At 44.5% G+C, this 71,479-nt stretch overlaps 4 protein-coding genes across 4 annotated transcripts; 3 read left to right on the top strand and 1 right to left on the bottom strand.

Moving 5' to 3' along the window:
* Window positions 1-37,678: 37,678 nt before the first annotated feature.
* On the top strand, window positions 37,679-47,317 carry LOC112902508 (mRNA-capping enzyme-like). The gene is made up of 18 exons (XM_025971632.1): window positions 37,679-37,911; window positions 38,374-38,556; window positions 39,021-39,153; window positions 39,310-39,461; window positions 41,018-41,101; window positions 41,187-41,249; window positions 41,808-41,945; window positions 42,022-42,231; window positions 42,420-42,533; window positions 43,164-43,213; window positions 43,859-44,018; window positions 44,098-44,220; window positions 45,167-45,295; window positions 45,388-45,486; window positions 45,933-46,022; window positions 46,130-46,214; window positions 46,428-46,558; window positions 46,786-47,317. The coding sequence occupies exons 2-18, from the start codon at window positions 38,425-38,427 to the stop codon at window positions 46,918-46,920; spliced, it is 2,028 nt and encodes a 675-aa protein (XP_025827417.1). The 5' UTR covers window positions 37,679-37,911; window positions 38,374-38,424; the 3' UTR covers window positions 46,921-47,317.
* A 1,361-nt stretch (window positions 47,318-48,678) lies between these two features.
* On the bottom strand, window positions 48,679-52,634 carry LOC112903502 (methylthioribose-1-phosphate isomerase). Its single transcript, XM_025972769.1, has 9 exons — window positions 52,245-52,634; window positions 52,078-52,133; window positions 50,802-50,957; window positions 50,569-50,668; window positions 49,972-50,114; window positions 49,755-49,860; window positions 49,368-49,506; window positions 49,017-49,285; window positions 48,679-48,893 (listed from the first exon to the last, which is right to left on the bottom strand). Exons 1-9 carry the CDS (start codon window positions 52,308-52,310, stop codon window positions 48,825-48,827), a joined length of 1,104 nt encoding a protein of 367 aa, XP_025828554.1. The 5' UTR covers window positions 52,311-52,634; the 3' UTR covers window positions 48,679-48,824.
* Window positions 52,635-59,924: 7,290 nt separating this feature from the next.
* LOC112903235 (multiple organellar RNA editing factor 1, mitochondrial-like) lies at window positions 59,925-63,639 on the top strand. The gene is made up of 5 exons (XM_025972467.1): window positions 59,925-60,383; window positions 61,459-61,556; window positions 61,654-61,719; window positions 61,911-62,680; window positions 63,404-63,639. The coding sequence occupies exons 1-5, from the start codon at window positions 60,010-60,012 to the stop codon at window positions 63,413-63,415; spliced, it is 1,320 nt and encodes a 439-aa protein (XP_025828252.1). The 5' UTR covers window positions 59,925-60,009; the 3' UTR covers window positions 63,416-63,639.
* A 3,890-nt stretch (window positions 63,640-67,529) lies between these two features.
* Window positions 67,530-68,567, top strand: LOC112903654. The gene has a single exon (XM_025972888.1). It carries the CDS (start codon window positions 67,530-67,532, stop codon window positions 68,565-68,567), a length of 1,038 nt encoding a protein of 345 aa, XP_025828673.1.
* Window positions 68,568-71,479: the final 2,912 nt, after the last annotated feature.

The following is a 71,479-nucleotide window of genomic DNA, read 5'->3' as shown; positions in this document are numbered from 1 at the left end:
GGGCATCGGCTATCCCGATTGATTCCCATAAGGGCTGGTAGGTGTTCGCTACCCTATTATACCAAGCCGTCCAGCCTTCAGGGGGGTTTGGCCAGGCGCGGAGGCTATCCGACCAAGATTCTAGGTCTACATCCTAGCTCACAAAGGGGATCCGGTTGGCCTCACGCGAGATCAGATCTACGGGTTTCTCGTAGGAGCGAGGTCCAAGGCAAAAGGAATTGGGGGAAGAAGGATGTGGCAAGAAGATATCGGAAGCCTGAAAAACCCCAAGAAATCAAGATTGCCGAGGGAAAAGTCATTTAACTGCGCGGTAAAAAATGTGCGGTCGCTGCATTAAATTAATGGGGGTCGGAGTTTACCTTCAGACCAAAGGCGGCGGCGGCGGTGCGCGAGGATCCCGCCATCGGAAAACTTGGATCGAAACCCCGGAGAGTGGATCTAGGGTTGGCGGCGCAAGATCGAATGTGTGTCTCAAGGACTAGGGGAGATCTTGCGGCTAGGGTTTGCGAGCGAAAAGGAGATCGGAATTGATCTTTAGAGGTTTGCACTGGATCGACCGGCAGAAGGTAAAGTAAATTGAAGAGCGGTTTCAGATCCGGAGTGGTATACCCTAAGGCCGATGCGTTGCCATCGGCTCTTGAATAAATTATTGTGCATAATAAGAGGGGTTAATACAAAAGTAGATCCCATTCATAGCAAGGCAATAAGAACAAAAGAGGAGCTAACTACTCCTAGAGATAACCTAACAGAGATGCTACGATCTACCACCAGTACACATCAGAGGCCTTGTGGCGCTTGGACGGTGGAGCAATGCTGGTGCCGCTGCTGCTGCTACCGTCGCGGCTATCGTCGTCGTCCCCGCCACTGCTGCTGGTGAAGCCGTCATCATCGTCGGCTCCTTCGCGGCCGTCGGAAGTGTCGTCCGATGACCTGTCGAAGAAAAAGGTACCTGCCATCAGATCTTCCTCGGAGGAGATGGAATCGGATTCTTCCTCTGAGAGAGAAAGGTCTTCTCCCCAAAGGGCATCGTCTCCCTCTTCTTCCAGCTCGGCTCCGAGGAGGAGTGCGAGATCCTCGCCATCAGTCAAAGATTCGTCGTCCTCGGACTGGTAATGGAAGTCCCACTCCACCGCGTCCCAATGCAGGGGAGCACGGTCCTCATAAGCGGCGATTGGGTCATATTCTGGAGTTGGTTCTCGTGTTGTTTCGGATTCGTAAGAGATAACAGAGGAGGCAGAAGAGGAAGAGGCCATGGTAAAGGAAGGGAGGAGGAGTCGGCGATGGTCGTGAGGGAAAGTGGTTAAAGAAGGTGCTGGAAACAAGTTTATAAAGCCAGCGAGTGGGTGAAATGAATCGGCACCGTAACGGTTCCCTAGGAGGCCGATGCAGAGCAGTCAAGTCCATCGGAAGCCGGAAGGGCACGGTTGTACGGATCGGAAGATGAAGGGTCAAGGCGGTGATGATTTCGGAATTACCATTACCGAAACCAGGGGGGCATGTGTTATCGCCGTATTCTGACCAGGCCAGAAGTGGGCCATGGAGCAAGATGGGCTTAGAAGGCAGTCGTGATAAAGCTTGCAAATTGGGCCCCGTGCGGAGGATGGAGGCCATAAGGCCGTGTAAATTAGGAATAAGCAGTTAAGATTCGTGTCGTGTTAGGTTAGGGTTAGTTAAAGAGAACAAGTCTGCGGACTATAAATATGTACCATGAATAAACAAGAAACAGAATCATTCATCATCAACTCTCGGCGTATCGCCTCCCCTGTTCTAGGGTTTTCATCGGGTAAGTGCTATGCGACCCCGATCACGTTCTGCGTGATCGGGGTAGCGTTACCCTTGCTCGTTCGTTCATACGTTGCTCGTACTGAAGCCTTGTAGATGGCGAGTAGCGTTGTTTATCCTGGCATGCGTTGAGTAATCTTTTCCTTTTGTGCTTTAATCGTGCTTTATATGTTGCTCTCGCATGTTTGATCGTCGTGTCCGTTCATGGATACGATGGTTTTGTCTTGTTTCGTAGTTATCAGTAGATCCAATCTGTTATGGCTGGTTTCTATTTATCTAGAAGCTTGGTTCGATATATGCATGATTAGGCCTTGCAAACGAGTTGAATGATCCGATAGTATACTCTGTATTGGCTTATCGCTTGAATGGAGGTTGTGTCAGGGATCGGCTTTCAGTTGTTTCCTTGCTCTCTGTTTAGATCGTTTTGTCGATGCTTTCGTGTATTTGTTAGGCTCAATTACGTGTAGGATGTTCCGATCGTGCAGTGAGAGCTTGGTCGTCGTAGATTGGATTAGATTGTTATTTATGAAGCAAGTTTTATTTGAATGTATACGTGTATATATCCAATGTTGCCCGTTCCAAAGATCCGACCCGGTATTGACGCAATCGGCTCTTCATAGCCGATACCGGGGAGGAGGTGATGAGCCGATCACGGCTCGGACTAATCTTTACACATGTCTGTGCATACAGGAGTTCGACACGTCACACCCTCCTGATCGGGTGCAGGATCAGGTGGCACGCCTAGCGACTCTCAGCCAGGGTGCGCGCCAGATCACTGGGCCGTTGACCGAGGGACCGGGGCCCACCAGCCGTCCCGGAAGCCTCCCGGCTCTTCGTGTTGCCTGTCGCTGCCCGCCGGCGGGTTTTGACCGACAACAATCCTGCATAAGGGGAAAGACTAAGACAAGCAACTAGACAAAATATAATGGCAGAAGAGTAATCATGCCTTACCACGGTAAATTGGTACATCTCCTTGGAGATCTTCTGGAAATATCGCATGTTGTCAACCGTTAGGAGCGGATCATCCACTAGATCTGTGGTGATGATGTTCTAGTATCCACTCCCGGACACCAGCAGATCTTCAGGGTTTCTTGAGGTACCCGTAGCTTCTTCTGTTGTTGGTTGTGGGGCACCTGCACGTCAAGATGCATTCAGTACATGAAGTTTGTGGTCTAAGCAGTTAGCCATGGGAGGTCAGATACTTACTTGTGCCATCTGCAGGAGGGGCATTAGTGGCCTCGACTTGTTCTTCACCACCGGCACTAGCTTCGGGTTGCTGGGGCTCGAGGGGTGGTGAGTCGGGCAGTATTGTGTCCTCCTCGGGGGCTGGAGTAGCCGAGACAGGCCCTGGCTTAAACCCCAAGGCCGCCGCAGTCCTAATGAAGCAAGTCGAAAAGAACAGGATATGCATTATGTAAAAAGGATCTGCACTTACAGCGAAGATTTCTTCATGGCAGATTTCTTTAGTCTCAGGGCTCATGGTTTTATAACCACGGTACTTGTTGCCGGTGGCGAGGTCACACCAGCCGATGGCGAGGTACTCACCACGGCAATGGTTACAATCCCTGTTGATGTAGTCGATGGGTCCGTCCCAACGAATTCGGCCCCAATCACCTTTTGGCGCTTGGGGTCGGGAGGAGAAGCAGAAGGACTGCAAAACAGACAGTGTAAGCATTCAACAACTCCAATTTTTGGCAATTCTACAGGATAGCAACTTCATACCTGGGGGGTTCGACTACATGTGCTTTATGTTTGTGCACTACCCGACGACCCCGAGGGACCAATGGCAAGGCTTCGGTCAACTCCACAGATGATCCGGGGGAGTTGTTCTTCTTCGCCTTCTGTTCGGTTACCCTTTCCGCTAGGGGGCTCCCGCTTTCGGTTGTCTCGCTGCCGGGTTGAGCATCAGATGCTTGAGCTTTTTTCGCTTCAGCCACGGCGCTGGGAAGGAGATGGTCCGGTCGGGGGATGTCAGGTTGTGGTGGATAATTCCGGTACAACTCTGTGTGTCCCTGCAGAGGATTTTCAGTCAGCGGTTACAAAACAACAGAACTTATTCCAAAGTACTCGAATACTTACCGGCTTTGGAGGATTTTGTGAAGAAAACAACTTCGGGACATAGGGAACTGCGTTCACGTCCAGCAACATTCGCTTGATCCGGATGAGCGCGGCATCGTCAGTCAGCTCCTCTGCGCACATCCGAGATGGGTCTTTAGCACCTATGTACTTGAAGCCTAGCGTATGGCGCTGTTGGATTGGCTGGATCCGGCATTTGAAGAAGGAAAACATTACGGACGCGCCAGTCACTTCTATTTCTTTATGGGCTGCTATGATGGCTAGCAACTCGTCGACTTGATCTACGTCCCCTCTGGAGAGTTCGGTGTTTCCACTCTGGCCTCACGACAGGGGGTTTACCGGATCTTTCAGGAAGCTGAGGGACATAGTTTCCGATGTAGAACCAATGGCTTTTCCATCCAGGAATGTTGGAGGGGAATTTGTAGGAAAGGTATCTATCGTCGGCTTGTTGTCTAAGCTGGATGCCGGCGCCCCCTACAACGGATGGATTTTTGGAGGTGGGTTGCGGCTTTACCCGGAAAAGAAAGCGGAAAAGATCCCAATAGGGTTCAATTCCAAGAAAAGCTTCGCAAAAATGGATGAAGATAGAAATATGGTAGATTGAATTCGGATTGAGGTGATGGAGCTCAAGCCCGTAGAAGTAAAGAAGGCCCTGGAAGAAGGAGCAAGAGGGGAGAGCCAAACCCCATTCAGAAAAATGGTAAAATGAGACGATTTCGTCCATATTTTCCATAGGAAGAAGTTCACGAAAAGAGGGGCGCCAATTGACAAGACTTTTCTCCTGAAGCAAACCCTCGAAAACAAGATTCAGGAGTTCATTGTTGGAGCACTTACTGTAAGTCCACTCCCCAGATGGTGGCTGCAACTCCTTCCCCTTCTCATCCTTCTGGTTGGATCTCTTGGGCGCCATTTCCAGATCTGTTTGCCATGAGTTGCTCGGGGGCTGCAGAGAAGGGGTGGAGAGATTCAGCTAGTTTGGGCCTTCTCAAAGGGGGTGAAGGCGGAGCATGGATCTGATTGAGAATTGGGAAATTTCTCAGCGGATTGAAGATTGGAAGCACGGATTTTACCCTAAGTTACCGCGAGGTTAAATAACCAGCGACTGGATACAGGTTTACTATTCCGAAGTTGAAGAGTCGTCTCAGGGAATATTCGAAAGATGAGGGGTCATTTGGTGGATCTTTTAGATAAATTATTCGATTAATCATTTTTTTAGGGTTAATTGTCCCGAAAAAAGGGGTTTTTGAATGCCAAATCTAACTTCCATCATCTGTACCATCACACCAATTATTTATCATGGGAACATTTTCCCACTGCATGCCACGACCATTGGATCCTTATTTCCAAACCTGAGAGATTTGGATTCAAGGCTCGGGGGCTGTGGGATATGTGGCATCGACTATTTTCGAATTTATTTGAAAATTAAGAAAGGAAGATTCAAGACTAATGTGACCCTCAGCCTGATTCTCCGGTTCAACCTAAGGCTCGAGGGCTACTCCTTATGGAGTGCGATTTTACAATCGCACACCATACCAAAGAAGTAATTCGGGGCATGAGCACCTCATAACTTCGATGCAGCCAAGAAAGTACTTGAAGAAGAACTTCGAGACGGAGCTTCAAAAGAAGCTGAAGACTACTTCAAAAGTACTCGAGGAGCTTGCAATACTCAGCTGCGAAGAGCTCGGGGGCTTGTCAGACCCAGGACTATGGAACTGTGTACATAACGTAGTTCATACAGGATTAGGGGATAGGACATGTCCTATACCTTATCTATGTTGTACTCTACTCGCATGCGAAGTAGGACTAGCCGGTACAGAAGGAAACTATTCGAGTTGTACTCAAATATGAATGCTAGGCTACTGTCGGGCTAGGATTCATGTAACCCTGTCCACCCGGATATATAAGGGCGGGCAGGCACCCCCTCAAAACATAACATCAATACCCAAGGCAATACAAACCACCAAACAGGACGTAGGGTATTATGCACATCGCGGCCCGAACCTGTCTAAACCTTGTGTTGCTTGCACCTTCGAATTCCTGATCTCGGCGTCACCCTGCCTAAAACTTACCACCTCGGGTACACCCCTCGGTGGGCAGGCGGTGAAATACCGACACATAGGTTACTTGAAGGATAAAGTAGGCATTGGTTCGCCTGTTTCACGCTTTTTGGGGAGGTTAGAAGGGGTTTGCATAGTTGGGAGGAAAACCTTCATCGACAAGAATTTCAAAGGTGTGCAACAAGCACATTATAGCATCTTGCAGCATCTCACGATAATGACACCTTTAGTCGATCAACACTTGAGTATGATTCGTGCAAAAAGTAATGGCTGCTCGGATGATTGGATCATGAGAGAGCACAAGCATCGATTGACTGCATGGTTGAAGGACCTGGATCTACCAGATGGGAAGACCGTGGAACAACAAACGATCAAAAGATTGGCAGCTAGCCTATCTAGCCAGGTCACATCATGGCAAGGGTATGATATTAATATATATCTATTTTATACTGCCCTAAAAGATAAGAAGACAATGTCTCAGAACAATGATGTTCACATTGAGGCCTTAGACGAGAGAACATGCAAAAGTACCACATACTATGACATCATAGATGATATATGGGAAGTGTACTATGGTTCTAATATACAAATTCGGGTGTTTCAGTGTTGTTGGGTCAAACACCCAAGAGGTGTTGAGGTGAACGGCTATGGGCTCATGATCGTTGACCTCAGCAATGTTGGTTACAAAGATGATTCATGGGTACTTGCTTCACAGGTTGCATATGTAGCTGATCCTGCAAAGAAGACAAAGCACGTTGTTATCTCTGGAAAACAAGATATCAAAGCAGTTGATGGTATTGACGATGTGGAAGAATATAATTAATACGATGAAATGAACCTCTTTATGTTCCAACCACAGAAGATGAGGATTATTGAAGCACCCATAAGAAAAGATGACAAGCCATGGGCACGCAAGGATAGAGAATCGAGAATTGTTACCGCTTAAATATGCAGCTAGTGAATTATTTTTGAGTTCATGTAATCTCTCTTAATCTCTCGTGCATCAATGTATTCTGAATGAATTATGTATATGAGACTTACTAATGACACTTGGACTCAATTTTTATGTTCTAGCCTTATTACTTATTGATGAAATTTCACATATAGGAGAGAGATGTATATTTGATTTTTTTCTACTTTTTTTTAGTTATGGTTTATTTTTGTACTTAGGTATAACACAAACTAGCTAGCGCACACACTCTAAAAGTGTGCATATTTAGCCCATACATTATGGTTTCCATATTTTTAACCTAAACATGCACTGAAATGTGGCAGAACCAACCTGAATTATACTGGCTCAAGTACGCGAGTCCACTCCAGAGGGCTCCGACGTGCTTCAAACGGTATAATCCCTTGGCCTGTCGGGTAACGTCCCGATAAACCACCGAAAGCAGGATCAAACAAGGTACCCCGCACGAAGGCGAGTCCAGAGATACAAAGGCCATCATATTTTACATCACAGCCAGTTATAATACATGAGTGTTTAAAAGTAACATAATCTTCCCAACCGGGGAATTATTACAAACCGACATAAGTCTTAGAACAAACAGCGATATTAAAGTACGGTATGATACACGTCGCCAATATAGATGTCATGTTTGCCCTTGCATGACATCACTCGGAGGGGTCCAGGTTGGCCGGGGACGGGTCCCACTCCACGGACCAACCATCAGGCAGAGGGTAGGGCCACGGTACAGGTAGAGTTGGGTCAGCAGGAGCGTTACCTGAACAAAAGTTATAAAGCAAGGCTGAGTATTCTAATACTCAGCAAGGCTTACCCGGTGATGGTATACATAGCCACATAACTAGACTCATGAAATCTGGTAATGGTTTTGGGGTAAGTTTTTAGCGGAAAAGCAACTAAGTGTAGATCCTTATTTTCATCTTTTAGCTTTTGAGGTTCTAGTTGAATATCCATTCTAGGTGAGCATCTAAATCTATACAAGCATGGTATAATCTTTAATCGTCCATCATTTTAGATAATATCAAAATAATTGCTCTTGTTACTCAATGTGACAAAGAAATTAAGCAGTCTCAACCATCGTGAGAGGCGGACGATTCTGAATCGAATTTAACCTTGCAAGGTAAACCTAACACACACGCTTGGAACACCACAGGGTTGTTCCGAAGCAACCGTTTACCTTTCATTCCGACTCATGGATCAGATCCACCACAAGCGACTGCAGGTCATACGCACTTCCAAAGTGCAGGACGTACGTCTGTAGCGCGACTACAAAACCCGTACTCCTGGTTGCCCAGCAACACGTATGCCTACACGTCGAACAAAGTAACCAGAAGAAGTAAGACGAGTGGTGGGAGGTATGTCCATTACTCGGGCCGATTGGCTACTAGGCTTACCGCTTACCATATTTCGCGGCATGTGGTTAGTACTTTCAAACGCTTAACCCCGATCACCACACGCTGCGACCTTATCAAGTTTAACAACACAGACGGGGTATCACCTCAACCATGATACCGCACAAAACTCCCGTCCGTCATCCTTATAGTGATAACAGAAATGTAAACATTACAATTCCTATATCGCGCGAGTGACAGGAAATCACCCGACTTCTACCGGCCCTATTAGCATAGCAGCTAGCCGGACTCAAATACTAGTATTCAATACATCGGTTCCTAGGAGAATGCAACTAGGGTTTCAAGCAATTCCTAAGAACTTAATGCATAGAATACGTAAATAGATATAGATTGCAGTGTAATAAAAATAGTAGGTTATGTCCGGGGCTTGCCTTCTTGAGTAGGGTTGAGGGCAGAAGGATCAAGGTCTTCCGAACCTTGGTTCGGATCTTCAGTTAGATTCTTGACGGTGTTTCCGGAATCTCCAGGAGTTTCTTCGGTTTGGTTCGTGATCAACTCGTAATCACCGTCGGCAAGGGTAAACGGTTCTACATGATATGCAAGACAAGTAATATCAGGAAAAAGTGCATTCTTTTATTTGAGTTACATCAAAGATTATACTTAAAAAGATTAACACTTCGAGAAAGGCCAAAACAAGGAAAATTTTAGCCTAAATTTATAATTGATGCTTAACTTATAACCACATCATTGAACTAATTCAAGATAAGCATCAAAGCATATATTAGGGTTAAATTCAAATTTAAATATAAACTTTTAGGTAAAGAAGGTTATAAAATTTGGACCACTAAAAAAAAATCACTTCCCAATTTATGGTTAAAGGATCTAATTAGTTTAAGTTTGAAAAAGTAGGTTTAACTAATCTTTAGTTAAAATAATTTACAAGGATTTAAATTATAATGTAAATTTAGATTTTGAAAGTTTGCATCATTTCATATATCATTTATAGAAATTAAACATCAAAATTACAAATAAACAAGTTAACATGTAGGAATTGAAGATATTACATTTCCTTGTTTCAAATTTAAATTAGATTCAAAACTATTTGGTTTCATACCAAATCCTTTTAACAAAAGTTATAGAGTTCATAATCTAGTTTCCAACAAAACAAGTTTTGCTAATTTTGGAATTTTCTATGATTTGTTATGCATTTTACAAGACAGCACATGCACATCACATGAAATAACAGACGTTTAGGGGGGGGTCTTGGTAATTTTGCACTGGAACCCTTGGAACAACAGAACTAATTGCAAAAAGGGCCTTGCCCGACCCTGCGACGGCCGGCACGTCGGGCACGACGGCGTTCCCGCCGGCGGCGAGGACTCCGGCCAAGGGGGGCGGTTTAACACCATTTACAGGACCTCGGAAAGGCATAGGACAAGGAAGCACCGGACTGGTAGCAGGAGAATAGAGCGGCCGACGGACGGGGGCGGCGGCCGTGGCGGCGCATCGCCGTTCCCGGCGAAGGGACGGTGAACACGGGCCGAGAAGGGGCGCACGAGCATCAGTGGACCACCGGGGAGCTATTTGTCTACCTGGTGAAGCGGGAGGCCGGGTGGAAGAAGCTGTCGACGAGAGAACCGAGCTCGGGCGGCTCCGGCGAGCGGCGGCTCGGGGCGAGCGAGATTCCGGCAGAGGGGCGGTCGGAGTTGATCCGGCTCGAGCTGAGGAGCAAGAGGAGAGGGTGGGGAGGCTACCGGTGAAAGGAATTGGGACGGGGTGGTGTGGTGAGGGGGAATTGCAACGGGGAGCGGCGGCGGTGGTTCGGTGCTGTGTGGGGAAGAACACAGAGCAAACCAATCGGGGGAAGAGGGGATGTGGTTCAGTTTGTAGCAGCATTATCTCACAGAAGAGAGGGAGACGCTAGAAGGAAGAAAGGACTACGGCCGGGCTCTGGATTGCGGCGGCGAGGTGGCGGCCGGCATGCACCCGAGGGCACCGTGGCACTTGCGCAGGAGGGCACCGGAGCAGGGGCTACTGCGGTGGACAAAGAGTAGACCGACGCGTGGAGAGGGGCAGCATGAGGTGGACGGCGGCGACTGCAAGACGGCGGCCAGGGGAGGCGCTCTGTCGCCGGCATCAGTGCAGGAGCAGAGGAGCAGAAGGGGGTGCAGAGGAAGAAGAAAAGAGGGAGAGATCCAGGGACTTGTTTGCAAATTTTAAAAGTTACAGGGACCCTGCAGAAAAATACTTTTTCCCACTAATCTAGGGGTTTTCTGAGAAAAAGTCCAACATGAAAATTGTAGAGTTTTTCAAGCTCTACACTTTTGCTTTAAAACTCAAATTCAAAAACTCAAAGTTTGCCACATTACAAAATAAATTTTGAATCAAGGTAAAATTAATTTACCCCTGTCCTTACCAAACCAAGTTTTAATCAAATTCTTGACATAATTACATTATTATTAGGATGTCATGATGACAAATAATTTTTTTTTCAGATAGGTCCTTAAGTAAGCATAAAATTACTTTCACCCCTTACTTTTTGCGCAAAAGACCCTATAACCTGTATTTTTACACATAGGCCCTTGCCTTTACTTAAGAGCTTATTTCACCTTATGACCATACCCAAGGCACACACCTTGCACAAAAGACTTGTAATGCATAGAAATTTTCAAATACACCCTTAACATCTATGTCTATTACATCCAGGGTTTAATTTTTATGAATCTTATTACCTGGATGTCACATGAAATATGCTTTTCATATTATTTTTTAAGTTAAATAGGTTAAAATAACCTTAGTGTACACATTTTATATTTTTATATGTTTTGCAATAGTCTAGAACATAAATAAAATTTCAGAAAAAATAAAATTATTTGTAGGGGTAGGTGAGAGCTTCACCCGCCCCTACAAATCGATTTCTAGGGGCGGGTGATGCCCCCACTCGCCATAGAAATCGCTTTGTAGGAGCGGTTAGCGCCCTCACCCACCCCTACAAATTATTTTCAAATTTAATCTGCAAAGTAGATTAAAGCATAAAAATAGTAAAACACATCAAAAAAGATTAAATTTGTACCCTAAATTTTTTGTGACTCATAGAACAAGATAAAAATATGCAAAAGAATATCTCAGTATATTTAATATATAAGGGTGTGCAAAACTCAAAGTATGGGTTAAGTTATATTATGGTTAGCATGACATTGTGGTTTCCACACTTTTAATCTAAATTTGCACTGAAATATGCTTTCCATATTTTCTTAAAATTCTATAGGTTAAAACAATCTTAGTGTACATGTTCTATATTTCTATATATTTTGCTATAGTCTACAGCATAAATTAAATTTCCAAAAAAATCATTTATAGGGGCGGGTGGCACCCTTACCCGCCCCTACAAATGATTTTCAGGGGTGGGGGGGGGGCCATCATGCGCCCCTACAAATGCCCCTCCTATATATTTGAGAGGAGGCCCGGGACCTAGCAAAATTTCAGTAGTACGCGCAAGATGCCGTTAGGCTGCCGAAATTTTGAAGCCCCGGCCTCCTCCTCGCGCCTCCTCCTCCCCACGCCACCGCCTCCCCGCGTCGCCGCCTTCTCTTCGCGGCTTCATCTCCTCTCGCCGCGCATCTCCCCTCCTCGCGCCGCATCCTCCCTGCACCGCCGCCCCTCCTCGCTCCGTTGGCACCTCCGCACGCCAGACTCCTCGCGCCACGGGCCCTCCTCACGGCCGGCCTCATCGCGCCGCCAGCCCTCCACACGCCAGCCCTCCACGCGTTGCCAGCCCTTCACGCATCGGCCCTCCCCGCGCTGCCAGCCCTCCCCGTGCCCTCCTCCACTAGACCGAGAGAGGTAGGTGTTCTTGGTTTTTTTTTCTTATTTTTCCATCTGAAATGTGAATGTACATGAGGAACAGTGAAATGTGAATATTCATGTATATGAGGAATAGTGAAATGTGTGTAATTAGTGAATATTCATGTATATAAGGAATAATGATTGATATTCTAATTGAATATATGATGAATTTGAGTGTAATTAATTGAATATATGATGAATATGAGTCTAACTAGTGAAAATATAATTAGTAAAATTCAATTTAATGTGTTATTTTTTGTACTCTCAATTTGAATGTCAATGTAATTTGAATGTGAAAATGATTGTATTTTTTTCAAAGGTCTAGTTCTTGATTTATATGAGGAATATTAGTGTAATTAGTGAATAGTTAGTGAAGAAGTTAGGAATAGTTAGTGTATACTTGTACTTTAAAAGTGTAATTATAGTCCTCGATTCGATTATAGGAAGGACTTTGCTATGTCCCCATTCTTTCTCTCTCTCTCTCTCTCTCTCTCTCTCTCTCTCTCTCTCTCTCTCTCTCTCTCTCTCTCTCTCTTTCACGAGAGACAAATGCATAGACACATACAAAGAGAGACACGTAGAGAGGCACATAGAGAGATACATAGAGAGAGTGATAATATAGACATTTACAAATGCATAGACACATACAAAGAGAGACACGTAGAGAGGCACATAGAGAGATACATAGAGAGAGTGATAATATAGACATTGTAAAGTCCTTATAAAAAAGAACGAGGTCTGTCTATTGTTAGTTCTTTTCTTTTTGATTTCAATGTGAAAATTTGAAAATACCATTGTTTTTTTCAAATATTTTGAGATAGTGTATATTTCAAACTTTTTCAATCTTGACTGAATTATTGTGACACTCTAATGATTCATTTCAAAATTTGTATTCATATATGATTCTATTGAGATTTTTATTCAAATATATTTCTATTGAGATATGTAGAACTTGTAAATGGATCAACCGTCGTCAAGATCCCCGCATAGGGAGGATGCAGTAACGGAAATTGACGAAGTCGAGTGAATTGCATCCCAGATGTTGTGGGACAACGTGGCCGACGTCCGTGTGCAATTCGGGACTGATTATGCCGACGACAGTGTGCATCCTGGGGACGATGATGCCGACGACTTGGAAAATGAAGGACATGGGATTGGACATGGGCGTTGGGTGGACGGTCAATGGCACGATCCAATGGATCCACATCCCATCGCTCCAAGAGAATGCCGTTCAAGGTCAGAGTTCAATCCGGATTACATTTCCAATCCAGTTCAGGTAATGACTACACATGATTAATTACCACATAGCTTTTAGGATATGTTTTTCATAGACTACGCATAATGACTAGCTGAAATCCTATGATCCATGTAGGCAGCTCCAATAGGAAGGAGTAAACGCTGACGCCGGCCCCCAAGCCCCACAAAGGAAGAACTTGAAGGCAACGATAACTCCGGTCCGGAACCTCAAACTACGACCTCTAGCAGCCAAAGCAAAAGGAAACAGGGTCTACGAGGAAGAAACCAATACCCCGAAGGACAATGGACGGTCAATGCAGTTAACGCAGCAGGCGAGCCCATAGAGCCCCCTGAGGTGTGTGCAAAGTTTCAGAAAGCAATCGGTTCTATAAATAGAACAAAGATGGTTTTGGATCCAATGATACCCGATTGGCTAACGGTTCCTGAGAGGAAGAAAGAAGCGATGTGGGCACTATTGAGCAAAATATTTATTTTGCCACGAGGAAATTAGGAAAGAGTTAAGCATTATACTAAGAAGATGCTTGGTGTAACTTTCCGCCAGTGGAAGAGTGATCTGAATACAAGTATGTCCAGAAGGGCCGAGACCCATTTGCAGATTACGGGGAAATCACACGGGCACAATGGGAGGAGTTTGTTCGGCAAAAGACCTTCGAGGAAGCTCTAGCCCTAAGCTAGAGCAATAGAGAACTAGCACGGAGCAACATATATAAAGTTCATCTCGGGTCGGGCGGATACCAAACGCAGCTCGAGAAGTGGTGGCGTGAAAGAGAGGCGGCAATAGCCGCCAGGCAACCCGACCATTTTAAAGGCCTTGACGAACGTGCTTGGATGTGGCTTCAAGCAAGGAAGCCTAAGATAGTGGATGGCAAGCTGCAGTTTGACCAACCTGAGATCGAAGAAGTAGCAAAAAATGTACGAACTTAATGAGCTCTAGAAGCAAGGAAAGTTCAAAGTTAAGAGGGATAAGGATGTGCTTAGTACAGCCATTGGGTCCAAAGAGCATGGAGGCTGCATTAGAGGCTTGTCCTCTAAGTTTACCATCAAGGATGGATTCCAACAGGACCGGGATAGCTATAGGAAGCATGACCGCTACAAGGAACAATTGCAAGAAGCGGCAGAGGAAGCCCTAAAAAGTAAGTTTAGGCAATATTTCCAGGCAGCAGTTGCAGAGGAGCAGCAGTCCGGGCTATTATTGATTAACCCGTCGCAAGAGGTGGGGCAACAACAGATGGTGACGATGCCCCCTTCGGTATTGGCCCAAGAGAATACGGCATGTGCTCAAAGCAATGTCGCATCTACCACAACACAGCAATATCCGGTAGATTGCATATCCATTACTACTCCTTGCTTGTTGCCTTATCCGATCGGTAGAGCTGCGAAAATAAAGGAAGTTGCCAAAGCCCAGGTGTATCCAGGTGGGGGTTTGTTTGAGGGAAAACCGATCCCGCCCCTATATGCATGCGTACAAGTGGAGCAACTCCTAAAATCAAGCTATGAGGATAACAAGATAGACATCCCCACTACAAATGGGAAGACTTGCCATGGAGAATGCGTCGGCAGTGCCATTCTATGGCATAAACAAGATATCGTACTACTTGGTGCACAACCTATTTCTACTTCAGATCGTACCATGCCACCACCACAACAACAACAAGAGCGGGTAGCACCTGACCATACTCCACTGACTCTGCCATCTGTACAGGCCCCGCCATCACCACCACCACCACAAGAGTCGTCACCACCGCCCCCGCTATCTTCACCGGCTCAAGGTGCCCGATCACGAGAGCCATCACCACCGACCCCGCTATCACCACCAGCTCAGGTTGCCCGATCACGAGAGCATACTCCACCGGCTCCGCCAGCGACTCCGGCAACGGCTCCAGCAAAGGCTCCGCAGTTGGTGCACCGAGTGATACGGGCTTTAGGGGACGATCCGGAAGGGAAAGAGATTGCAGATCCATGGCACGCCGCAAACAAAAAGGACAAATCAAAGGACAAGTCGAAAGCTAAGTCAAAGGATGATTCTAATTCTAGTTCCAGTAGACGATGTTGCTTTTCCTTGCCCCGCACTGACATGGACTTCAGACACGATGTTAGGGTCGATACACTTCTAGACTTACCGGATTGTTCTAAAAGCTTTGAGTGTGATAAACCATTTCTACCTGACTGGCTATCACAACGGTTCCAAGTGAAATGCAGAGGATGCATAAGTGGTACCTGAGGGCATATAGACTTGGGCTCCCTACCCTATGTGCTCCTTACCATCCGCAAGTATTCAAACTTCAAGGTCAGGGCATCACGAATGTCATGTTCAATTTTTGAGACATCCACAACATCTTCCACCTCGGTGAACTAGACATCGAAATGGTTAGACGCTAGTGCATGTAAGTGCCTTATCGATAGTAATATCTTGTATGTTATGGCCTTAATTACTATATATGCATATCTAATTAATTGTCATACATTCAATTCTACAGGATGCAAACAAATGATGCCATTGTTTTAGGTAAAAGGTGTAGATATCTTGATCTTACAACTATTTGCGAGACCAGGCACGTCGGGCCAAGTAAGTGGGTGGACAATGATGACATGCTAGCTGGGTGTAAAATTCCCGAGGAGAAGAACGAGAAACAAATGTCATATCACAAAGTGTTATCGCCATAATTCAGGCGGGCCAGAAAGGTGGGCCGAGAAGCAAGATGGGCTCAAAGGATAGTTATAGTGGGCTTGCAAATCGGACCTTGTGCAGGTGTTTGAGGCTAAGGTTGCCCATGTATCTAGATAGGTATGTGTGTTTAAATAGTTTAGATAGAGATAGCCAAGATTCGTGTCGTGTTTAGTTAGGATTGGTTAGGGAAGGCAAGTCTCCGGACTATAAATATGTACCTTGAATAATCAAACAGAATCAATCAATCAATCATTCACCAACAACCCTCGGCGCATCGCCACCCCTGTTCTAGGGTTTTCTCAGGTAAGTGCCGTGCAGCCCCGCGTGATCGGGGCAGCATCGTCCCTGCTTATCCACCTTTTGTATTTCTCGTTCTGAAGTGTTGTTGATGGTGAGCAGCACTAGTTATCTTAAGTTTATAGAGTAGCATCGGCTCTTCCATGCTTTAATCATGCTTTGCTTGTTTCTCGTAAACGTTCGGCTGTCATTGTGCACGAGCAATTTCTTGCTCTGTTTTGTTTACTAGATCCAATCTGTTATGGTTAATCTTTATTTATCAAAGATTTAGATTAATATCTACATGATTAGGCCCTTCAAACGGGTTGAATGTTCTGGCAGTATGTTTGGCTCTTTATGATAGCTTAAAAAGGGATTGTTCCGGGAATCGGCTTTCAGTTGGTTTTTAGGCCTCTGTTTAGGTTGTTGTTTCGTTATCTTCCGTATCTGTTAGTCTCAATTACGTGTAGAATATTCCGGTTATGCCGTGAAGGCTTCAACCGTCATAGATTGGATTAGCTAAGTGGTCACAGGGCAAGATTTATACTGTCATCAGATATACTTGCTTTGTTTATAGATCCGATCTAGTACTGAACACAATTGGCTCTTTACAGCCAATATAGGGGGTCACCCGATGAGCCGATCACGGTTCGGACTAATGTTTATATGTGTCTGTGCATGCAGAAAACTAACATATAACACCTTCCAGACAGGTACAAGGTCAGGTGGCACGCCTGCAACCCGGACGCCAGGACGTGTGCCGGATTTTGGGCTGTTGACCAAGGGACCGGGGCCCACCAGCAGTTCCGGAAGACTCCCAGCTCCTCGTGTTGCCTGTCGCTGCTCGCCGGCGAGTTTCAACCGACAACACATTCTGGCACGCCCAGTGGGACCATCTTCATCAACTTCATCAACTTCATCAACTCCATCAGCTTCCGCTGACGGGATGACGAGGGATGACTCGATCACGTACGAGGAGCTGCCTGCTGAACATAAGCAGAAATACGACGAGATCAAGGCTCTCTTCGAAGCTGATCTCATCGGCTCTTTCGAGAAGACCCGCCATCACGGTGTTAGGTGGAAGGGATTTTCACCCGAAGGCACTCTTGATGGTGTAGATCTGTCCACCCCTTCAGAAGATCGTACCAGAGCTCTATGTCAGGAAGTGAACTACGTGGTGGCCCACTCGCTGCATCGACACTCCGAGAGCTGGTAAATGTTTTTGAGCGTGTTGCACTCCGCGTGGTCCAGGAAATTATGAAGCATCAATACTCTCCAACGGAACCTACCTTGGGGAGTTACAAGGGAGAATTGCCATTTGAGGCTAGGCCACCATTGCCTTATGCGCTCGCAGCTTCGGAGTCACGTGGTTCCCCGGCCTATGTTGTGTACACGGTGGGAGGTGATCCTGTGGATCACCAATTCTTTAGCGAGCCGCCCAAGGAGATCCCGCATGGGTATGTGTGTGCCTATATTCCGGATAGCAATAATCCGGTACACTCAATGCAAAGGGTGGCAGGAGGAGTTTCCGAGGCAGATGCTGACAAACAAGCGTGGCTAGCTGCCTATGCCACCGGGCCAAGTCACGATAGTGCGCACTCGGCTCCAGGAGCGCAGACGGTAGATCAGTCCAGTGTAATCCTAAGAGATCAATTTGGCATTCTACCAAAGAGGAGGGCAATCGGCTATACTAAGCCGTATCCTAGTGATTATGATTTAATTCCCCTACCGCCTAAGTATCGGCTTCCTGAGTTCACAAAATTCAGTGGAGTAGAAGAATCTAGCTCCATCGAGCATGTGAGCCGATACTTAGCGCAACTAGGGATGATCTCGATGTCGGATCCCTTGCGAGTGAGGTTTTTCTCGCAGTCTCTCACAGGGCCAGCCTTTGGATGGTACACATCATTAGGCCCTAATTCGATCCGCACCTGAAAGCAGCTAGAGGAGCAATTTCATATTCAGTATCACTCGGAAGCTGCAGAGGCAGGAATTTCTGACTTGGCACAAGTGCGGCAGAAGTGTGGGGAAACCGTGGCGGAATATATCCAACGCTTCAGAGAGATGAAGAACCGATGTTACTCGACCCGTATTTCGGAAAAGGAGGCGGTCGAGTTGGCATCCGTGGGATTATTAAAGCCGATCAGGGATCTGGCTTTCTAATTGGAGTTCAATTCTTTGGCGCACTTAGTGCAAAAGTTAACAACATCTGAGCAGCGCCACCCAAAGCTATACCAAGATAAGTTCAAGCATCAAGTGACATTAGTTGACACAGAAGATGCTGAAGACTCTGGGGATGATCAGGAAGTAGCAGTCGCAGAATGGACTCAGGGGGCAAATCCCGTGTCCCGTAAGTGGGTAAAACAACACGGCCCTGCGAAAGGTTTTGACTTCGACGTAAGCAAAGTTGAACAGATATTTGATCTGATATTGAAGGGCAAACAGTTGAAGTTACCTGAAGGTTGCAAGCCTCCTACGACGCAGGAACTGCAGGGGAGATCATATTGCAAGTGGCATCACTCTTTTACTCACAACACGAGCGACTGCAAGGAACTCCATCGGTAGATTCAATCGGCTATTGAGCAAGGCCGATTGATCTTGGGCCAAACCGCCATGAAGGTCGACACCCAGCCCTTCCCGAGTGTGAACATGGTGGAAGGTTCTGACCGGTCTGCGAGGTGGCAATTAGACTTCACACTCGGCATTAACATGGCAGGACTTGCACCACGCCGTCGAACCAAGAATGAAGAGGCCGACCCTTGCGATCGGCCCCAAAAAGGAGAAAAGGGATATATCACAGAAGAGCAGGTAAGGCATGTCAAGAATCAGCGGCCAGCCTCTTCTGATCTCCTCAGGAAGTACGAGTACCAGTACCAGCAGCGTCTCCAGCGTGAGTCAGAGGAGGAAGATTATGAACGCCGAACTGGAAAAAGTTTGAAGAAACAGGAAGATGCGCGTGATCATTGGCATTGCCCGTTCTTCAGGTATTGTTGGGATTCCGGCATGAGTCGATTGCCTACTACCAAGGATTGCCCAGAGTGTGGATCCCGGAAGCGAGATGCAGAGGGGGTCTCGATTTTTCAGCGTTTGGGACCCGTGCCACCCCAGCAAGAGCGGATTCAACCACAACGAGGAAGGGTGGACTTCGAAGAAGAAGAAGATAAGTATCACCATCCGTGCTAGTGCCCTGATGGACATAACCGTTCCCAGAAATGTAGGGTTCAGCGGTTGCGCAGCCTAGAAGAAGCTGAGGCTAAATATCTCGAGACACTAAGGAAGGCGCGCCCCGATTTGGCGGACAAAGTCCACTACACGCAGAAAAGGGAGTCGCGCCCTCCCAGGAAGGAGTGGCGGCCAAGATCAACAAAAGCCGATACGAAGACATCGGCTGATGCGCATATGGTGTTCGTGCTCACTGCAGAGTTCCACACTCGAGGCCATGCGGAATTATCAGTAGCCCAGCTTGACTTGGGGCCACGGTCGGTAATATTTGAGAAGCCACAAGCAAAGAACTACAAGCATTTGAAGGCTTTATATCTCAAGGGTTATATAAACGGCCAGCCCGTTAACAAGAGATTGGTTGATACAGGAGCGGCAGTTAACATAATGCCATACTCAGTGCTGTGCCACTTGGGGCGGTCCACTGAAGATTTGATCAAGACCAACGTCACGCTAAGCAACATCAACGGTCAAACTTCAAAGGCACAAGGCGTCCTTAGTGTGGATCTGACCGTTGAAAACAAGATTGTCCCAACCTCTTTCTTCATTGTCAACAGCAAGAGCACATACAACGTCCTACTCGGCAGGGATTGGATCCATGCCAACTGCTGCATCTCTTCCATAATGCATCAATGTCTAATCCAGTGGGATGGAGATGAGGTAGAAGTGGTTCATGCAGATGACTCGATCGAGATCTCGCATGCTGCCATGAGCATCTGGGACGCGGAAGACCAAAAGCCGATATTGGGGATCAGTTTGGAAGGCTGCGACCGCATTGAGGCTACAAAAAACAGGGTGAGGCTTGTCTTATCCATTGACCTTACAGAGTAGATGAGTTACAAAGGGTGAGATGCTCTGACGCACTTGGTGAGGCCGATCCCCGTGATCGGCCCCAAAAAATAAAGTGTAAACTTTTGATGTCAAGTATTTTACATGATCATAGCAGTTACAGGGAAGCCTGCTTTAGCAGCCGGCTGTACTTCTATTGTAAAGTTTCAAAGAACAGTGAAGGATATAAAGTGGCCGATCTCAACGATCGGCCGAAATTCTTTTTATTGTCTTCTTTGTCCATCTGCAGTGTTGATTTAATAGATGATGGAAAATTAGGATATGGGTTTACATCAGCTGACGAGCTCGAAGAGGTGGATATTGGTCCTGGGGATAAGCCACGACCAACATTTGCAGCAAAAAGTTACGCCCATATTTACGAGAGCCAATGATAGCTTTGCTAAAAGAGTACGCAGATTGCTTTGCCTGGGATTATACGGAGATGCCTGGGTTGGACAGGAGTATAGTCGAGCAACGGCTCCCTCTCAAGAATGGATTTTGGCCATTTCAGCAGCGAGCGTGACAAATGATGGCTGAAGTCCTGGTGGAGGTCAAGAAGGAAGTGGAAAAAATGCTAGAAACAGGATTTATCAGGCCTTGCAGGTATGCCGAGTGGATTTCAAGTGTTGTACCTATGCAAAAGAAGAACGGCCGATGGCGAGTCTGCGTGGACTTCAGAGACCTCAACAGGGCTACTTCAAAGGATGAATATCCGATGCCTGTTGCAGAGATGTTGATTAACGCGGCTGCTGGTCATAAGATCTTGAGTTTCATGGATGGCAACACCGGTTATAACCAGATCTTCATGGCTCCGAAGGATGTAAACAAGACCGCATTCAGAGTAACTGGGGCAGTAGGACTGTTCAAATATGTTGTTATGACTTTTGGGTTGAAGAATGCTGGCGCTACATATAAGCGTGCCATGAATTACATTTTCCACGATTTGATTGGCAAGCTGGTTGAAATTTATATTGACGACATCATGCCGAAGTCTGTGTCGGTCGAAGGACACTTGGAGGACTTACGGCAAGTTCTGGAACGAACTAGAAGGTTCGGGCTTAGGATGAATCTGAAGAAATGCGCTTTCGATGTATCAGCCGGTCAATTCCTGGGTTTCTTGGTTCATGAAAGAGGAATTGAGATCGGCTTAAAAAGTCAAGAAGCTGTGCGAACAATGGTGCTCCCTACTACGAAGAGGGAGCTCCAGCAGCTCATTGGTAAGATCAACTTTGTCAGAATGTTTATTTCCAATCTTTCCGGGCGGATTGAGCCTTTCATAGAGTTATTGAAAATCAAAGCCAATGAAGAGTTTCTCTGGGGGATAGAGCAGCAACGGGCATTTGGAGAAATCAAGGAGTATCTGTCAAAACCACCTATGCTTGTTCCACCCCAACAAGATAGACCATTCTACGTGTACCTTTCAGTAGGTGACACCTCCATCGCTTCAGTAGTGATACAAGTGCATGACAGCAAAGAAAGGGTTGTGTTCTACCTCAGCAGAAGGATGCTAGACGCGGAGACAAGGTACCTTGATATTGAAAAATTATGCCTTTATTTATTCTCTACATGCACGAAGCTTTGGCATATCCTGCTATCATCCGAGATGATTGTCATCTGTAAATCGGATGTTATAAAACATATGCTATCGGCTCCTGTGTTGAAAGGCCAACTTGGAAAATGGATATTTGCATTGTCAGAGTTCGATATCCGATACCAACCCGCAAAGGCGGTCAAAGGCCAAGAGTTGGCGGATCTCATCACAGAAAGGATCAATACTGACATAGCAGCACTTTCCATACGTGCATGGGCCATGTACTTTGACGGATCGGTTTGCGGAAATGGATGTGGCATAGGTATCCTGCTTGTGTCGCCTCGGGGGGCAACGTATTCTTTTTCAATCAGATTATCTACTACTTGCACCAATAATCTCGCAGAATATGAAGCGGTGCGTAAAGGTATGGAGTTGCTTCTTGAGGCCGGAGCTGAAGCAGTGGAAATTTTTGGGGATTCAAAATTGGTGATCTCTCAGCTCACAGAGGAATACAGGTGTGAGAGCGAGTCGCTATTCCCGGTATGGTGCAATGTCAAGAGCTAATGGCCCAATTCAAGTACATAAATTTCTATTGGATACCTAGAACTCGAAATTCGGAGGCCAATGATTTGGCACAGATGGCTTCGGGATACAAGGCTGCAGCAGACAAAACCGATCTTCAGGTACACCTCATGGACCAAGGAGATTGGAGAGACGATATCTTCAATTACTTGAAGGATTCGGCTCGGGGGGCACCCAAGAGGATATGTTACAAAGGCTATAAAATACGTCCTGATAGGAGATGACATGTTCTACATGTCTTTAGAAGGTCTGCTGCTTAAATGCTTGGGGGCCGGTTAAATCCAATCGGCTCTTACACGAAGTCCATGAAGGCACCTGTGGGACTCACCAATCAGCTCACAAGATGAAGTGGCTAATTAGGCGATCAGGGTATTACTGGCCACCATGCTTGAAGATTGCTTCAAATATTATAAAGGATGTCGGGCATGTCAGAGATTCGGAAAGATTCAGATGGTACCAGCATCAGTAATGAACCCTATCGTCAAACTATGGCCGTTCAGAGGCTGGGGCATGGATATGATCGGCAAAATTAATCCTCCATCCAGCAAAGGCCACCTGTTTATTTTGGCCATCACATATTACTTTACCAAGTGGATGGAGGCGGTTCCCATGAAGTCGGTAGCATCTAAAGATGTTATTAATTTTGTCAAGGAGCATGTCATTCACAGGTTCGGGATTCCTCAGACCATTACAACAGATGGAGATTCGGTCTTCATTTCAGAGGAGTTCAAGAAATTCGCCACCAACATGGGCATCAAGCTGATCAGGTCATCTCCATATTATGCCCAAGCAAACGGACAAGCTGAAGCATCCAATCAGAGCCTTATCAAGTTGATCAAGAGGAATATTGATGAATATCCTAGGCGTTGGCATGAGATCTTATCAGAGGCATTGTGGGCATATCGTATTTCTTGCCATGGAGCAACAAAAACTTCTCCTTATCACCTAGTATATGGACAGGAGGCCGTATTACTGTGGGAAATTATGGCTGGCTCGAGGCGCATAGAGTTCCAGAATGACTTAACAGCCGAAGAGTATGCTACTCTGATGAATGATAATGTTGAGGACCTCACGGAGCTAAGGCTTTGGTCACTTGAGAAGATCAAAGAAAATAAGGCCAAAGTAGCCCGCGCGTATAACAAGAAAGTCAAGCCAAAGGAATTCCAAGTTGGGGATCTGGTTTGGGAAGCGGTGCTACCATTAGGGACTAAAGATGCAGCGTATGGCAAATGGTCTCCAAACTGGCACGGGCCTTATAGGGTTGACCAAGTCTTATCTGGGAACGCATATATGCTTGAAGAGTTAAATGGCGTCAAGTTTCCGCAGTGGCGGTCAACGGTCAACATCTCAAGAAATACTTCCTAAGTGTATGTGGGATGGTGAGCGATAAAGCCGATGCTACGCATCAGGCTATGAACCGGTATGGTTAGTAGGCTCGTACAAGAGAAAGCTGATACCGCATGAAAGGATACGAGCTGACAGAGCCGGATGACTCGTACAGGCGGGAGCCGATGACATGCGTCAGGCTGGTTACAAGGGAGGAAAGCTGATACGTGCAGTCGGCCCATATATATAAAAGAGAAGTACTTTGTACCTAATACATTGGGTCGAGTGAATAGCCGATGTATAACCATCGACTTTAGAATCTTAATATAGATACATACAGGTTTACCTAATAAAGGGTGATTAGAAGGAAGCCTACTAAAAAAACTCGTCGATGGCGGCAATAGCCTCAAGACGGACACGATCAGCTTTAGCAATCACTGCTTCATCATCCTTGTCCACTCCTAACACCACCTGCCTGCTCAAAGCGCTCAGTTCTACAAGTTCTGCCTTCAGTTGGGCGGTCAGGGCTTCTGCTTCCCGTTCGGAGCTGGCAATAAGATCTTTCTCTTCTTGGATGTGCTGCTCGGTTGCCCGAACCTTGGCCTTGAGGTCTTCTAATTCCTTCTCCAGAAGATGAAGCCTTTGAGAGTGCTCAGATGTATCGGCTTTGGCATCCAGAACTGCCTTCTTCTCATTGAGCAATCGGCACCTCTCTGCAATGTCGGCCTTCAAGGGGGCTTGAGAGCGGCGAGTCTCAATCCTATGACGAGCCTGTTCTACTCTTGCCCGAAAGAAAGGGAGGTGCCCGGCCGGCCAGAGCCTGATCTGGAGGACTTCAGGAAGTTGAGATCTGATCTCCTTAAGAATCTGACTCACTGCACCGGAATCCTGGACCAAGGCGTCAATCGGAGCTGATAGAAGGCCCTTCACGCGGAGAAGTTGACTGGCAACACCGGACGAATCTTGTTGATAATCATTGACTTCCAGTATGGCCGAACCGACAGACGCAGGGTCAAAGGAAAGCAACTCCGAGAGGTTCAGGCCCTGAAAGAAGGCACAAGATTAGTACAGCATAGGGGAAAGATGTAAACAATTTGGTGATAAAACATACCTGTTCTGGAGGAGGAGTAACAACAGCCGATGAAGTGATAATCAGCTCCTGAGGACGCGCCCTTTCTGGAGGAGGAGCAATGACAGCTGATGAGGTGATGATCGGCTCTTGAGGACTTACCCTTTCTGAAGGAAGGGTGACAGCCGATGAAGCAACGATCGGCTCTTGCAGGCGCGCCCCTTTCGGAGGAAGACTGATAGTCGACGAGGTAACAGTCAGCTCTTCCAAAGAAGGACTAACATTCGATGCAGCAACAGCCGACTCCTGCAGACTTTGAGGGACGACCAAAGTGTCAACTGGATCTTGAAGGTTGACTAAGGCGTTGACTGTTGCCAACGGATCTTCTGGAGCCTCTGGAGGTGGGTCTTTTTGGCATGCGGGCTCTTCCCCACTAGAAATGTCTACAACATCGGATTGCAAGAAGGGAAAGATCAATCAAATCAAGATACACATGTTCAAAGAATCAAATTATAAGAGGGGCGATCCAAACCTGACTAGCGATCGGAGCTTCTTGACTGGTAGAAGATGGCTCAATTTCCTTCCGAATTTTTCTGACGATCATCTTCCTCACCTTGATTTGGGCCCGGGGGGCAGCAGCATCAGAAGATCGTTTCCGCTTGAGAGTCAGTTTCGCAGTGCCAGGCTGGATCTGCGTGATACCTTTTGATGGGGGAGGTGAATTTTTGCCAAAAAGGACCAAGGGGGCAACCGGTGAAAACTGTAAAGGGGAGCCATCATCATTCTTGGGCTCCGGACCATCTTCCTGCTGTAGAAAAAGCAAATGGAGTTAGAAAAAGAATTAAGTGAAGTTAGGAGAAAAACATTGGATTGATGGTAATACCTCCTCATCGAGGGCTTCGTACTCAGCGCGGATCTGCTACAGCATCGGCCCCAGGGCTTTCCGGAAGACATGAGTCTTCCACATTGACCACCAGTTCTCAAAGTCAATGGCCGAAGAAGTGAATGATAGGTCAATAGGGATTGGGATGAGAAGATCTGAAAATAGGCTGTAAAATCTCTGAGTGGTGACAGCATCGGGCAGATCGGTTCTGTTGGTTGTCAAATAATGAAGAAAGAAGTCAGAAGGAACTTGCCCAAGGCTGAACTGCCGAGCTGCTATGACCGGCTGATAGAATTCATATCCTGGCTTGATGATCCGGTTGGAGGTGCTCATGCCGACTGGAAGGAGGCAAGGGTGGATCATGATAGAATATAGATGCCGAGTGCCATCATCATTAGCAAAATCAGCCAACCTGAAGGTGACCGGGTTCTCAAAAATTTCAGAATCGGTATAGGGGAGGAAGATAGGATTGTTTAGGCTCTTATAGAAAATTCTAAACCAGTTTCAAGCTTGTGAGGGATTCAACTTACTGCCAGGAGGGCTGTATAAAGCTTGGCCGAAGCTGGTGCATCTGATCCACCTCCCACTCTAATCTGGGAAAGAGTTGTCGGCCAAAGCAGGGAAGTCTGGGATGAAGTTCTGAAAGTATAGGTGAGCCCACAATTGGATAAACCACCAGGGGCCACCGGTCCTCAGTTTCTTCTGGGTAAGCAGGCTCATGGACATTAGGTGAAGGTATCTATAGGCTTCCCCAAGGAACAACTTGCCAAGGCTAACAGTGTTACCTTTGGCCAGTTCATATGCAAGGGGGAGATAGTTCTTGGTTGGGGCAAGGAAAGGACCGCAAAATAAGAAGTGCTCTAACCAAAGATTCAGGAAGGCTGTGTGTTCCCTCTCTGTCACAGGGCCTTTGGTCTTTAGGTGCTGGTTCAGGTATGCACCCCAGTTTGTGCACTCTATTTTGGAGGACAACTTGAAGGGAACTTCGGACAGTCCGTAGGCAGAGGGGCAGGTTGATGAGATGTCCAGACCAGTGATCATCACCACGTCCAGGAGGGTTGGAGTTATCGGTCCATGTCCAAAAAGAAAGCAGTTCAAAGCATCAGACCAAAAGTAGCCGATGGTCTTCAGAAGGTTCTCGTTCTTTTCGAGAGGGGATACAGACAAAGATAGAGCATCGGCTATCCCTACGGACTCCCATGTGGGCTGGTAGGTCTTCGCTACTCTGTTATACCAGGTCACCTAGTCCTCGGGAGAATTTGGCCAGGCACGCAGGCTGTCGGCCCAAGAATCCAAGTCTACGTCTTGGCTTACGAATGGAATTTGATTAGCCTCGCAAGAAATCAGATCTACGGGTTTCTCGTAAGAACAAGGCCCGAGACAAAAAGAATTGGGGGAAGAAGGATGCGGCAAGAGAATGTCTGAAACCTGAAGAATCCACAAAAACCAGACAACCGGAGAAGGATCATTTAATGATGCAAGGGATCTAGTAATCGCTGCATTAAATTAGTAAAGGTCGGAGTTTTACTTTTAGGTCGAAGACACCCGCATCAGCATTCGAAGATCCCACCATCAAAAACCCCAAAGATCAAGAATCTGGGGACTGGATCTAGGGTTAGCGGCGCAAGTACAAGTTTGTGCTCTAAAGGCTTTGGTTCAAGTTTTTGCGGTTAGGATTTATGAGCGGAAGGGTTTTGGAGAATAATTTGGATTCAGGGAATCTTCGGAGATCTGTTTTGGGGAAGGTTCCGGATTTAAGCAGAAAATGAAATGAATTGAAAAAATCGACTTGGATCCGGATCGGCATTTTTGAGGAAAGAAACCGATGCGTTGCCATCGGCTCTTAACAGACCGGTTTCTTAACAAATTGCGGTTGAAATAAAAGAGTTTATTTACAATGGGGGTGAGTACAAAAAGGGAGCCGATTGCTCCTAGAGCTGATCTATCGGCTAAATTCTACAGTGTACCACTAGTAAACGCCGGAGGTTCGGCGGCGCTTGGTCGGTGGGGCCGTGCTGATGTCACTGCCGCCACTGCTGTCGTCGACGTCGCTGCCATTGTCTCCGCTGCTGTTGCTGCTGAAACCGCTACTATCTTCTGTTTCCTTGTTGTCATCGTCATCCTCCGACGATCCGCCAAGGAGGAAGCCTCCTGCTACCGAGTCCTCCTCGGTTGATGAGGAATCGGCTTCTTCTTCCAAGGAGGAGAAGAAGTCTTCTTCCCAGGATGCGTCGTCTTCGTCATCTTCCTCCAGCTCACCACCGAGGAGGAGGTGGAGGTCTTCACCGTCGGTCAGGGACTCGTCGTCCTCTGATCAGGACTGGAAGTCCCATTCTTCTACATCCCAGTGCAGGGGGGCACAGACTTCGTAGGCGGCTATGGGGTCGTACTCTGGAGTGGGTTCTCGAGTGGACTCAGATTTGAAGGAAATGGCGGAGGAAGCAGAGGAAGAGGAAGAAGCCATTACGAGAAGGGGAAAATTGAATCAGGTATGGTTGCTAATGGCTGAAGGAAGGGGATGAGAAAAAGAAAGTTACCGGGAGTAGGTTTATAAAGACGGAGTGGAAAATGAATCGGCACCATAGCAGTTTCCAAGGAGCCTGATGCAGAGCAGTCACATCCCCTGGAAGTTGAAGAGCCACGCCTGTACAGATTTCGAAAGTCAAAGAGGCGGGGCGATTAAAAGGAAATGATTTCGGAATAACTATTGCCGAAACCAGGGGGCATGTGTTATCGCCATAATTTAGGCGGGCCAGAAAGGTGGGCCGAGAAGCAAGATGGGCTCAAAGGGTAGTCATAGTGGGCTTGCGAATCGGACCTTGTGCAGATGTTTTTGAGGCCAAAGTTGGCCATGTATCTAGATAGGTATGTGTGTTTAAGTAGTTTAGATAGAGATAGCCAAGATTCGTGTTGTGTTTAGTTAGGATTGGTTAGGGAAGGCAAGTCTCCGGACTATAAATATGTACCTTGAAAAATCAAACAGAATCAATCAATCAATCGTTCAGCAACAACTCTCGGCGCATCGCCACCCCTGTTCTAGGGTTTTCTTGGGTAAGTGCCGTGCAGCCCCGCGTGATCGAGGCGCCATCGTCCCTGCTTATCCACCTTTTGTGTTTCTCTTTCTGAAGCGTTGTTGATAGCAAGCAGCACTAGTTATCTTAAGTTTATAGAGTAGCATCGGCTCTTCCATGCTTTAATCATGCTTTGCTTGTTCGGCTATCATTGTGCCCGATCTCGGGTACAAGGGCAGTTTCTTGCTCTGTTTTGTTTACTAGATCCAATCTGTTATGGTTAATCTTTGTTTTTTGAAGATTTAGCTTAATATCTGCATGATTAGACCCTTCAAACGGGTTGAATGTTCCGACAGTATGTTTGGCGCTTTATGATAGCTTAAAAAGGGATTGTTCCGGGAATCGGCTTTCAGTTGGTTTTTAGGCCTTTGTTTAAGTTATTGTTTCGTTATCTTCCATATCTGTTAGGCTCAATTACGTGTAGGATATTCCGGTTATGCAGTGAAGGCTTCAACCGTCGTAGATTGGACTAGCTAAGTGGTCACAGGGCAAGATTTATGCTGTCATCGGATATACTTGCTTTGTTTATAGATCCGATCTAATACTGAACACAATCGGCTCTTTACAGCTGATATAGGGGGTCACCCGATGAGCCGATCACGACTCGGACTAATGTTTATATGTATCTGTGTATGTAGGAAACTAACATATAACACCTTCCTGATCAGGGACAAGGTCAGGTGGCACGCCTGCAACCCGGACGCTAGGATGTGTGCCGGATTTCGGGTCGTTGATCGAGGCACCGGGCCCACCAGCAGTTTTGGAAGCCTCCCGGCTCCTCATGTTGCCTGTCGCTGCTCGCCGGCGGGTTTCGACCGACGACACAAAGATACCGTGAAGAGGGTTGCGGTTTACATAGGGGTTATGATGGTAAACTGGCAAGATGTGGCTGATACCATATATGCACCATACCACATCGAGTAAGTCTAATTTCAATCTTTTGTCACAATATATACTTGGTCTGATCCATGGCTAAAAATCATATATAATATTTTTGCAGGGGTCATTGGATTGCTTTTCTGATACAGCCAAAGCTTGGAAGAGTCCTCGTATTGGACTCCTTGGATTGGTCAAAGACTAGATACAATGAGTTCTTATTCGTCCTCAAAATGTTAGCGAATTTCTTATCTTCTATATGTACATCATGCTAATTTTTCCATAAAAGTAAATATTTATAATCTAACTTCTCATTTTTTACCTTTTTAAATAGAGCTTACGGGCACTACATTAAAAAAGGAGGTGTTCATCCGCCAATAAAGATTCATCAATAACTCTACGCACAAACTTCTCTTGCCACAAGCAACCTACAAATTTCGTGTACTGCGGGTATTATATGTGCGAGCATATGAGGGTGCAAGCGAGATACACAACAGATCCTGAACGTGCAAGGGACTACTCTTTATAAGGGATAGAAGTATATGTGTATACTATTTTTACGTCTATGTTTAATCTTTCCGTGGATTTATTAATTGCATATTCATCTAAAGGAACATGGGGACACTCCATGAGAAACAACTCCTATAAATAGTAGTCAATTTATGTCGTTTCATTATGCATGAAGTGATCCACCTAGAAGGCATATTTTTTTAGAAGGACCACGAATTAGCAATGGACCCTAAATACACTAGTCTTCATAACTGGGCGAACCAGAGGCACCGTGCCGCCTCAAGTAGGGTTAGAAAATATAAGAAAAATATGTATTCAAGCAGCACTTTTAATGATGTACTATAATGAAATGATGCACCGTAATTATATATATGTGCTTTATTACTTTACCTTTTAAATTTGTATGTGCAATTATTTATATTCATGAAACATATTCTATGTCAATCACTATAACATTCGATCGCGCACTAGCTTGATAGATCAAAATTGGCGGGAAACAAAATTTTAAAAGGTAGTAGGAAACAGATTTGAAAAATTAAAAATTCAAATCAGGCGGGGAACCGATTTCCAGGGGTGGGTTAGGGTTGCGAGAAACAGGGACGGGTACCGTACCTACCCCTACAAATATTATTTTACGTGCCTCTAAAACCCTTTTTCTGTACTAGTAGTAGTGTAGGCTATTGTGTATTTGTGTCTTAGTGACTCACTTAAGTCTATCCTCTGAATTTTCAAGATTGCTGCCAGTGGTGGGGGACCTTCATGATGGCTAGGTCTGGCCAGTGCCATACATACCTTGTTTTTTTCACAATGCACTAAATATTTATATCCATCTACCTTATTTTGTTACGCTCCGCTGGATAATTTATGCTCAAATTTGTTACCGGCCACAAATTAAATTGCTACTGATTGATGCCATAGTCCTCTAACAAATCTACAGAGATTTTGCATAGGATGTGTCATCTGTTCAATTGCTGGTTGCTCGGCTCACTCTTTACACGTGGAAAGGGCAGTGGATTCGGTTAGGTCCCACTTCTGATTTCAAGTCATCAAGTGTCAGCTCAGATTGAGCAGCAAGCCCCTATCTAAGCCTTAGTGTTTGCTTTCCATTCTTAAGATAGACAGATTCCACGGTGGGCCACAATAGAAATCACAGTGATTCTGCAATATTATTCAAGCATATGTGTTTTACACAGTAAGGAATAAGCAAATGTAGAGCTTATTATTTATATAAAATGTAAAAAATGAGTTCTTGAAACTGTTGTTGGGATAAAAAAAGAAGAATAAGAAACAGTAAATAGAACATATTAAATATCACAAATAGTTATCGGATCACACACAAATATACCATGCATTTGAGGGTGCAGGGTATTTTGTCATGAATTTAGCTATTTTGGTTTGCGCATAACTTGCATACTCTATCCATGTACAACGAACATTATTTACGGATGTCACTAAGAGGCGTTAGCTCATTTTATCATAGAAAATGTCCAGCTAGTTAAAAGTGGAATGTATAACCATTTTATTCGAATTCGACTTCGGTGAAAATAAGGTTCCAAATAAGAACATGCCTTTGATGCTAGCTTGAAATAAATGTCAATTTAGTAGTTGAATCAGACAATTTAAACAAATTTATGCGCTCCATCCAATATAGGGAAATTATTGATTCTTAGCCATATTATTTCATATCCTGCCTAGATAGGGAAACAGAGTCCACAACATTCCATGGTGGAACAGGTCCACGTACGAGCAGCAACGCATGATGAGAGGATGGATAACCCATATTGCAACCATTGTGGTTGTGGAACGCCCTTTTCAGGACGGTTGGTTTGGAGCACTCAAGTTTGGCGCGAGGTCTTTATTCCAACACGATTGCGATGCCGTTTTCAGCCCACATCACAGCCAGCTCTTTGTTTCTTGGACTCGCATGCCCTCTCCTGGGGAACTTCACACAAGTGCACTAGCTAGTTCTGTTCTAGCTGCTGTCCGTTGCACAGCATCAATCGCGCATGCTCACCTCCTTTACTGGGAGCTCCATTTTTTCTGTTCTCTACAGAAAGATGTTTATGAAGAGTTGTGTGGATTGTTCTCCGTCCTATATTTACCTATCGGTCTATTCGCCGATTTCGCATTTAAGTGATAATGCAACTAGGAAAAAAACGTGGACCGTATAATTTAGGAGAGGTATTCTTCATCAAAAAGCAATACCTGCTGCTTAATTCCTAAATTTATCCCAGCCATATATACAAGCTTTTGGCGTTAAATTGTCCATGACTAATTGAAAGAAATATATAGCAATACCCCCCACATTTGAGACTTGTTTTTTTGAGGTAACATTTGAGACTTGTTGCATAAATTAAAACTGACCTCTTGTTATGAATTAATTAGTAGAATTACTTAGTCACGCTGTACAATTCGGAATATGAGTGTTTATTACATTTCTTCACAGAAAGAAAAATAATAATTGAGTGAATGCATTATTATTCCAGTAATACATAGTAACAATGCTCAATTTACTCTCAAGAAAAAAAAAGGCGCGGTACTGCTTCTGTCTTGTGGTCCTGCGGCTGGAATTGCCCACAAGGCTGCTGTCAATCGACAAGTAGCGTGCAACGACGTAACGGCTTGATTGTGATAGTGCATCTCCGTTTAAAAAGTTAAACAGTCGTCAAATGGTTAAACATTTCGGTAGTCGTCGTTAATCGGATCTTATCCAAAATGTCAAGTATATATATTGGTACCAAAGTTTGCAGCCAGTAGAATAACCAGTTACCATGTCACTTGGAGCTTTATCGGTCGATACAAGTGGCTGTAGTGTGATGAACTAATGTAGGCTATGCTTGTTTTAATGAAAGGAAAGGACAAGATCACAAAATCAAAATGGCTGACACATGACAATGACACTGTGTACATTGTTCAATAATGATGCTAATTAACCTAACAATGGGATGTAGTATCACTGTACCATTCCACTTCTCTTATATGATGAAGGACGTTACGTTGTGGCCGAAATCTCCAAGCTCCATTCTGAACAATGGCAATGACTTTTTTTTTATATTTAACTTGCGTGTAAGGCTCCGTTTTCAAATCCTCGGCCAGGCCATATTACACTTTGCTAAACCATATAATCTTGAACTTCTACAGGACATGGTGCGATGGCTTCATCCGTTTGAGGATTGAGAGTGACAACGACACAATATTTCATCACCATGCAATTGGTTGTGGATAACATGTTCTTTTCTTGTCTAATGTTATTAATGAGCTGAGCGAGTGCTAAGCTCGAGGTCGGTTGAGCTGGATTTTTCTACCTGATCTCTGTTGAAGGCTGTGGTGTAATTTGTGGTTGATCCTTATGAAGGTTGACTTCATAAGGCTCCCAACTTATATAAATATAAATTTCGGTAATTTGTGTTTATGTACACAGTACTATAGTAGCCGCACTTAACTTTTATATATATATATATGTAATTCACGTTTCACGAAAAGATTGCCTTTTCATAGGAAAACATCCCCATTATATTTTCCGTTCCCTAATTTCGTGATGGAAAAAAAAACAAAGGTCATCTAATACATATGGTTTTCATTCTGTTATTTTTTATAACTAGGTTCGTGCCCGTGTGTTGCTACGGGCAAAATAAAATAGCAACCTCAAGCAATCATATTATGTAAAAAGCAATCATATTATGTAAAAGAGTCTAACATGTTCGTCTTGATCAATCTAAGTGACAAAATCTGAAAGACATGTGGGAAAACATCGATTCACAAATCATAAGATGAATATAAACAAATTATACAGTTTTCATCCATTGGATTTGGATATCCAATAGAATTTAATTTGGCATCACATTAGAATTAAGCGATCATGCATCAATTACCAGGATCACACCATAATCAAGCCATCATCCATCAAATTGCAAAATTTAACACATAATGAAACTCATTTCGAGTTTCGGCACAAATTAGCAAAAATTAGCAACAACAAACCCACCTCCGGCAGCGTCACTGGCTGGCAAACCTTCTGAGCCCATAGCACCAAGCTTGATTTCTTTAGTTAATTGTCCACCTCCTGCATAAATTCATCCTTGGTTCTGCTGCATGATGTGGTGATCTTAAAAAAAATACGTCGAAGTAATATCAGAGGATGATGCTCTTTTAAATGGTCATATTTCTCTTATAGGGATATGCTAGACTATTAAGTACTGTAAGTTACTAAATGGATAGTTAATCGAGAGGGTTAAAGATTGCAAACACTCCCAGTCCCGATGACACTGCAGCAGGGCAAATCCTTGCTTGCGCAAAAAAAAAAAAAGCTACTGCTCTACTGCTACCACCTCTGAGGGTTTTCATGAAGAAACCTGCCAAGAAGACAAATTTGTTTTCTTTAACAAGGGAAAGGACTAAGGATGGTGATGGAAATAGAACGGCCCCTGAAGATTTGCCGCTTGTAAATCCTTAACTCAAAAACTCAAGGGAAAGTTCAGAGACTAAGAACAAAAGAAGTATAGAATTTATGGATGAGCACGTACAGGATCAGAGGGAACGATATCATGCCTAACTAAAATGAGCTTGCAGGAACATCCTATTCAATCATTAGCTGAGAATCGGGATATGCAGTAAGTATTTCTTTGTAATTAAGGCTTCTACACTCATAGCAAGAAAAAGGAGATAATAGAAAAAAATAATCTGCTCAAGAAAAGAACTCAGAACATAAACAAACCAGATCTTGCTTTAGAGTCTAGATATATCTTGCATGGGTAAAACCAGAAGACTCGCAAAGATCTCTCAAGACCACAGATTGCCTTCTTTCAAAAAAAAAGACCACAAATTGCCTCCAACATGCACTTCCATTTCACTGCATCCTGCAAATTTTGTAAACCAATATCCCACTAGTAAAACTTGACATCAAGTAACAGACTAACTATAACATGTACAAAGTGCCATCAATAAAATGTGTACCAAGCTGTATTTTCCTATCAAACTTAGTAAGAGTTCTTGTATTTAAACATGACTTCAATTCTCTTCTAACTGGATATTTAGCAAAGAATTATATTATTTGATTTAGTGGAATTTATGTTGTTGTAAAGGGACTGTGAAGAAACTACAAGTCTCCATATGAAATACAAAATGGTAGAGCATAATCTACACCAATAACCTGACTTTTGAAATACGGAAAAGTAGAGACTAATAACACGATTTGTGTTGAGGCCAATACCAAACATTACTCTAGCGAAAAAACTAATGTCATGATATTGCTGATTTCTAATATGAGCAACGAGGAGCTGAATTGAATAGGAAAAATTTCAACCCCGAACTGCACAATAACAATATCATGGCTGGTCTCGGTTTGAAAAATCTAATAGATACAGGAGGTTTCGGCAAGTCTGCCAAGACAAAACAAAAATTACGATAATTATAGATTTCTCTAGGGGCTAATATGCAATAACTTGGGCTTACAAGGCCATGCTGTGCAGCCAAATTGCTAGCGATGTAGGGCATGGGAGGGTTCGAGGAGTGGGGGGATAGAGAGAGGAGATCAAAGGGGTTCCGTTTTACCGCTTACCTGTGGCGGGGACTACCGGAATCGGCCGAATTTGAGGCCGGAAGGAGGAGGAGGAGGTAGTAGGCTCGAACATAGCCGCGAGACCTCCTAGCAAGATGAAGAGGACAGCGAGGGCGGACTGGGAGGTAGCAGACGGCGAGGGCGGACCGGGAGGCGGCGTGGCGTGATCCCGGCGCGGCAGGGCAGGCGGAACGGTGCGTCGCACGAGGTATGAAGGTAGAGCTTATGGCGGTGGTAGTTTCGGCAGCAGGGTTTGTTGCTAGACCGGGACTTGCAATGTGGGATCACTGGACTGGCGGGCAGTGGATGGCAGGAAATTCAGGGCGGCATGACCATGTGGATTTTTCGGCAGGACGACGGTTATCGGATGGGGCGACGTACAAGCGAAAAACTTTTGCCATCTGAGTTTTTTAGTTGAAGAGATTTAATGGGGCTGAGCAGCAAACACAGATTGTATGGGCTGGATTCTGGGAGGCCAACATGATAGAGCCCAGGAACGATAGGAGTCACACAGTAGACAAATGAAAGGAAAACCTTTTTGCCTTGTGAGTTGGGCTGCTTCCTTTGCCATGGAGCGCACGTTTTTCTTTTGGGCTACTCATCGGCCCAAAATTTCATTACCCTCTAGGGGAGTATTTTGTAAAGTGGGCTGCACTAGAAAATTTACTTTAAAAATTATGGATATATCTGTGGATCCTAAGCTCAGCTCAGCTCATCCCAAAATAGCCTGAATAACATGCCATTCCCCGATCTAGTTTGCTCCTCATTTCATATCTAAATATATGAGGCTGTCCTAAACATGATATACTACTTAAAATTGGAGAGAGTATTATTTTAGTATTTCCCAAATTGCTAGATTTAGCAGTAGGCCACATGATCGAAAACCAACAAGCAAGATTGATTGCTGGGACCATCTCTCTCTCCCCCACGTTCTCTTGCAGAATATTGGAACTAGTCCATCCTCCTTTTGACCCTTGTGGCACGATTGCATTCGGTGAGAGATCATGATATGAATGCCGTACGAACTCGAAGAGAATGGATAAATTGTTGCTAAAACAAGGTGCATCCAAGGTGACGTTATGGTCCGGAGAGGGAAAGGTAGGGATGCTCGTAGTTCGTTAACTCGTTTGGCTCGTGGCTCCATTTGAACCTTGTGTTTATTTAACAATAGGAGCGTTGGCTTTCGGCTCGTTTATCGACATTGTAGACTCCACCTTTTGTATTTTTCTCTCATAATATTTCTGTATGAAATGATGTAATAGATAATATAGAGGGAGAGAGTGAAACAAAAAGAGTTGCATAAGAGTCACACGATGGAGTTAGAATTTTGTGAACCCCGTACCCTACATCCAATAGAATCTGCTCGAAAATGAGAGCCATAGAAAAAAAGAAATCTCACATGTGTGCTTACTAGCACCCTCTCTCACTCCTAACTGAAATTACTGGTAAAATACTTTTGTACTACTTAATTAGGCTGCATGGAAGTTTCAAATACCATATCATGGAATTCAAATTGATCTATTGAATTCCAACCTCGGATAATCTAGCTAGATTCTCAATGTTGATTTTTTTTCGATGTTCTCTCTTATTTAGATACAGCGTTGCGGCAGAGCTCCCAACCGACGGACATTTTACAATCAGATCCCTTTAATAAGCTTGCCATCACCCACTATTAACTGACAAATTTCATAAATAATAGGACCTAAATTAGAAAGTTTGACGCCAAACGCGCGGCTGTCGCCAGACACACGGTGCGCCCATGCGCCGCCTTTCCGCTGGGGAAAACCCTTCCCTCTGTTGCTTCCGTCACCATCCCCTCTGGGTCCGGCCCGCTGGCGCCGCCGGATCCGCGCCACGTGGCGGGTGCACGCGCGCACGTGGTGCGCCAAGTCCACCTGGGGCGCCTCATAAATCCCCGCCCACCCCCGACCGCCAGCCCCCAACTGCTGTTCCCCTCCAGCCCGATTCGGCTCGGACGCCTCCCAGCTTCTGCCCCGTCCGTCGCATGGCGGCTCCCCCAAACCCTAACCCATAGATCCCTCCCCGCGACCCAACTCCCAGGCTCTGCTCCGGTCGCCCGCCGCCTCGCGGCCGTGCCCCGCCGGCGCGGCGCCACCGGCCCGCTCCGCCCGCCCCACCGCCGGGAGAAAGGCCCGCCTGGGCGACCTCCGCCCGCCGCGCGAGGTAGGGGGTCCGTTCCAGCCCGCTCTGTTTCTTTCCTCCCCCCCCACCCCCCCCCCCTCGGGAGGGGATTGCGCTCGCACGGCGAGGCGCGGCGCGCGCTGGTTCCCTCCGCGGCGCTCGCGCGGCTCCGTGTGAGCACGGGGCGCGGGCTCGCGAACCCTAGGTTGTTCCGTCGTGCTGGTAGGTGCTTGGCGCGGAGGCTCGGCGCGGTTCCGCGCTCCATGGCTTAGGGTTTGCCCGGCGGCTGCCCTTGGGCTAATTCTTGGAATGCCTCTTGTTCTATTTGCTTGCAATGGGCTGGGACGCCTCCAACATTCGTTATGTGCCGGATATCCAGTTAGGAGTTGCTCAGCATTCGCTGTCTTTTGAGTGCCTGCCGCTGTATTTCTTTCCAACAGCTAAATGCGTATAAAATGCTTTCTTTGTCCACATACGAGTTGTCTGAGTACATCTTGCTGTCAGGTGCAAGTCTAAGAGAACTGATCACGGAATATATGAAGTAGCGGCCGTTGGATGACCTTCTCTATGGATTTGAACGCATCGCCATTGCCTGAAGATGACGAGCAGCAGCCATATGAAGAGGCGGTTGAGGTTGAGTATGCTCAGGAGGAGCGCGTCGAGTCTGCTGTCGCGACAATGCGCAGGGTATGGAACTGTCTTTATTGATGTTGGTTTTCGTTCCACGTGCCATGCACTTGGCACCACTGATTGCTGATTAATTACGGTACGTGTTGTTTGGTATGCACGTGTACAGTTGCTTGGTTGGCATTATTAGCTGGATAAAATGGCCTCTACAAAGGGAGGAAGCTGTTAAATATACCTTAGTATGAAGACACAATGGTCTTTGTAGTGAAGTATACACTAGATTTGTAGCTAGATCCAATGATTATATATGAAGGGCGATTTACTTTGGCCGCCTTTATTTTATACAGGTTTGCTATGTGCTCTTTATGCATGTGTCATGCTGTTATTGAAAGTAGCGAGTCTACCCAGTAGGGGGTAAACTGCCTAAACAGTTTATTTTAGTCTTCTTTTCATATTTAGCATGCAACATTGTTATAATTGATCTGTTACCTATACCCTTTATTTGATTCTGCTATTCTTGACAGGAGCGTGAAGAGAGACGCAGGAGACTAAAGAGAGAGAAGCAGGATGATGGATCGAGGCTACATTCCCAGCAGATTAGGAATGATTATGTTCCTCAACCAAAAAGACCTAGTCGCATAAAAGAGGCACCTCAGGGTACGAACTATCGAGCAATTTCTGAATAGTTTGGGTTGTTGATACAGTTGATTGTCTGTTCCGCCTTCTGTTCCCTCTGTTGATTTGTTATTCTTTTGTTCCACTATCCTTTTTTCATTTGTTGATTTGGTATGTATTATCTTGGTGCAATTTCAGGCTGGTTGGACTGTCCTGCATTTGGAGAGCCAATAGATAAAATCATACCATCCAAGGTTCCTCTTGATGAAACGTTCAATGAGTCGGTGCCTCCTGGGAAACGATACTCCTCGAAGCAACTAGTTAACAAACAAAGAAAAGCTGGTCGCGATGTAAGTATTGCTTGCTTGTTTGTTCTTGCGGATCATACTCTGGTCCCTCCTACTGTATTGATTATTATGTGAAGGTAGTTCATTAGTCCTGTGTTTGGTTAACTTCTGATGTATACTGTAATTTCGTTGGTTGACCTCAACCCCTAGAAGTGAATTTCTTTTTTTGATTGTAACCCTAGTGTTCTAGAAAGCAGTAGGTGATAGCTGGCACCTAGTGCCTAATTGGTGGGCTATACGGCGAGTACATGCTAGATAGGAGGGTGATTTTAGTTGTCTGGTGCTCAAAGGCATGGTAGGGACTAAGGAGGTCACCTTTTTTAGAGCAGTGTGCGCTTGTTTTTGGTCTTCTCTTGCTAGCAGTCCGCATTATATCCTTCTTTCACTTCCTTTTCTTTGACCTATATTGATATCTCCCCTTCATAGATACACCATATTTACTTGCTCTATGCTCTGAGATCCTTCCTTCTAGTGCCATGGTCTCCTTTGGTGCCCCTAAACAACAAAAGAAGGCAAGATGGTGGAGTCATCTGTACTAGCATAACAAAAGAACAATTTACTTCTCTGTGATGTGCACACCAGTGTTTGTTCCAGATGATCTAGAACCAATGTTCTTAAGGCATTGCCTAATTGTTGCCTAGGAAACAGGATGGTCGCAGGGGTTAAGGCGTTCCTGACACAGCCAAAAGAGGGGAGGAAGGGGGAGGGACCATGGAGGGGAACCTACTGGCAAGTGTGCCAGCTCATGCCTCCCTTTGTTCAACTGTAAGGGTTGGTGGTAGAAGCTCCATCTGGATAGGAGTATGGGGAGGGGGTATTCAGGAGTGTCGGAGCCGTGGAGGTGCTTTGGGGGTGGTGTGCTTTGTCACGCTTGCGGTGGTGTTGGGAACCAATGAGGCATCATGCAGTGGATGGCATCGGGAGCTAGGGCATATTAAGGTTCAGGGAGGGGTGCTAAATGGTCTTCTGGCTTGGGTTGCGTTAAACTTGACTAGTGGGCTAATTACTTGTGGTTCTGACCTGATGCTCCTACTTCTACTTTTATTATGTCCAATATATTTGTGTGTGGTATCCGCCTTGGCCTGCCTTATCACTTCACCTTAAGCGCCCAGGTGATAAGAAGGGGTTAGGTCACTACATCATCTAGCCTTAAGCACCATTGTTTTGATCGATGGAACTAATGGCTCGATTTCGAAGTTGGATATGCCATTTGACCACTTCTCTTAGAGACAATCCATCCTACCTGACATTCTTAGATCTAACTCAAATTAATGGAACTGCTGAGATTTGAAGTTAGTTCTGACATTCCCCTTTGTCAAAACACCCCTTTATAATCTTATATAAATATAAGGACATGTATTCCATATGCACATCGGCTAATAGATAACAACCTATGGCAGGTGAACTAGGTAGTGTTTGTTGGACTTCTCTATGCAGTTATAGTAGCAGTTTAGTCTTTTTTTTTGTTACGCTAATTCTTATGTGTACACATTCCCAGTTAGTGATGTCAAGGTGACAGAACATGCATTCTGTATTAACTTTTACTTTTCCCTTTTCAGATAGGCCTTGTGATTGATTTGACAAATACCACTCGGTATTATTCACCAGCAGAATGGACAAAGCAAGGTACCAAGCATGTCAAGGTGAGAGCACTTAGCTTAAATGTTCTCTTGTTTCTTGAAGACCTTTTTTCTTATCTTAACTAACACTAACATGTTTTCATTTTAGATTCCATGCAAGGGAAGAGATGCTGTACCTGATAATGAATCTGTTAACGTGTTTGTCTATGAGGTAACACCAGTCTATGGATATATCTTTCACCAAAAGCAGTATCTTTACTCTGGATGTTGTATACATATATGCCCCCCCCCCTCTCCTGGGTGGGGGTAGGGAGGCTTAGTTGTCGCAATTATATGCATCACATTCTTTGGCACCATAATTTATGCTCCAAGCTGGTTCAGTTATTGTACCTTCCTTATTTAGTAGTCTTTTGTTTATGGCATTGTGGACAGATAATCAAGTCGTGTGTGTCATGAACGCATCCCACTTTTCCATGTTCTGCTCCATGCTCATCATGTTACTAACATGAAGGGGGTGTGCACCCTTTTTGCATTTTGTATTGTTGGATCCTCTGTGCCTTAATGATTTGGACACTGCATATCAGTTACCACATTTATTTTTCCCTAAAACATGCTTGGGGTGTAAATGGACTAGATAGTCTCCCAATTGTCGCCAATATCTATGGTTAGTCCCCCTTTTTTCTGCTTAGAACATATTGATAAATAGTTACGGTGTTTGGAAGAGCTTCCCGTAAGCCATCTCTGTTAACAAATTTTGCTGTCCTTTCAGGCGATGATGTTCCTTGATCGACAGAAGCAATCAAAGAATCCTAAATATATCCTGGTTCACTGTACCCATGGTCATAATCGTACAGGTTTCATGATTATTCATTACCTTATGCGCACACATGTCTCTTGTGTTGCTGAGGTAGGCAAACTAGACCCTGAATGTTATTTCACTTGATTTAATTCTTCAGCATTTCATGACCACTTTGTTTTACTAGGCAATAAGTATATTTGCTCAAAGGCGACCACCTGGCATATACAAGAGGGACTACATTGAAGCACTATATAAGTTTTACCATGAGGTCCCTGAGAATATGATGATAGCATGCCCTCCAACACCAGAATGGAAGAGACCTGATGATCTTGATTTAAATGGCGAAGCTAAGCAGGACGACGATGATGATAATGGTGATCTTGAACCACCAAATGTATGTATTCTCTTCTCCAAAGTTTCTAAAGAACTTTTGGTTCTATTTTCAGGTTTATGGAATTCCTATAGAGTTAACTATTTCTTGTGTCCTTGATATACTTATTGTAATGTTTCATTGCTAAGCAACACCTTTTGCATTATTTTGGACTTATATTTCTTACTATCTTGGCACCTGGTATGTTGCAGAATGAATCTGAGGTTAAAGTCATCACTAATGATGATGTGTTAGGGGATGCTGTGCCATATGACCAACAAGAAGCTTTGCGTGTCCTATGTTATCGGTTGCTTGAAATGCCCCTTGTAAGTATTATCCTTTGTACTTCTACCTAATGTGTATTAATTCCTAGCTATTCATAATGATAATGTTATACAAGAATAATGATAACATGAAGGACGACCATAACCTCTTTCCAATGCCACCAATTCCATTTCTTGTCTTAGATTCCATCTTCGGTAGCTAATTTTATATCTGGATACATATAAGTTGGCATTGAGCAAATCCATGAATGTGTACAGTTTGTTCAATGTCATGCAATGCAAGCCTTCAATGCAACAATAGCTCATTTCACATGCAGAATATGGCAGTGTGACATGCTGGCAAGATACACGTTAGCTTCGTACTAAATTAAAAGGCAGGATATTAATGATGTTTCAACATGATCTGTCTGGAATAATTACAAGTTCAGCTCATTTATGTAGTTACAGTATTACAGTATTTTGGAAACTCTGGGAACTTAGTATTTGGTGTTTTTTTTATTTAAACTTGTTTCAGTGCTTAGATATATCATGCTTGCTATCAATTTCTATGCATTATTTAAGTTACTGCATGTTTTGTAACTTAAATTTCTGGAAGTTTATGCATGTCCAAACAAGTAGTGTTTTTTCTTATTTTTGTTAACTTAGGGTGCTTGGATCTTTATTTGATTATAGGTAAGAGGGCACACACAATTTCCAGGATCACATCCAGTCTCTCTTAACAGGTGAGTAACATTAACCAGTAACTCAAATTTCTCTTACACATTTTTTGTGCATTCTGATATTCTTTATTCCTGATGTAAATACATAATCTTTTAAGGTACCATTAGAGTATGCAAATTAACAAAAAGTCCTAAGTTGATAGGCAGATACATTGACTAAGCTTAAAGTATTGCATGGTGCAGGTGTTTTTGGGATTCTCTCTCACATACTTGTTCTACGTTCCTGTAATCAATTGCTGTTTGATGTCATGATTCAGGCTGTGGCTATTGAGCTTTGAAACAAGATCCATTTGAAATTGATGTTTTATTTGTCTAGTATCACTTTCTTACAGTTTCGAGACTTTTTGAGTTTTGCTAGTTTGAATGGCAGACTAACATAGTATCATAATTGAGTCTTCATTTCAAATAAAATCATTTTGATTTTGGACCAGACAAGCGTAATCAGCTCAATCCTGTACTGAGCTCATGAGCCCAATAAAGTTCCTTTCTGCCAGCCTAATAATCAGTCCTTTTATCATTGACAATGTTTGTTACAGAATTCTCTACTCTGAGCATTAAAAGCGTTGTTATTTCCTTATGGACACTAACTTAAGTACATATACCCAATATGTTTCCTTTTTGATCTAATTCTCCTTTTGCTATGTTCAGTGAGAATCTACAACTACTTAGACAGCGATACTACTATGCTACATGGAAAGCTGACGGAACACGCTATATGATGCTTATAATGAGAGATGGCTGTTTCTTGATTGATCGGAATTTCTGCTTTAGAAGAGTCCAGATGCGCTTTCCCCATAAGAGCCTCGAAGTAAGGCGCCCATTGTGCTGGGAAAACAATAATTGAACATGACTTTGCAAACATCTAACCTTATGTCTTTGTTATAAAGGGTCTGCATGATATGACCTTGGTTGATGGAGAAATGATTATAGACACGGTACCAGAGTCAGGATTGAAGAGAAGGTACTTGGCATATGATCTGATGGCACTTGACGCTGTGTCCAAAACCAAGGTAAATATTGTGTGAATATCGTAACAATGTTTTCTAGTCGTTCGACTAATCGCGATTAGTTGCGATTAGTCGGGCTTATCGCTCACTTGCTACCAATAAGGGTCAGCGACTAGGTCTGAGCGACTAGAAACCTAGTCGTCCGGTTAGTTGTCAACTAACCATGATTAGTCGTCCGATTAGGCTTGAAAACGATCAGATTTGAGATAATGGGCTGGCAATTAGGCCCATTAGATTTTGGGTATATATTTCACAGCTGCAGTGCTTCTGAGCCGCCTCATCCCAAAACGCCCGCCGTCCGTCAAAAATTCACACCGCCGCCGGCGCGTCCAGCCACCCAGGAGCATGCTGCTGCTGAGGAAACGCCCAGGGGCTCCATGCCTCCCCGCTGCCAGGAGATACCCGCTGCCCAGGAGCTTCTCGCCAAAATTTATGGTGTTGATGCTTGCTATATACTATGTACTGTATAGTATACATATCATATCGGTCCTAGATGTACAGGACGTCTATACAGATGACTAGGTTCGACTAATCGGCCTAATCGACAACTAATCTCGACTAATCACCTTATTGGTGCCATGGCGTCTAGGTTCGATTAGATGACTGTAAAACATTGATCATATATAAAGTTTTGTTATTTTTGACTTGCTCCTTTATCTATCAAACTATGGTACCATCCGTCTTGAATTATTTCTTGGAAGCTGCCTGCTATGTCCACCATCCATGTTTTGCACTGATCTTCACCATAATCATCTGTGCGTAGCCACTTTTTTCCTCTATCGGCAGATGGGACCACAATGCTCATGTTACCACACGATTCATGAACTTTTCAAGTGTGTAAATTATATTTTTGCACTGTAACCCCATATATGAGCTCGTATTGTACAGTAATAAACACAATCGTTATTTTCTTGTTGGGAACTTTAACTTTGGAAATTTGTATATGCAGTTGCCGTTTTCTGAAAGGTGGAGAATGCTGGAAGATGAAATAATACGGCCACGTTATCATGAGAAAAAGCAGTTTGAGAGTGGTGCTAAGAGCAATCCTTTGTACAAATACGACATGGAACTGTTTTCGGTATCAGATTCTAAGACTCTTTGAGTTATAATGTTCCATTTTCATGAGTCCTATAAGCAAATTTTCATTTTTTGATTATGTGATGCTACCAGGTTAGGAGGAAGGATTTTTGGCTGCTCTCCACAGTTATGAAGTTGCTTAAGGAGTTTATTCCAAAACTTTGCCATGATGCTGATGGCCTAATATTTCAGGTAAGGTTTGTCCTCTGTTTGTTTACTAAGACTAAGAAGATGCTAAGTTTATCAGCTCTGTGGCCTGTACTCATGTATCAAGTTTTTTTTTTCCCATAACATCTGTTCAACTTTGTGCGGACATGATACCTCTATTCGACTTTTCTGTTTGTCTATTTTAGTTGTTCACACCTAGAGAGTTGAAGAGATTCATCTGTGGTCTTTTAAATAAGATACATCTGTTCAACTTTCTGTTACTTCTTTGTTCCTTAAAAGTGGTTTCGATTGGAGTTCTTTTATGTTTTGTGTCACTCATGGAGTAGATTCATATTTGCTAGTCCTACATATAGCTAGAACACTTTGTTAACTAAATAACTATTTATTTTGTGGTTTGTTAACACTCATTTTCAGAAATTTGGAGTAAATTTTGCTTTTAATTGGCTGATATGCTTCAATTGTTCTTGCAGGGCTGGGATGATCCATATGTAACTCGTACTCATGAAGGTCTTCTAAAGTGGAAATACCCTTCGATGAATTCAGTTGATTTTTTGTTTGAGGTTCTTATGACCATTTTTTGAACTGTTTTGTTTAAAATGATTGTAGTCACAATGAAGATATTTTTTTTTGATATTGGGCTTTGTTTTGTCATATCTAACTGTTGCAGCTTACAAACGATAATCGTCAGCTAGTTTTCCTTTATGAGAGAGGAAAAAAGAAACTTATGGATGGTGCTCGGATAGCGTTTCCAGGTAACATGCACTTCAATTTTCATGATGACTTTGTGTTGTCAGCTTAAGTTGCAGTAGTTGTTTTCAACAAACCTAAAAAAATATTTTAGGAATGTGATCCTCAAACCATTTCTTTTTCCTTTTCTTGCTCATAAATTTCCTTTTTATATTTCATTGAAAATATTATATTTTATTTGTTGTATATTCACTGCTAATGATGTGAAACTTGTGCAGACGAAATAGATCCACCCTCTGTTGCTGGGAGGATTGTTGAGTGTTCTTGGAATAAGGAAGAGCAGTGTTGGGCCTGCATGCGTATTCGATCGGATAAATCGACTCCAAACGATATCAACACATACCGAAAGGCATGTTCTCATATACTTTAGTACATCCTTTGCTGATTTATTTCTTTAAGCTATTGCTGCATGCGTATTCCAGAATATGCAAAAGGTCGAACTCATCCTATCAGAGTTAAAACTGGATCTGCGTTGTTCTGTTGGTACTTGAGCATCATGTTTTGCCCTTGGGTGCATTTGGATGAGAAAGCAGAACTATTGCAGTGTTCAAATAATTTATTCGTGATAACCCACAGGTGATGAGGAGCATCACAGATAACATCACTGAGGAGAAGCTTCTTGAAGAGATTGATGAGATCAGGCGCCTCCCGATGTATGCTGATAGGATAGCGCAGGCTCATGCGAAGATGGCACAACATCGGAGGAGATGAAGAACGCCAGATTAGAGTGCTAGTCTCTTTGCGATAGTGCTGGAGTGCTCTCCTACCGTCTCTGGCCAGCGGCTGGTTCCGGTAGCTGTGTAATTAGTAGAGGTTTCAGTAGGGCCCCTATGATGATGGCTGGCTGGGTCTGGCCAGCCAACTAATTCTTTGCACCTCCGCATTTGTGCCTCCCAACCCACCTGTATAGGCGTCGCCGCAGAGTAGTTGCATCATTGCATGTAAATCGTGTATTCTATGTTCTCCTATATTCTCTCCTATGGTTTTTATTTTTCATGGGTGTAGAATAGCGTTTAACAAGAGGGAGTGTTCTAGGTATATTGGTGTATGCTTTGCCTCCTCTCTCGGTGTTGCCTTGCTAGAATAAATGTAGGGTGTACTGGGTTGATATCGTGTGGTTCATGTGCATTATAGGGCTTAGAGTTGTGCGCTCTGATGTCTTTCTTGCGCACCCTATCCTATATTCTTTTTGGTTCATCCAAATAAAATAGTTTTAGCGAAAATGATTTTGTGACACGTAACGCGATGGAGCTTTTCCACAATTTAAATCACATGATTGGCAGTTTGTCTCGTGTCCTACCATGTTTATGTTTGAACTCTAGAGAAGCCGTTCCTTTGATCTGATTGCAGCCGCTTGCCACCAGCGCACCATCTTTAGAGCTAAGTTCTAACAAACATCTCGTTGGACGGATTTTCCTGCGAAGGCGCAATGGAAAAGTTGGGCCATTTTTTGGCGCTTCATTTACACCGGCGTTTGTGTATTGTTCTTAAATGTTGCATAACTTTGAATGATATCCTAATAAAATGCAGATTCGTCTTATTGGATGACGGGGTATCAGTAACATTCCTGTCATCCCGGTACGCCTGATTTACACAATAAATACAAATCATTTGATGTTCCCGTAAATGACATTTGGTGCTGTTGCATCACAAATTTGTCTTCAAAGGTAATTTGAACTTTAAAGTTTGGATGAACGTTGAACACCACTTGCAACTCAATTTCTTTTTATAGCTCTCAAGTAGGGTTTGTAAGGAATTCGCGCTGCATCGTAAACTGCCTCATTTTCATCTAAGCTGCACGGATAGAAGGGATTGAAAACAATGACATGTCGCATATAACAGGGCCGTCCTTTGGTTGGACTATGAAATTAAGCTCTTTATGAAATTTATTATTCCCTCATGTAACGTATCCTCTTCATGCTGAGTAACTAGGTGCTGCTGCATCCTTGAGGTATTTTGTTTTTTTAATATCATTTAATCTAGTCATTAAAGAAAAACTTAGGATTGACAAACTTTAAAAAACAACATACAATTGCCAAAGCAAATTGCGAAAATATGTATGATGAAAATAGAAAAAGTATCTAGTTTTTTCCTTGCGGTTTAGCAAATCAGAAATAGTCAACTACAAAGTAAAAATTACATATTTTGTCAAAAATTATGATGGAAATTTGATACTTTTTCATTTCCAACATATGATTTGGTGAAAATATATTTTCACCATTTGTTTTACCGATTATATATTATTCCTGATATTTCGTGAATCCTAGGATAGTTTAGTAAATACTGGATTAAATGATATTAAAAAAAAGCATGTCCTTGAATGAAGTATATCGTATGCTGGCAGTTCTTCCCTCATGTTGTGCCCATCTGGGGCCTCTGATGTATTATCTATTCTAACTTTGATGGATGAGCAGAACTCCTGTGATTTGTTTAAGCAACAAGAAAGATCAAGTCTTATGAGAAAGGAAGGATTTCTCAAGAAAGTCTTTATTACTTCCAATGCGCATCGACACATCCCTGTTACAACATGAGCCTCACCAGAGCAATTTTATTGTATGAGTACATGAGGTGCTCCACACATTTATCATACAAAAAATGTGCCTTGCTAAATAGCATTATTTCGCAGACTGAATGAAACCTTTGATGTCGAAAGCTCCATCAGAATCAGTTTTTGTGATCACACCCTGCAAAAAAATCGAAAAACTCTCATCAGCCCACAGCATATCAACCAATGTTCTCCGCAAGATGTGGGGCCAATAGCAACACTGCTGGACACAGAAACATTTCAGAAGTGGGGAGAAGCATACCTTCTCTGTTATGATTGCAGTAATCAGGTTTGCTGGAGTAACATCGAAAGCTGGGTTCCAGACTGATATACCGGATGCAGCAACTTGCTTTCCAAGACCACCTTCAGAGTTCAGCAACTCCTTGGGCGACCTTTCCTCTATGACAATTTCTTCCCCAGATTGGAGGGCGAGATCGATGGAAGTTACTGGCGCTGCCACATAGAACTGGACACCATGATGCTTTGCAGAAATGGCAAGGTTGTATGTGCCAATCTTGTTGGCCGTGTCACCTTGAAATTTTATAAAGGAAACACAGTCAACAGTAGGAATGTTTAGTTTTACATTGATCTGACAAATGATGTGGATACTTACCATTTGCTGCTATACGATCAGCGCCAACAATGACTGCCTGAACACGCCCTTGTTTCATCAGCGCAGCAGCAGCAGAATCTGCTATCAGTGTTGAAGGTATTTTCTCATGAACCAACTCGAAGGCTGTAAGCCTGGATCCCTGGAAATTGACAGCAAATCAGCTTATAGAGACAGCATTGAAAATATTTATCTTAATATAGATGTTGAAAAGGTTGTAAGCAGTTATCACTATTGGCATATATGTAATCTAACTAGAATAATTAGTGGTCTAATCATTTGAGTTATTGCCAGAAATGTAAATAGCTCAAGACATATTGCACATCACAGGTCAAACATTGATATGCTAAGTCAGAAGTTTAATGGCAATGCAAATAAAGGAATAGCTACCTGGTTAAATGGACGAGTTTCAGTGCAAAATGCTTTCTCTAAAACTCCACCAGAATGAAGAGCACGAATAACCCCAAGGGCAGTTCCATAACCAGCAGTTGCAAGACTGGATTAGGGAGAAAGCAAAATAAAGTAAAGTTGCATAAGGAATTTGCATAAGGAATTTGAGCATCACATGAAGAAAGAAGAAAAAGAATCATCTTGAGTTATCATTTACCTGCCCGTATTACAATGGGTCAGAACAGAGATATTTTTTGAATTTCCAAGCTGCCTTTGAAGAAACTCGGATCCATGTGAGCCAATAGCTTTATTATCTGCCACATCATCAATAAGCATGGTCTCTGCAGCCTCAATGTAGACCTAATTGAGTCATGTGAAACAGTGCATATTCTAAGTAATTGTATTCTATAAATAATACTCGTTTCAACATAATATAAAATACACAGTATAGCAAAAATCTCAGCAAACATCAGCAAACCCAAAATTATATTCAAGCTAGATAATTATAAGCTTTTGCTTTTGACACTATGGTTCCATGTGAAAGCTTGAGAGAAACTTTGAAGTGCCACACCTTCAAGAAATGTTTGTCCATACTACTATTTTCTCACTTCACATTTGTTCGATCTCTTAACATCACTTCATCAGGTTGGTTACTTCTCTTTATATTAAAGAAATACAAGTTGCAGGAAAGATTAGCTATACAGTATTATCGTTCACCGCATAAACATAGTGTATTCATAATGAATTATTTCTGCATTTTTTTAACTATTCACAAGCAGAAGGATGTACAAAACCTTGCTATCAATGTTGGTACCTGAAAGATAGCCTTGGCATCTTTCACATTTTCAGCTGTCTTTGACACCAAAGTCTGAAGTTTTGTTGCAGCATCAGATAGGTTCACTGCAGTTGGGCGGCTGATACAGAAATAAATAATAAAATGAGATTAATAATGCATGACTAGAAGTATACATATGTTTAGAAAGGATGAACATAAGGACATAACTTGTTGCACGCAAGTAGGAAAGGAATTAGTTGAACTATGCTTACCTGGATACAAGGTATTCTAGTTTCTTAGAAACATAAGAAGCTGCTTCTGCAGGAGTACCAGTGAAATCTAAACCAGAAACTTCCACGGCTAATGCTAGCGCTGCTGCTATTGCTATTGCCGGAGCACCACGGACAACCATGTCTCTGATTGCATTCCTGCATAATATTGTGTAGTTTAAGGCTAATAGTATAATAGAAGAATCATTTTTACTAAAGAAGAAAAAATATTGACAGGAGCTGGCATCTATATTCTTATCCAGTGGTATGCATGTGTCAATGAGGCTGTAGGCTAATCAGGAGAGATTACAACAAAATTACTGGAAGTACCTTCTAATTTCATCAATGTCAGTTCACAAGGCAAGGATGATCACAGATTCAGTATGATAGTCTTCTGCAGCTCTACTGATGAAATTACCGTAAAGTACTATAAAAGGAACAGTTGCAGACATACAAAAGATGGGCGAAAAAAATTATCCTGTGGAATTGACTATAACAATGACAAAGGCTAAGTTCTACTTAGTACTAATTCATCTTTTGAACGTGATACTTACTACTAATTCACCTTTAGATTTCCAGCAACTGCTAAAGTTCAAGGCTGCTCGAGATAAAACATTTACAGATATGACACAAGCTGCAGAAGATAAATACATGCATTGCATATCGTACCCACTGATATTTTGTAAACACACAAATTCTTGTCTAAGGATAGATGAATAGCAATTATACTCAGATAGGTTTCATTATGTGAATGAATATGGGTTCATCATCATTTCCTATCGAATCATATAATCCCTCCTGTACTATGAGACCACATCAAGTGTGCCTCCACAACAATTTCCCCATCTACTTTGTCAGGTCACCTAAAGTTCACTTCTCAACTAGTCAAAAGAGTTGAAAAACCTCAATTTCAAAAGGAAGGCTAAGCTCGGCGCTTTAGTAGCATCCTCCGATTTTAAAAAGGGAAACTTTTGCTGTCGACCACTGAAAGTCTCATGCTTCTGCAGACTGCAGGACACCACTGCGCTTTTCAGGTTCAGTAAAATAACAGCATAAAGTTCGTGCGCGGAGTTTTCTTTTTCAAGGAAAGAAGAAACCCCGAACCCGAAACCACCGTCCTCCCTCAGTCCCTCGTCACCGTCAGATGCGAGGCGGGGAATGACAGAGCCAGGGATGAACCAAGAACGTGGCGCTGGATACTAGCAACCGGCAAAAACTCGTCTGCTAAAGCAACCAAGAACGAGGAGACGGAGCGACCAAGAGAGAATTTCCATCTCACCAGCCATCGGCGGAGTCCTTGACGTCGATGTAGTCCACCTCTAGCGGCAGCTTCCTCTGCGTCGGATCAAAGCCAGCGCAGAATGAATCAAACCCAGCCGAGAACCCGTCCCCCGGTTCCCACGCAGCAGGGAAGGGGAAGGAGAGGAATCGAAGGAGCAGCCGGACCTGATCGAGGAGGCGGAGCGCCCCGCGGGCGTAGATGATGGCCTGCAGCGCGTCGGTTCCCACCATTCCGGCGAAGGGGGCGAGGAGGAAGGCCGGCGTCCCTGAACCGGGGAAGAAGAGAAGATTCGGAGGACCTTTTTCTCAGGTGAAGGGGGAGCAGAGGAGGCGAGGCGAGGCGGCGCGTTGAGTGAGCTGAGCCCCCGTGAACTCTGCCTTATTCGTTTGCGCACATCGGGACTAGAGTTCAGCCCGGTGCCCGGGCTAAAAGAGGGAAAGGAATCTCTCCCTCTCCGCGCTCTTTCGCACTGAGGCCCTTCGCACCACGTCCAATTCGCGCGTCGGCCCGCGCGGGGCCATGGTCGAACGGAGCCGTCGCCGGCCGGACTAGGCCGACGCAGCCGTCGTAGTAGGTAGCCGCGCGGCGCGGCGCCGCGCCTGACGTGGCGGCACGAAGCATGGTGGATTTGGTTTCTTGTTAATGTTAATCTCGGATTGGGAAAAAAATTCTTTGGAAAAAAAATCAGCGGGAGTCGGCGGCACGAGTCATGCCGTTGCCACGCCGTGCGTTGCTTCCTACTCGCATATGTGGAGAATAGACCACTCCGGATGCCAAGAGGCAAGGGGAATATCGATCAACCTTCCCCGGTAGATTGTTTGAGACTTTGAGAGGAAGAGAAGAGCTGAACTTTGCATCTTTGATCAATTGCATAGTTTATTTTTTTTGTGAAATTTGATCAACTGCATAGTGACGTGGCTATGCGGGGTTGGGAGAGATGTATGAACAGGAGGGCGCATCAAAGTATTATTTTTTAGTGGACAGCAATTGCATTGGCATGAGGAGAGGATAGTACAATTGTATATATATAAATGTGGGGTTTTGACGCCACGGATTTATATGTAAATCGAAATGAGCATAACAAGTGTGTGTAACCATATTTGGAATAATCTCTTTTTTACGGTTCCAACCCGGCTTAAGCATGAGCTGTACTTGGGCAACTCTTTTAAATAGAAGCTCCTGAAAGGCCAGCTCAAAATTAATTTTTTTCGGTAAAGAGAGAGCTCTATTAATTACTAAGAAACAAGATTACAATCCTGAGCAACTAATTGCTCGACACAAGCAGGACAACGGTTGCGCCACACTGCACTATGAAACAACCGGATAGCTAGCTGTGCCAACTCACGGGCAACACCATTTTGCTCTCTCTTTATATGATGGACTCGAAACGAGGGCAATCCCCAGGCCGCCTCAGTGGTTACTTGTACAACGAAGGTCGACGATGATCGCTGGTCAGATGGCTTCCTGAGGATGTTTACTGCAGAAAGGCAGTCTGACTCCAAAATGGCCGGTAAGGGTGACCATTCTGCAGCTAACGAGACCCCTTCTCGGCATGCCAGCAGCTCCACCTCTTCTGCACTGGCGACGTTGGAGATGACTCGCCAAGCAGTCAGCAAGACTGAACCTGCCTTATCACGACTCCAATGCTGGCGTCTCCATTCTCTTTAAAGGCACCATCAACGTTTATCTTGATCACGCCTGCTTCTGGCATCTGCCAACGGGGTTTCATACTTTCTTTTGCACTCGATTTTTACTAGAGCTGCCCCACACTTGCTTCCCCTTTCTATCCAGAACTGGGTCTTGTCGGATAGTGAACATTGTATCCCAGTAATTCAGCAGGAACCCAACGGATGCTTCAATTGATAATTTCCTTGCAGAGCGTGTCAATTTTTTATTTTTTTTTTAAAAAAATAGGGTTCTAAACCCCAGCCATATAAGATGACTTAAATCTGTGCACACGGATATTCGAACCGTGGTTGCTAGCTCCACTCTACAATGAGCTAGCCAACCAGGCTAGAGTCAACCAGGCCAGAGTGTGTCAATTCATTATGCACAAACCAACATCTCCACAAAATTAGCATGAGCTTTCCCATCATCTCCGGATCATTGTTATCAACCACCCACAGGAGACATTCAAACCCTGCCTGGAGTAGTTCTTGCTCCTCTGGTAGCTCCCAGAATTCTATCATGGCAGATCGCAACATTCTTGCGTGAGGGCACATTAAGACCGCATGGTGTGCATCCTCATCTCCTCCACATAGCTGGCAGGTGCTCTTTCTCTCCATCTTCCGTGCAGTTTTGTTTGCTTGCGTGGCCAGGCCATTGTGTGCTAGCTTCCAAGCAAAAACTTTCACCTTTGGTGGGATTGGCAAGGACCACAATTTCTTCCAGACCGGACGATCTCCAGATGTGTAGGAGCTCGAGCTTGTTCTCCTTTCAGCTTCTTTTCCATCCATACCCAGTCTGTAAGCACTTCTGACTGAGAAGCATCCTGTTTTTTCATAGTGCCATGCCACTATATCCTCATTACCCCTGCTAGGTAATTTGATCTTGAGGATTTCTTCAACATTACTGTAGAAGAATTTATTCAGGACCTCTATGTTCCATTGTCGGGAATCATCATGAATCAATTGGGAGACCCATTTAAGTCTACATGGACGCTTGCTGCCGATTGGACGTAAAGACCACATCCTGGGCACCCACTGGTGTCTCCATACCTTAATTTTTGTACCATCCGCAACTCGCCATATGACACCCCTCTTTAACAGGTCTAAGCCATTGCATAATCGCTTTCCATGTTGGGGAAGTTTGTGAAGGAAACGCAGTGTCCAGAAGATCCCCATTTGGAAAGTACCTAGCTTTCATCAGTTTTGCACACAAACTCTCTGGATACTCAATGAGCCGCCATGCTTGCTTTGCCAGTAGATCCTGATTGAATACCTGGAAATCCCAGAACCCCAACCCTCCTCTTGACTTGCATTGGTTGAACTTTTCCAAGCAATCCAATGTGTTCTTCTATTATCATCATCCTCCCCCCACCAGTACCTGCGAACACCATGCGCTAGCTCTTCGCAGAAGGATGCTGAGAGGTGAAAGATGCTCATCGTATATGTCGGGATAGCCTGGGCTATAGCCTTGATAAGTAATTCTTTTGCAGCTGCAGAGAGGTGTTTTTCTGACCACATCGCCATTCGTTTGCCCATACGTTCCCTCAGAGGTTGGAAATGTTCCTTCTTCTGTCTTCCATCTGGGTCGGTAGGCCTAGATACTTTGCTTCAAACTCGATCCTCTCAACCCCCAAGACAGCTCTAATATCATCTTTTCTCTGGGTCTCCAGTGATTCTCGACACAAGGAGGGAACATTTTTCCGGACTAAGGAGTTGCCCCATTCCCCTTTCAAATCGAGTGGTGAGGTTTCTGACATTCGTAGCTTGTTCTGTATTTGCTTTAAAGAACAAGAGAGCATCATCAGCGAACAACAGGTGTGAATTCCTGGAAATTCTGAGTTCCTCGATAACATTGTCCTGCATATCTTTTTGTATAGCAGAGGAGAGAGCATCAGCAACAAGAAGGAACAAATAAGGCGAGAGAGGATCACCTTGGTGTAATCCACGGGATGGTTGGAAGGATTCTAGAGGAACCCCATTGAGGCACACTGAGTAGCGAACGGTGGTCACACGCGACATCACCCCTATACCCCATTCACTCTGAAAGCCTAGCCTCACTAAAACCTTTTCCAAGAAAGACCAATCCACCCGATCATACGCTTTTGATAGATCCAGTTTATACGCACAAAAATTATTCCTTTCTGTTGCACCCTGCTGAATTGCATGCAAGCACTCAAAGGCAATAATGGCATTATCTGTAATCATGCGCCCAGGGACAAAGGTACTTTGCTGATGCGAAATCAGCTCATTTAAAAGCGGTCTTAATCTGTTCACCAAGCACTTAGACACAATCTTGTCTAGCACGTTGCATAAGCTGATAGGTCTGAATTCTGAAAAACGTTCTGGATGAGGCACTTTAGGGATAAGAATTATGGCAGTATCATTGACTCCATCCGGCATCACCCCTGATCGGAAAAATTGCTAGACAGCAAGCGTAATCTCCTCCTTCATCATGCCCCAATTTCTTTGGAAGAATCGCGCCGGGAACCGTCCGGGCCTGGTGCTTTCAATGGGCCGATCTGAAACAGTGCGTCCCCAATCTCCTCCGTGAACTCCTTGCAAAGCATCTCGTTCATATCCTGTGTAACACGCTGTTCAAACAGGGGCATAAGTAATTCAGGATCAACTGTGACGTCTTTGGTAAAGAGGTTCCGGAAAAACTCCCTAGTTAGATCACTCATATCTTCCCCATCATCACACCATTGACCACTGTCCATCTTGAGTTTCTTGATTCTATTCTTTCTCGATCTCCACTGAGCCTTTTGGTGAATTCTTTTTGTGTTTCTATCACCTTCTTTGAGCCAGGAAACCCTCGACCGTTGCAGCCACATCATCTCCTCTCTATATAATATTACATTCATTCGGTCCATGGTGATTTTTATTTCCCCGAGCTTGACTGGTCGCCATTGCTCTGTAAATCCTCCAATCTCTGTAATTCCTCCAATCTTTTCCTCAGCTATTCAAATTCCTTTCGAACTGAACCGAACTTGTCAAGACTCCATTGCGGCAGCGAGGACATAACTTCCTTTTAGCGCCTTTGACACAGCTCCAAGGCATGGTTTCGCACCTGCAGCCTCCCAAGCAGCATCAATTTCCACACCTAGAGATTCCTCCCTCTCCCACATGATCTCATACCGCATGATCCTGCTCTTCTTTGCCTCAGTATTTTCCTGGTACATTCGCAAGAGAATTGGACAATGATCAGAGCATGGGGATACAAGATGTTGCACCGCAGCAGCAACAAACAGATTCGACCACGAGGGGGCAGCCACCACTCTATCTAGTCGCACCTTAACATTTCTGCCCTCCTCTCTTATTATCATACGTCCATGGTAACCCGGAGAAACCCAAATCATGCAGGTCACAGTCGTCCAGCACGTTCCAGAAATCCTCCATTTGCTTCTCCCCTCATCTAGTTTCCGAGAAGTGTTCAAACTGCCATAGAGCTTCATCAAAATCCCCTAACATTAGCCATGGATCTTGTGATTTCACCTTTATCCGTTGTAGTAGCTCCCACATCTGTTTCCTATCCTCCACACGCGGTTCACCATAAACAAAAGTGACCCGAAAAAGAGGTGAGGTCGGGGTTTCTTGTACTGTAACATCTATAAGTCTGTTGCACATACCAATCAGCTTGACAGAGATTGATTCATCCCAAAAGAGAGCAATACCTCCACTATTTCCGTCGTTGCCCACAGATAAGCAGCCTTTCAAACCAATTCGCCACCGCAGGTTCTTCATCCTTTCCTCACTTTGCCCAGTTTCCGAGAGAAACACCAGCTTGGGGTCTGCATAAGAACAGTCAAATCTCGAACTGTCCGGGAGTTCCCCCCACCCCCTGGCAGTTCCAAGCGATTGCATTCATTGCTCCTGGTGGGGCTCGTCATGAGCTCCTACCAGGTTACCAGTCATAGCTGGGATTAAGTCTTGCGTCTTGCTGCGATTTGAGAGTGAACCCTCCTCCGTGTGCTCCATAATTTCCCCCTCCTCTATCTCCTTCTCATCAGATCCGGGGTCAAAATGCACACCCAAAGAAGCTGATACAGTCTGGTCCACCACCAGACCTTCCTTGGCAATCACCTTAATTGAATCCTCCACACAATTCTTCTCACTCCTCTTTAATTTCTTGCTGCTAGTGGCAGGCATTATTTTTACATTCACTTTTCGATCACCCACTGATCCCAGATAGCTTCCAGCACCCTTGCCATTCACCTGCCCATCCCTCTGGCCAGAAACTTTCCTTGATGCACCTGATAGAATCTGCGGTTCCAAAGAAGATCCATTGCTAGAGCATGACAGTGATACAAATTCCTTACTCGATGGGCCCTTGGCCTTAAGTATCATAGCTGAATCTTGCAGCTGTTCCTCCATGTTCATTTTCGCCACATCGGCAGCCAAATCATGTGTCACATCTCTTGACTACCCTTCCCCTCCACCAATTTATGCACCTCAGTCTCCGCAGCATCGCCATCATCCTCCCTCCCCTGCTGAAAAGGATAAGTAGCAGGGATAAGAACTGGTTTCAGATCCTGTCTAAAGCCCCTACCGTTTCCACTTGCCGCACTTGTTGGAGATAACACTTTATCCTTTCCAACTCGTCTTTGCAAGGTGCCAACAACACACCTCTCATCCCCTTCCAGGTGGTTCGACTCCTTTAGAACCACCTTGGGTTCTTGCAGATACGCTTTCTTCTCTACCATTGGGCAATTCAGCAAACACCTTGAGGGCAGAGTGGATTGGTATTTTTCATGGAGAGGTATTTCCGGTGGAATTTGAAGGCTGCCCTTGTCCCTTTCAAAGGATCCTCCATCGACCTTGTAACCGGCCCCTTCATGCCACAAATTATAGTCTCTAATTACCTGTAGTTTCTTTTCCTCGGGTAGCACCTGAGGCTTCCTCCCTTCCTTCATGAACTTCTTCAATGCCAACAGTCAATTGAGTTGATGACGAAATTGCAGGGCCTTCGTTGGGCAGCAATTGAGTTGTGAATCCCTCCCTCTCGTCACCATCTTCTTTAAGCTCAATAAAATAATGAGTTGGTGATGGAATTTCAGGGCCTTCCTCTGGCGGGATATGAGATGTTGATCCCTCCCCCTTCATGAACTTCTTCACTATCAAAAAGATATAAAATTGGAGAGCTTGCACGACCTGGATCTGGCGGATTCTTGTAGACATCATCCAGAAATTTTGCTAACTTGGTTTTCAAAAAACCCAGACGTAATCTCAGGATGCGTAGACGGGTGTCTAGGTTCTTCGAGTTTATGGTGGCTACTGTGGCTCTGGATTGGAATTCAAAATGATTTTGCGATTTCCTTTGGTTGTGGGTGATGGCATTGGCTACAGAAAAGGGTTTGCACGAGTTTCGGGTTTCAGGGATCGGGTTGCATCGATTTGTGGGTGGGTTTCCTAGTTCATCGCTGAGGAGCCTCGGGCAAGGAACAGTCACGGTGGTCATCTCAACAGTCGCCAGTCGCTGATACTGCAGTCAGTTATAGCTCAAAATTAGGCCCCGTTTAGATCGCAAATCTTTATAACTTTTGGAACTTTCTGCTACTGTAGCGTTTTCATTTGTATTTGATAAATTTTATCTAATTATGGATTAACTAGGCTTAAAAGATTCGTTTCGTGATGTACAACTAAACTGTGCAATTATTTATTTTTTTATATACATTTACTGCTCCATGCATGTGTCCCAAAATTGATGTGATGGAGAGAGAGTGTAGAAATTTGGAATTTTGAAGTGATCTAAACAAGGTGTTAGTTTACTTTGGGAGGTTTTCCTACTTTGCACTCCAATTCAATAAATCAAATTTTTAACGAGAGCAAATAGAGGGAAAGCTTGTAAAATTTTGCAAAGAGAAAAACTAAAGCAAACAACTTGGTTGCCATCTCTTTGTTCGTCTACTCTACTCTGACAATATATGTTATTAAAAAGTTTGCCTTGCACAAGATTAGCAACGCTATCCCCGTCATCTGTGGACCCACCTGCCAGGGATCGACATCCCTGATAGTATGCAACTCGCGGCCCACCTGGCAGCCTCACACAGTCACACTAACAGTAACAATCCAGAAAAATCGCCACACAACTACGCCATTCGCCGGGCCCACCATGAGAAGCCTGCCGGACCCACCTGTCAGTAGCATGGCTTTCCAACCACTCGCCTACTAATCCTCCATTTCCACATCGCTCTCATAAACCCCTAAACCCCCAGAACCTTCTCCTTCTCCTCCCCCGCCGCCGACAAAACCCTAGCCCCCCGCCATGGCCCTCGCGCTGCGCCTCCGGCGGGCCCTCGCCGCCGCCTCCACCGCGGCGCCCCTCCTCCGCCCGTCCGCCTCCCTCGCCCGGCCTCTCCCCCTCGGGCCTCCCTCCGCCTCCCCGGCGGCGCCGCTCCCGCGGGCGCCGTGGCGGCTCCTCCCCGGCGGCGCCGCCGGGTTCCGGTCGACGGCTGCGGCGGCAGCGCGGGGCGGGGCGGACTACGGGGCGGACGACAGCAAGATCTCCCCCGACGAGATCCTCTTCGAGGGCTGCGACTACAACCACTGGCTCATCACCATGGAGTTCCCGGACCCCAAGCCCTCCCGCGAGGAGATGATCGAGACCTACCTCCAGACCCTCGCCAAGGTCGTCGGGAGGTATGACGCGAAGCATATTCTCTTTCCATTTCGAATTCGCGACGAAATGCGTGATTTTGTTACGGATTGGGCTTGGTGTCGCTGTGAATTGGTCCTCAATTTCTTGTGGATGGTGAAATGCGATTCTGAATTGTGCAATTGCTCCATGTTGCGCTACGGCTTGTGTGTGTCATGGGGGATGAGTTGGGTGTTTGATCTAAAGTGCTGCTTGCCTTGGCATCCTTGCAGTGCTGAAAGGAACTGGTAGTCTTTTTTATTTTGTTAATGGCTTTATACCAGCTTTTAGTAGCTCCAGTTGAGAAATAAGAGACGTGTCATAATGCGTCAGTTGAGAAACATTGAAACTATGGGGCAACTTTTTAACCCCACATTAACACAAACTATGGGGCACCATTTACTTCTGGCATGATAGGGTCTTGCTTGCATTGGAGTTAAACTGAGAAAGGTGTATTGAGCATGAGTGATTTAAGGGATAATATGCAAGCAAGTTTGCAATGAACATACGCATTAGAAGTGGTCACATGAACATATTAGTTTGTGTTAATGTGGGGTTAAAAAGTTGCCCCATAGTTTCAAAACCATCTAACTCCTTTCCTGTTTCTGACTTTATTACTTCAAACATTTCCAGGGGTAGTTTGGGGCATTAATTAGTGTCGGTCCACATGAGAGTTTATGTTGAAACTTGAAAATAGTATATCAGGGCCCTCCTGAAACTAATGTCTATGTCTGAGCTGTTGTATTGCTCTGTCTTTCTTCTTAAGGAACTGTTTGCTTTCTATTTTAACTTAGAATAGTTATAGTTGATACGGGAAAGGGATGGATATTCACTTTGTAGGATTAGTAATCATGACCTCGTTTTTTTTGTAATATAAATTTCAGTTGATAGATGATATCAAGTTATTGTTCTTTTGATTGCATTATTATACATATTTGGTGGCATACCTCTTAACTACTCAAGTCTTTGACTTGTTGCTGTTATAGCTAACAACTTTTGTTATGAGATAAACAACTAATTCAATCAATCGCAATAGATAATATAATTTGCCTCATTTGCTGGGCTCTGAATTTTTTGTAGTTATGAGGAGGCTAAGAAGAGGATGTATGCTTTTAGTACAACAACCTATATTGGTTTTCAGGCTGTAATGACTGAGGAAATGTCAGAAAAATTCCGCGGTGAGTTAAAGTATCCAATTCAATTTTTATTTTTCTTGCAACCGATACGATTATGACTTCTATAGTATTTACCTGTTTGTTTTGGTATTTTGGTCAGGTTTGCCTGGAGTTGTTTTCATTTTGCCGGATTCATACCTATATCCAGAGACAAAGGAGTACGGAGGTCTGTTCTGTTCTCATTTTTTCTTTAATTTACCAGTTATTAACTTGGAACACCTGGTTTTTTCTTGTACCTTGTTAGTGAATAAGTGATATGTACATTTCCTTGAGTTTGTACTTGTGCCATGATTTAATGCTTTTACTTAGATACTTGGTAGAATAGAAACTCATTCTGAAATGCATTGATTTCACCAGGAGACAAATATGACAATGGTGTGATCACTCCAAGACCACCGCCTGTTCATTATAGCAAACCCTCAAGGACTGATAGGAATCGTAACTACCGAGGAAACCCCCAGGATGGCCCTCCACAGCAAGGAAATTACCAGAACAGCCGCCCTCCACAAGGAGGTTATCAGAATAGCCCGCCACAGCAAGGAAACTTCCAGACATACCGCTCTCAGCAAGATGGAAGAAGCTATTCCCCACAGCAGAATTATGCACAAGGTGTACAGGATGCTAGAGGTTTTGGGGGGAATGATTATGCAGACCGTTCAGGTTACAGTGGACCACCTGGTGGCTTCCAAGGTCAAGCACCTCGGTACCCAGGGAATCCAGCTGGTCAAGGTCAAGGTTACAGCAACCCCCAAGAGCGCAGGAACTTCTCGCAAGGGCAGGGAGGAGGTTTCAGGCCTGGTGGCACTTCACCACCTGGATCTTATGGCCAACCATCAACACCTGGATCTTATGGCCAGCCATCACCACCTGGATCTTATGGCCAGCCATCACCACCTGGATCTTATGGCCAGCCATCACCACCTGGATCTTATGGCCAACCATCACCACCTGGAAACTATGGCCAGGGACCTCCATCAGCATATCCTGGAGGTAGCAGAGTTCCTGGTGTGAATCCCAGTTATGATGGGGACAGCAGACAGGGGACAGGACCGGCATATGGTGGAGATAACTGGCAAAGAGGTTCTGGTCAATATCCTAGCCCAGATGAAGGACAAGGAAACTGGCAGGTATGAGAGCATTTGACATAAAAATTTCACTTTATTAGTGGTATTACTATTTGCATTAAAGTAAAGCTGTTTCGATTGAATTCATAAAGTGATACCTTGTACGTAGTGTTTGGCCAGTTTTAGATTGAATTCATAAAGTGACTTTGAGTAGGTTCAGATTTCTTACTACAGCTTTTCTGCATGTTAAATGATTGTTTAGATTTATGAACTAATTTTCCGTCAATACCGATGCCCTTCTATTTGTTGAAATTCCTTTTTTTAGGGTGCTGTGATAGAATTGTGGGAATACATCAAACCAATTTTAACAAAATGTAGCTAGAACTGATTCTGCAGCATCCTTTCTTCAGAGGAATATGCCTTTGAACTTCGATTTATTGTTTTTTCTAGAAAATAGTTCCACCCACTTTTATAAAATGCAGAAAAAAACCATTTGTGATTTGTCTGTCAGCCATGCATTGGGGTTACTAGCTTACCAGATTGCGCAACACTTACTCCAGCTAAGTTAGTACACACACTTAAGTTGTCTATATTGTGTGACATAAGAAGCAACCAGGCACAAATTAGTGTTCCTCTAACGCATTTTTATAGTTGCTGAACCATATCTTCTACTAGCGATAGCCTGTCTGTATCAGGCGCATGGAGAAGCATTCGATGACCAATAGTGTTTGAACTTATGCCATGTATTGCTGATTACTGACACTTATTCTCTTTGCTGTTGTGCAGGGTAGGCAGTAAAAGCTTAAGCGTTCCACTGAAGACAAACGTGAGACTTGAGATGTAGAAATCCCCACCTGTAAAATAAATGACTGGTGCATTACACTCTTTTCTCTTGCATTCAAACTCTTAATTTACTGGCATGTGTTGTTACCAAAGTTATGGATGCAAACTTATTTTTGTTCGTTGGTCCGGAAGTTGGTATTTTTAAACAACGAAGAATGTGGAACGTTCTTTTGTCTCTATATCCCCCAACTGCTCTGCTTTTATCGATTCTTTCCCCAAGAAAGTCTTTTGGTGAATATTGCTTGTGGTGATGCCTGTAACTAATGAACTCACATCATACACTTATACATGTTAGTTCGGAGTGGAATTGCTCATTTTGTGTGGCTCTCGGTTGCACAACAAATTTACAGCAAGAGGCCTAACATTTTTCGATGATACGGGATTTTCGTTTCTGATATGCATTCATGCCTATACTGATACGCTCGTCCTTTTTGCCTATATTTGCAAAAGGTTCTGCATTCCTTGTCCTATCAGGCGCTGCTTGCTTCCCCGTTTTCGAAGGGAATGTTGCCAGAATTTTTTTTCCTCGACTAGTTCGATGCTCGTTGACAGTTGCTGAAGATTTGCTCCTACCTTTGAAGCAATGATACCTTTCGGATGCTTTGGTCGACCTTAGCATTGGGCATCTTGGTCCGTTCAGATGCAAGTTGTGCATGAGCATGAGATTTCAAAAGATTTTGGGTGAAGTCAACTACGGGAGGGAAATCCACATGATTCTTCAGGAAAGTTGAAATCCAGCTTTTAGGCTATGGCAACCTCCAGCATAATTCAAAATGCCCGAATCCAGAATTTGCCCCTTTGAACGGAATAAAGTTTGTCATAAAGGGCAGCAAATACATGGGCGGATCATGTTGCAGCTACTGGTTTTGCTTACAAAGTTATTATGTACTTGGTACATCTGTAAGGTAAATTTATGGGACTCTTGTGAAAATCATGTCCTAGCTTAGCTTCTATCACAAAATATGCATCTATTTAACATTTTTTTTAATGAAGGAAGCTTTATTAGCAATAAACTTTCGGCTTCTGCAACAAGTTGAAAAAAGAACAAAATCAGGGCAGAGCACTATAAGCAACACCTGAGTAATCATTCTCTCTGAAGGTCTAGAATTTCCGCGTACCTCCATCCCTGCCATTGGTTTTCAACTCAACGCAAATGGCACCATACCTTTATTGCCATTTGAATGGAGCAAGAGGAGGTCACAGTTTCCATCCAAAGAAATGTGGCAAGCATCATGAGCATACATGTACATTATCAAGGTCAAACACTACAACAGTGATTCTTTTGTAGCACTAATACAAACATGCTCTTTTAGGAGTCTCACGATTTTCACAAAAGGGGTGATTTAGCCAACTATACCATGGCATAGCCTTGAATCAAAGAGATGATTAGGCAATGCACGACATATACCTTTAGTTCTCCCTAAAACCACGGCCTATATGGAAATCAAAGATGATCTCTAAATCTTCTTTTTCTCGAGAACATGTAGGAGAGCAGTGTATCTTTGTATTAAGAAGGAGAAATTCTCGGAAGGTTTACAATGTGAGCTACCCATAGGCGCTCATGGCGAACCAACACAATGTAAGGTTTACATCAAACATGATCTCTAAGCCCACAACAAGCACTCTACAATGATGTCAAGGCCTTGCACTCGATTCTTAATTAAGAATTTTTACATGCGGCGAGTATACTGGGTAGCTGCAGCTGGCATCATTATTGGCAATGGAAACCACACTACTTTTTTTTTTCCCTTGGATCAAATCATAGCAAGATATGGTGATGCAAGCGTGATATGTCCGTTTTGCTCCCTTTTAAGACCGCATATTGTGCTTTTGAGGAATGCCTATATAGATAGCGCAGACTTGGATCTCTATCCAATACATAGAAATTCCACGATAGTCTCGTTGAAGGTCTGAAATTCTTGTGGACCTCTATCCCAACCATCAATTTTCGACTCGTGATGAATGACACCGTATATTTGTTGCCATCTGAATAATGGAACGTGTTACAGTATATGATCAGTTGATCATTAGGAGTAGTATAAGAGAGAATCACAGACGTTGATTACGGCGATTGCCTAATCAATGGTCACGATCTTCTTTTAACAGACATCTCCTCCACCCTCCACCCCTTCATACATGTATAAATAACAGTGATCAATGAATAAAGATTCACTTCTTGCCTCATAATTACTACTGTAATTTTAGTTCTAAACACGTTATCAGCACTTGTTCTCCACGGAGCCACAAGAAAAGAAGAGAGTTTCATCTGTAAGTCATGATGTACAGAGAACTCTCCCTTGTTCTTCTCACATTCATCCTTCGCTTCATCATGAACGACGGCCATCGTCACCGGCGTGGTGTTGAAAACCCCGGCCGTCGCCTGCTACGCGCTCGCACTGCCCGCCGTCGTCGTCTTGCCCACAGGCTTCGACGAAGTGATGCTCGGGTCACCCTTGACCCAGAGCAACTCCGGCGGACTGGCGGTGACCCGGGTGCGGGCCCTAGCGCCGCACCACCGGCGTCTCCTCCACTGGCAGTGGTGGATATCAGTCCTCCACCACCTGCGCCGGCGCCACCGCACCGGCCCCCGCTGACCCGTGGGGACGGGTGGGCTCGCCCGCCTTCACCGTCGCCTGAGCGGGTGGCCGAGCGGTTGCGGGCTTCAGAGACGCCGCAACCGCTCCGCCCCCTCCGCTACTGCCCACTCCATGGGTGGGGGCCGTGCCCAGCCCGGATGGCGGCCGCTCCTCCAGAACCGCCGCCACCTGCAGCCGGATCGGACGACCCCACTGCCGGCGACGACGTCCCGCAGCCACCCCCGACGCGCCCTTCCGACGAAGCCGAGCCCTCGGGAACATCCTCCCCGCCGCCCTTGCTCAGCCCCAGCGGCAACCGCATGGTCCGCCGCTTGGCGCACCATCTCTCCCCCCGCCCTCGCCAGCCGGGCTCGTGGGCCACGACAGCACATCCACCCGTGGTGGATGCCGGTCGCGAGCGCTCGCGCTCACCCCCTCGTCGCCGCCTCTGACCCCCCCCGGGCGGAACGGCCCCCAGGCGGCGCGGCCCCGCATGGCGCGACGGCGCTGCACGCGGCCCCCTGCGCGGCGTGGCCCTGCCCGGCGCGTCCCTGCGCGGCACGGCCCCGCGCGGCGCGGCGGCGCAGCGCGCCACCCCTGGGCGGCGCGGCCCCTGGCCGGCGCGGCGGCGAGTGCCCGGCGGCGCGGCAGCACAGCCGCAACTGGTGCGGCGGCTGGTGGTGGATGGAGTGGGCGGTTAGGGTTTCCCAACCCTAACTGCTCGGCTCTTATACAGCGGTTTTCACCGCACGGGCCGCCGCTGGCCGCGCTGGGCCGCGCTGGCCGCGCGCGCCTGCGGGCCGCCGCTGGCCGCGCGCGCCTGCGGGCCGCCGCTGGCCGCGCGCGCCGGTGGGCCGCGCGCGCTGCTGGGCTGTTTTTCGCGTCTGGGCTGCCTACAAGGACTTAGCTTCAACTGTTATTTAATTTTTCTAATTTCCAGAAATTAGAGTTGATGATGTTTAGGGATTTAAATGTTAATTTTAATCCTCAGCTTATGACTTTTCAAGTAGCATCTTGTGTTAGGAATTTTCCAAGGTTTTATAACTTGGAAAATATGTCAATGAATATTTTCTTCAATATTCCATATATTGACATATGTTTTATTTGCATTCCTTCCAATGCATATTCAAAAATTTAATTCATCTTAATTAAATCCAAGTGATTTAATACGAGCAAGAATATATTTAGTCCTTACGCAATTGATGCCACATTATTCATAAAATTAAGTTACCATGTGTTCTTAATTTTTCTGAATACTATATAAGCTGCATCATTAACCTTGCCATGACGATTTTTGACCTCTTGCATTATTTGCAATTGAGATCTTAAATTATCGTTATTTCATGCAAAATGGCATATTATTCATCTCAAATTGGGTTATTTCTTACGACTCAATACGAGCAAGCATACAATATGTTGTGCTACTACACATACTACAACACACCCATGATGATTTCCTAAACAGAAAATCTCTGGTTGCTTGTGTAGGATCAATGGCCAAAGAGTTTGAAGAACTCGCTCTCGATGGACATAACTATTCTACTTGGGCGCTGGATATCAAGATCAGCCTTGCCTCAAAGAACATTCTGAGTGCATTGCTACCTCCTGCAGAGAGGACTGAGCCACTGCATGATGCCTACAAGTACAACGCATTGTACACTCTCAGGCATCACCTCCATCCTGATCTGAAAGCAGAATACGTGATGGAAGAAGAGCCAAATGTACTATGGTTATCCCTTAAAGACAGGTACGAGCAACAGAAGGCTGTAATCTTACCTGAGGCGAATCATGACTGGACTCATATTCGTCTCCAAGACTACAAGTCCATAGGTGATTACAACCATGCTATTCATAAAATCTGTGCTCGTTTGCGTTTTTGTGGCAAGGAACCTTCAGATGCGGATAAGATTGAAAAGACACTCCAAACTATGCTCCCATCTGATAGGGTCTTGCAACATCAATACCGTGCTCGCAATTATCAGACTTACTCTGAACTCATACATGATCTGCTTCAGGCAGAAAAGCACGATGAGCTTACGATGAAAAATCATAAGCAACGTCGTGTTGGGGCTGCCCCTATGCCTGAAATACATCATGCTATGAAAGATGAGAAGAAAGGGAATGGCTTCAAAAATCATTCCAAGTTTTCTGATAATTCAAAGAAGCGCAGACGCAACAAGCGTAAGGGTAAGAAAAACACAAAGGCTCCGAGGAAAGACACTACTACTTCCAAGGATGAGAAGTGTAAGAAGTGTGGATGCTACAACCATCCCACCAACAAGTGTCGCACTCCTCGCCACTTAGTGGCTCTGTACCAGCAAGCTTTCAAAGGCAAGGCTGCAGAAGGACAGGAATACGAAGCTCACTTCGCCACTCCATCCAACTTGAAGGCTGATATTGGAAGTCCAAGCATGAGTCAAAAGGAACCATGCACTTCCAACCTTCCACTCCTGACCTACACTGAGCCTATGGACATAGACAACGTCATCGTAGACTATAGTTTGGATGACGTCTTTGGAGACCTCAACTAGGATCCATAAGAAATCAGCTCTCTATTGTCTCTGTGTGTGTATGGGACATATGTATTGTAATAAGTCTCGAGACATCGACTATAAGTGTGTGTACACTTCATACTCTATCGTATTATTATGTATGTAATTCTATGTATAATTAATTGAGTTCTTATAATTCTTTAATTATCTAGATTTGCGGGAGTCAATCCGATGGAGGAAGAATTGTGCCTAGTAAATAGTTGTACCACTAACTCTATTCTTAGGGAAACAAAATATTTCCAAATTCTCACTAAGAGAACAGGAAATGTTTTGACAGTCGCTGGATGCGATGCAACAATAGTTGGTTCTGGACGAGCTACTATTACGCTCCCTATGGGTACACAAGTTACAATTGAGGATGCTTTATTGTATCCTGATTCAACTCGTACCTTATTGAGTTTCCGAGATATTCGGAAATGTGGTTTACATATTTCTACACATACAGAAAATAATGAGGAATTTCTTCTCATTACCAAACCTTCTGAATATGGCTCTAACATTCTGGAAAGAATACTTTCGCTTCCGTCTGGATTGTACTACACATACGTAAAACTTGTACCTCATGTTACGTACAAGGTGATTTTTCAGAATGTCGACGCATTCAAGATTTGGCATGCACGCCTTGGCCATCCTGGAATAGGAATGTTGCAGAAAATCACAGGTAATTGCATTGGTCATGATCTAAAGTCTACTAAATTTCCTAAACCTTCTAATTTTATATGTACATCTTGTGCAACGGGAAAGCTAATCTTAAAACCATCTCCGCTTAAGATTCATGCTGAGCCACTTAAGTTCCTTGAACGCATTCAAGGCGACATTTGTGGCCCCATACAACCATTGTCTGGACCGTTCAGATATTTCATGGTTTTGATTGACGCATCTACACGATGGTCACACGTATATCTCTTATCCACACGCAACCATGCCTTCGCTAAAATCATGACGCAAGTCATTCGATTGAAAGCATCTTATCCTGAACATCAAATCCAGAAGATCCGCCTGGATAATGCGGCTGAATTTGCTTCTCGAGCATTCAATGATTATTGTATGGCCCAAGGAATACACGTTGAACATTCAGTACCTTATGTACATACTCAAAATGGTTTAGCTGAATCTCTTATTAAGAGAATTAAACTCATTGCAAGACCTTTACTTCATAAATGCAATTTACCTACTTCTTGTTGGGGTCACGCAGTTTTACATGCTGCTGATCTCATTCAACTTCGCCCAACTGCATATCATAGCACTTCACCGTTGCACCTAGTGCGAGGAAACCCCCCAAGTATTTCCCATCTTCGGAAATTTGGATGTGCGGTGTATACCCCTGTTTCACCGCCTCAACGAACAGCTGTGGGACCTCATAGGAAATTGGGTATCTATGTGGGATACCAATCCCCGTCGATAATCAAATACCTAGAGCCCCTAACCGGTGATTTATTCACAGCCCGGTTTGCTGATTGCATCTTTAATGAAGATCATTTCCCGGCATTAGGGGGAGAATTTAAGTATCCTAACGAATGCCAGGAAATCAATTGGGATGACAAATCCATCCTATACTCAGACCCTCGTACTCAGGAAACTGAACTTCAAGTTCAGAAAATTATAGAATTGCAACACTTTGCTAACAATCTGCCTGATGCGTTTACTGACTATAATGGTGTCACAAAATCCTTGAATCCTGCTGTCAATGCGCCCAGCCGAGTGGAGGTACCTCGAAAAACCATTCAACCCCCTTCTCAAACGATTAGGGGGAGGGTTGCTAAGCAGGATAATGCTTCTAATAAGCGACAAAGGAAAGGGAGGAACACACGATCCTCTAAATCAGTAAACGAAAGTCAACTTCCGGTTGATGGACACCGAGTGGATACAGTACATCCACAAACCAGCACTATAGTGCACAATTCAGATGTTGCTGGCACATCGGAACACCCTGAACCCATTCTTCCTATGAATCAAGAAGAATTACACGGGGTACAAGAAATTTCCATTAATTATACTAGTTCTGGAGAACTGTATGATCGTAAGAATACGATCGTCAACGCATGTTTCTCATCGATCATAGCCAATAACCTCCTATCTGATCCAGATCCTAAATCCATGGTAGAGTGTCAACAACGCTCGGACTGGAACAAATGGAAGGAAGCAATTGACTCCGAATTATCCTCACTAGCGAAAAGACAGGTATTCACCTCAGTGATACCTATACCTCATAAAGTTCATCCTGTTGGATTCAAATGGGTTTTCACTCGGAAACGAAATGAAAATAACGAGGTTGTGAGGTATAAAGCGAGATTAGTTGCGCAAGGATTTACTCAAAGACCCGGCATTGATTACATTGAGACATACTCTCCCGTTATGAATGGAATAACTTTCCGATATTTAATATCATTAGCAGTACAAAAGCGTCTATTTTTGCAATTGATGGACGTCGTGACCGCATATCTTTATGGGTCACTAGATTCGGACATCTACATGAAAGTTCCTGATGGAATATCTGTACCGAATAATGGCAAAAACCGTAACTTGTTTTGTGTTAAACTCAACAAATCTCTCTACGGCTTAAAACAGTCTGGGAGAATGTGGTACAACCGACTTAAAGAATTCCTCATGGATAAGAATTATTCTAACAGTGATGATTGCCCCTGTGTATTCATTAGGAAATCTTCTACAGGCTTCTGTATTATATCAGTTTATGTAGATGATTTAAATATCATTGGTCATAAACGTGATATTGATGAAGCATGTAATCTTCTAAAAACAGAATTTGAAATGAAGGATTTGGGTAAAACCAAATTTTGCTTGGGCTTACAACTTGAGCACCTTCCAACGGGAATTCTCGTTCACCAATCTGCATACGTTCAGAAAGTATTGAGTAAATTCAATATGATCAA

This window comes from Panicum hallii, chromosome 8 (assembly GCF_002211085.1).
Source record: "Panicum hallii strain FIL2 chromosome 8, PHallii_v3.1, whole genome shotgun sequence".
Taxonomy (NCBI): Eukaryota; Viridiplantae; Streptophyta; class Magnoliopsida; order Poales; family Poaceae; genus Panicum; species Panicum hallii.
Note: the sequence above shows the minus strand (reverse complement) of the source record. Positions and strands in the feature narration are given on the sequence as shown.

Bases quoted from the DNA above. Each gene is read 5' to 3' on its own strand.
- LOC112902508 (XM_025971632.1), top strand. From the start codon at position 38,425: ATGACCTTCTCTATGGATTTGAACGCATCGCCATTGCCTGAAGATGAC. The intron at 41,250-41,807 runs GTAACACCAGTC...CTGTCCTTTCAG, and splicing joins TTAACGTGTTTGTCTATGAG to GCGATGATGTTCCTTGATCG. The intron at 44,221-45,166 runs GTAAATATTGTG...TTGTATATGCAG, and splicing joins ACGCTGTGTCCAAAACCAAG to TTGCCGTTTTCTGAAAGGTG.
- LOC112903502 (XM_025972769.1), bottom strand. From the start codon at position 52,310: ATGGTGGGAACCGACGCGCTGCAGGCCATCATCTACGCCCGCGGGGCG. The intron at 52,134-52,244 runs GTCCGGCTGCTC...GATCCGACGCAG, and splicing joins CGCTCCGCCTCCTCGATCAG to AGGAAGCTGCCGCTAGAGGT. The intron at 49,861-49,971 runs GTAAATGATAAC...TCCCTAATCCAG, and splicing joins ACCCATTGTAATACGGGCAG to TCTTGCAACTGCTGGTTATG.
- LOC112903235 (XM_025972467.1), top strand. From the start codon at position 60,010: ATGGCCCTCGCGCTGCGCCTCCGGCGGGCCCTCGCCGCCGCCTCCACC. The intron at 60,384-61,458 runs GTATGACGCGAA...AATTTTTTGTAG, and splicing joins CTCGCCAAGGTCGTCGGGAG to TTATGAGGAGGCTAAGAAGA. The intron at 61,557-61,653 runs GTGAGTTAAAGT...TATTTTGGTCAG, and splicing joins AATGTCAGAAAAATTCCGCG to GTTTGCCTGGAGTTGTTTTC.
- LOC112903654 (XM_025972888.1), top strand. From the start codon at position 67,530: ATGGCCAAAGAGTTTGAAGAACTCGCTCTCGATGGACATAACTATTCT.